The 66,738-nt window shown below is 38.6% G+C and overlaps 1 long non-coding RNA gene and 2 pseudogenes across 1 annotated transcript; 2 read left to right on the top strand and 1 right to left on the bottom strand.

Annotated features, from left to right (window-relative positions):
* The first annotated feature begins 24,711 nt into the window (after positions 1-24,711).
* LOC139016935 (heterogeneous nuclear ribonucleoprotein A1-like) lies at positions 24,712-25,591 on the top strand (annotated as a pseudogene).
* A 1,211-nt stretch (positions 25,592-26,802) lies between these two features.
* LOC139015990 (large ribosomal subunit protein uL30 pseudogene) lies at positions 26,803-37,340 on the top strand (annotated as a pseudogene).
* Positions 37,341-51,474: 14,134 nt separating this feature from the next.
* LOC139016934 (uncharacterized) lies at positions 51,475-59,306 on the bottom strand. Its single transcript, XR_011472739.1, has 3 exons — positions 59,213-59,306; positions 54,647-54,820; positions 51,475-51,487 (listed from the first exon to the last, which is right to left on the bottom strand). It is a non-coding gene; the product is annotated as an uncharacterized lncRNA (long non-coding RNA).
* Positions 59,307-66,738: the final 7,432 nt, after the last annotated feature.

Here is a 66,738-nt window from a genome sequence, read left to right as displayed (position 1 = left end):
CTAATATTTTAAAACTGAGGTGTAACTTTAAAAACAGTAAAATCTAACTTTAAAAAAAGGCTTCCCCATTAGGATACAACAAAATTATGTTTTATATATGCTAAATTTCTCTCTAAAGTTTTTAAAGCCTGTGTCATTTAAAAAACATTGAGTTTCTTTTTTTTAATATATTTTATTGATTTTTTACAGAGACGAGAGCGATAGAGAGTTAGAAACATCAATGAGAGCGAAACATTGATCAGCTGCCTCCTGCACACCCCCTAACTGGGGATGTGCCCGCAACCAAGGTACATGCCCTTGACCAGAATTGAACCTGAGACCCTTGAGTCCGCAGGCCGACACTCTATCCACTGAGCCAAACCGGTTAGGGCAAAACATTGAATGTCTTATTCACTGTTAACCCAACCCTGAAAATTAGCCAGCTATACATCTGCAGTTAGCTACATAATAAAAATATTTACTATTGAAATATTTGGTCAAGCTGAACCTGGAATTAAATGATCTAAGTTAATATTTCAAACCACCTCTCAATTTGGTCAGTACTTTCTAATTAAGTTAATATTTTTATTACAGTGATCACATTTATAAGTACATTAAGTGCACAAAGAAAACAGGAAAACATAGGAATATTAAAATATTTGTTCAATAGAGGCATAAAATTATCTTAATAGTATTGTGGACTATCAAATACAAATTTTAGAAAGGTATATAAAATGTCACAATAACACAGCAATCTACAATGATGTTATGTGGAATAATTTCCATTTTTCTGAAAGTTACCAGCTACTGAATACCCCAAATTATCTAATAGATAGAAAAGGAAACTTCACATTAACACCTTCATATAAATAAATTATAACACTCTTTTAAAATATAGTTTTCTTCTCAAAAAAAAAAAAGATAGAAGCATGAGACATCTATGCTATGCATGAGAAAACACAAACAGGATTCTCCAATAAGATCTAGCTAAAGAAAACCCATTTTAGCTCAATCTAATTGGGATTCTTTACTCGAGCTATTTTGGGTCAAGTGTATATGAAGAAGAGCAGTAATGGGATGGTTTCTAAAATCAAATCTAGTAACCCCAGGCAGGAACGATATAATTAAGTTGTTGAGGAAATGCACCTGTTACATAGATTAGTCTCCAGCAAGACAATGGCAACAGGCAGGTCAGTCAGCCACTAAGCTAAGATAAAGTGACATATTTTAAACAAAGATTTCACACAGCTCACAGGACAAAGAGGCAGAGTCGATGTCAGATTGTACAAAGAATGGAAAACCAACAGAAAGGCCTCACTAGGTGCTCAGATAACATGACCATAGGCAACCAAGGGATTCGAACTATGAAGTCTTAAGTAAAGCACCACTACCCTCCCGATCCTCCCAGTGAGAGTCCCTGAACTCAGACAAAGAACACAGAGGAAACTAAGAATGAACACAAACCAAAAAAAGCAATGACAAATATCAAATATTGATCCTTCAAAGGCATCGATTAAATCATTTATTTATTTTTTAAATATATTTTATTGATTTTTTACAGAGAGGAAGGGAGAGAGGTAGAGAGTTAGAAACATCGATGAGAGAGAAACATTGATCAGCTGCCTCCTGCACACCTCCTACTGGGGATGTGCCCGAAACCCAGGTACATGCCCTTGACCGGAATCGAACCTGGGACCCTTCAGTCTGCAGGCCGACGCTCTATCCACTGAGCCAAACTGGTTTCGGCTACATCATTTATTTTTAATCCTCAGAAAAACTTTCTAAATATGCTTCTACTCCAGCAGGCATTGTATTCTATATCAGCTAAATCCTCTGTGTTTTTGTTTTTTTTTTAATATATTTTTTATTGATTTTTTACAGAGAGGAAGGGAGAGAGATAGAAAGTTAGAAACATCGATGAGAGAGAAACATCGATCAGCTGCCTCCTGCACATCTCCTACTGGGGATGTGCCCACAACCCAAGTACATGCCCTTGACCGGAATCGAACCTGGGACCTTTCAGTCCGCAAGCCGACGCTCTATCCACTGAGCCAAACCGGTTTCGGCAGTCCTCTGTGTTTTTATCTGACTGGCATCTTAACCAAATGGTGAGCTTCTTGAGAGAAAATAAATTATGTCCTACGTATCTTTATATCTGCAGCTTCCAGTTTAGTTTTAATCACATACCAGTAGTAGTAAGTTCTCAATAGATAATCAGTTAATTTGTAGTTAAAGCATTACTAGAAATATGTTAAATCTTCTTAACAAGTAGTGCCATCTTTGAGTATGAATGAGAAATTTGCGTGTAATATATAGTATATATATATTAGTAAAAAGTATATATATATAACTTGATACCATGCCATTGCATTGGACAAAAAGGCATACTGAATCCACACTATAGTCTCTTTTGTTCACATTACACCATAGAACTACAATAAAGTGTGTATATATAGTTAATTGCATAAATATTGAACCATAATCAGAAACGGGAAGGAAAGTTTCAGAAGGTCAGAACTGAACTATTCCTGAAAGACTGAAAGGAGACAAACTTTGATCAAGTAGAAGAATGTTAGCTTAACAGACTTTTGGAAGAGTATGATTTTTAAAAAAAATTGATAGGAGCAAAGCCACAGAAATCCCATGGTGGATGCCTGGAGTGGGAGGGTCCTAGAGCAATTGTAGTCGGACTAATTGGGGTGCCACAAAGAGAACATCTATCTGTAGCCCACACACATTCCCTGCCCCTCTGCCATCCCACACACCACATCCCTCTCCAAGACAAGCTATATTATTAGTGTTTGTCTCAAGATATACTTCCAGCATTGGAGACAAAAGACAATGCTCTAGACAGCTGGCATGTGAGAGAAAAATGGGAGCCAAAAGGCCCAGAATAAAAGAGCAGAAACCCTTCTATTTAAGACTAATCTTGCCCTTCTACCAGAACCACTGAAAACTTTGAGCAGTTAAAGGGCCAGCTGTAGTCTGAGCGCTCTCCCCTCAGACAGATGTCCTAAGCTAAAAGGCCAACACCTGGAAGAGAGGCTGGACTACAAACAGAAACACTTTGGGATCACAAGACATCTTAGGAGAGCCAGCCTCAGGGGAGAAGATGGATCAGATACAGTAGTGATTATCAACCATTGCTGCATTAGCATCTCTTTAAAAAGTGCTGAGACCTCAATAAATGAGGGTTCGATATTATGATGTATTTGGTACGGTCCTACCTGGGAGTCAGGATTCTTAAAAGTTCCTCATACAGAAGGAAGAAACCAAGATGGCAGCATAGGTAAACACGGGAGTTTGCTGCCTCGAACAACCACGTCAAAAATACAACTAAAAGACGGAACGGACATCATCCAGAACCACAGGAAAGCTGGCTGAGTGGATGTTCTACAACTAGGAGGAAAGAGAAAAGCATACCGAGGGTCAGAGGAGGCGCAGTGCTGAAGTAAAATACTAAGGTTCGGAGTGCATGTGGAGCGGGCTGGAGGCTGAGGGCGCGGTTGTTTTCAATCGGGAGGGAGTCTCAGGCTCTGAGCTCCAGTTCCGGGAGAGTCTCTAAGGACCCAGACTCATACGGGAGAAGCAGGACTGTCTGGCATCGCTCAGAACCCTAGGGCAGCTTTCTCTCCGTGGGGCTTGCAGCAACTACTGGGACACTGAGAAGCAGAGCCTCTGAGGGCAAGACTGAGAGCAGCCATAATTGCTAACCCCGCCCTGTTGATCCCGTGGGACCCGCCCCGCCCAAGCCCTGCAGGGAGGCTTTTGCTGGATAGCCTCAGGCAAAGGCTAGATTAGCACCTCCCTAGAGATCCAGGAGCCAGGAAGCCCAGAGGTCAGAGTGGGACCATCCAGCTTTAAGCTCCGTGGAACCATAAAAGACACGCTCAGGAAGCAGACTCAGTGAGCACCAAAGCCCCATCGAAGCAAGTCTAGCCCCAGAGGGGTGTCTCCAGCACAGAAGTTCTCCCACCGCAGACACAGCTGATTCTCACAGCCAATTGACCTGGAGGTCAATTCCTCACAGGGATAACTACAACAATCAAGGCTTAACCACAACAAGACTGTGCACAAAGCCCACAAGGGGGTGCACCAAGAGTGTCTACCTTAGGTAATTGGGACACTTAGCACAGAAAGGCACTCTATCGACACAGCGAAGCATAAAAAAATGCCGAGACAAAGAAACAGGACACAAACGACAGAATTGGAGGAAAGCAAACTGTTGGATATAGAGTTCAAAACCACACTTTTAAGGTCTTTAAAGAACTGTTTAGAAGCCCTCGAAAAGACTGGTAAGACCGCCGATAAATGTAGTGAGATCCTCAAGAAATCTAATGAGACCCTCGATGTTGTGATAAAGGACCAACTAGAAATTAAGCATACACTGACTGAAATAAAGAATATTATACAGACTCCCAACAGCAGACCAGAGGGTTGCAAGGATCAAGTCAAAGATTTGAAATACGAAGAAGCAAAAAACACCCAACCGGAAAAGCAAAATGAAAAAAGAATCCGAAAATATGAAGATAGTGTAAGGAGCCTCTGGGACAGCTTCAAGCGTACCAACATCCGAATTATAGGGGTGCCAGAAGATGAGAGAGAGCAAGATATTGAAAACCTATTTGAAGAAATAATGACAGAAAACTTCCCCTACCTGGTGAAAGGAATAGACTTCCAAGTCCAGGAAGCGCAGAGAACCCCAAACAAAAGGAATCCAAAGAGGACCACACCAAGACACATCATAATTAAAATGCCAAGAGCAAAAGACAAAGAGAGAATCCTAAAAGCAGCAAGAGAAAGAAAATCAGTTACCTACAAGGGAGTACCCATACGACTGTCAGCTGACTTCTCAACAGAAACTTTGCAGGCCAGAAGGGAATGGCAAGAAATATTCAAAGTGATGAATACCAAGAACCTACAACCAAGACTACTTTATCCAGCAAAGCTATCATTCAGAAGTGAAGGCCAGATAAAGAGCTTCACAGATAAGAAAAAGCTAAAGGAGTTCATCACCACCAAACCAGTATTATATGAAATGCTGAAAGGTATCCTGTAAGAAGAGGAAGAAGAAGAAAAAGGTAAAGATACAAATTATGAACAACAAATACACATCTATCAACAAGTGAATCTAAAAATCAAGTGAATAAATAATCTGATGAACTGGTGATTGTAATAGAATCAGGGACATAGAAAGGGAATGGACTGACTATTCTTGGGGGGGGGAGAAAGGGGTATGGGGGTGAGTGAAGAGATTAGACAACAATCGTGCACCTATGGATGAGGACAGTGGGTGGGGAGTGAGGGCAGAGGGTGGGGTTGGAACTGGATGGAGGGGAGTTATGGTGGGAAAAAAGAGTAACTAATGTAATAATCTGAACAATAAAGATTTAATTAAAAAAAAAAAAAAGTTCCTCATACAATATGAATGTGCAGCCAAGGATGAAACCTTTTGTGAATAGGTATTGATAACAAGAATTTAAAACACATGCAGGGTGTATCCAAAAACAAAAACAAAACTGTATATACACTTTAACAGCTGATAGCTCAATTTTGAACATGAAATGTATTTTAATAAACACTGCCTTTGTAATTATTCAAAGTATGTGTATACATTTTTGGGATACCCTTGATATACCCGCAAAGAGTTAAAGGAGAGATCGCATTTGTGATATTCAAAGATGCTTTTAGGAGTTTTGATATTATCTGTATCCCCTGCTAGCTTTCATCTGTTACCACTGAGTGTTATTGGAAGTGAGAGAGGTTTAAATAAAGAGAAGTTGTGTTAAGGATAACCAAGGAATATTCTAAAGATTAACCAAACAAAGGCCACATAAAGAAAAAATTACCTTCTTGTATTCAACAAAGTCCAATATCTAGTTGTACATGCTCAGAAACTTTATCTTCCAGATTACTTTAGTCATGTGCCTCAGATTAGTCATATGCCAGCACTGTTTGAGGGTTTCAGCTATGATGACTGGAAGCAGCATTTCATTCATTTATTAAAAATAAAAAAGGATTTACTGAAATGATATTATATGTCAGTACAGCATATAAATGTACAGACAATGTTTCTTATTTCAGGGAGCTGACATTCTAGTGGTTTGTGGGATGAAAAAGATAATAAAGAAATCAATACATAAATCATGAAATATATCAAACAGTGAATATAGTGGACTTAACAATGTCCCTCAAAAATCCATCTAGCCCAGCTGGTATGGCTCAGTGGTTGATGTTGACCTATGATCCAGAGGTCACGGTTCAATTCCTGGTCAGGACACATGCCCGGTTGCAAGCTCAATCCCCAGTAGGGGGTGTGCGGGAGGCAGCCAATCAATGATTCTCTCTCATCATTAATGTTTCTATTTCTCTCTCCCTTTCCCTTTCTCTTGAAATCAATTTTTTTAATCCATGTGACCTTATTTGGAAATAAGGTTTTATGCGATCATACTGGATTGAGGTGGGCCCTCAATCAAGCTACTAGTGACCAGTGTCCATGTAGGACGAGAGGACACAGGAAGACACACGGGGAGAAAGGCATGGAAGACAGAGGAGGCTGAGACTAGAGAGATGCTTTCACAAGGCTAGGAATACCGGGAGCCACCAGAAGCTGGAAGGGGAAAGACAGGATTCCCCCCTAGAGCCTGCGTAGGGGGCATAGCCCTCCAGCACCTTGGTTTCAGACTTCCAGAGTCTGGTCTCCAGAACAGAACACCTAGTTTGGGGCAATTTGTTATGATAGGCCTAGGACACTAACACAGCAGTGATCCACTTTGGATAAATTAGAAAGAGAACTTTTCAGAGAAAGTCAATGAATGCCATTGATTCTGGGATTTGAATGGAAATACACACACACACACAGGCACACACACCTAAAGAGCAGTAAGAATGTTCGAGATAGAAGAAATGGTTGTAGCAAACATCCTAAGGCTGTGACAAGCCTGCTACATTCCAGGATCCCAAACCAAGCCGATGCAGCTTGAAAAAGGTAGGATATCAAATTAGAGTGGAATTCAAAATACTTGTAACAAATATTTATATAGATTTTAACTTCAAGTGTAATTTGAAAATGTTGGAAAATCTTAAAATAGGTAGGAAATGAACTCAGTCTGATTGAGGATTTTAAAAGATCCCTCTGGTTGCTTAGGACAAAATGTATCTGTTTGGTTAGCCCGTCAACAACTAGCATATAGTCATTAGGGAGGAATAGCTAGAGGTAGGCACAGCATGTTATTTCCATATCTAACTCTTAGTGGCACGCTTTAGTATGAATACAATGGCAGTAGGAAAGCTGAGGATTTTTAAAGGAGGAAGATATCAGCCCTAAGACATTGTTATAAATAAAGGCTTCTTCTGCATTTACTTTTCATTCATTCTCATTAGCAGCTCTAAACTGTGATTGAAGGGCTAAAACCCATAGCTTATCAATTGATATTAGTGTAACTTTCTTGGGCTAAGAATAATTTAGAGAAATCCTGTTTGTTTATTATGTATACCTATTTCTCACAGAATGTCATAACTAAGTAGCAGAAGTATTTCTAACTAATTACACCTGAGAATATGAAATTCCCTAAAAAAATGACCAAAAACATTAGCTTGAAATGATGGTTATGAGTTATCCAGTTCAAAGGGCAAGTTATCCTGTATTATATAAAGAAAGAAATAATATATTACCTGTATATATTGATATATATACTTTAATATTACATACATACGTATACTTGCCTGATAGTGACCCCAATGTTTATAATAATTCTAAAAATTTCCAATTTATAGCTTCAGTATTTACACAATAACTTAAAGGAAAATAAATAACGGGTAAACACTTTGTTGTAATAATAAGAAGCAGCTATAGAAATATGGAAGGGTAATAATATATTGTGCCCCAGTGAATTTGCCAGCGCATAAAGTTGAGAAAAACAGCTAGTGAAGGCATGGTTCTTTGGTCACCAATTTCACGGGGGTGAGGGGGATCTGGAGAACTTATGCTCACCTGGGAACTTGCTCTCATCAGCTAATTTTGAGAACAGGAAAAAGGAAATTGCGTCCCAGGCAGCTTGACAGGAGACAATGGAGCAGTCTCCTTATTGCTTAAACACGCAGCATAGTGCAAAGCTAGTCTGCACTTTGCTTCGTACAAAAAGCAAAATCAGCCCCAAAGACCAGTGAAGATATTGCAAAAGGAGGATTTATTGAGCTTCATTACATCTTGAAAGGATTAGTTGCACCTGCATTTAAAGAATCTCAATCGGTTCAGATAAACATGCTGAAGGCGCCTTTTTTATTATACTTCTTTCAAGGGGAGATACGTGACTGATACGGTGAGGAGTTTCAAATACTACAGGTTCGCTGCTGAGGAGCACGAGCGCCATCTTCTGGTAAACGAGTTGGGAACATAAGGAGGCTTTCCTTGAACTTTTTGGGTCACAAAGTGATTGAACAAAAAATTTCGGTTCTTTGTAGCTGAATTACAGGATTGTTGAAAATATTTCCTCCTTGGGACTTTATTCCACTCTAAATTACATAAAATAAAGTAAAAATTCACTTTAAAAAGTAAAGTGGGAAGAGGGGTGTGGGCAAGGAAGACAAAGGTATGTCTTTTGATAGAGAAAATTAACAAGAGAAGTTCTGCTTTTACAGTTAAGAGAGGAGTTTTCGTTTTTTACACCTAGTTATTTACATTTTCTTGAAAATGCCTTCAGGCAAATTCGCTATTTAAAAATCTTAAACTTCTTGATACTTAAAACATAATGTTCTCTAATCAAGAACATTAATATCAACATTTATAATTAGAGTGGGCACATATCAAAACATTACAAAGCAGAATAGTTTTATTAATGTTAAGCTATTTCAATAACATTTTTGTTCCACTTAAAACATTACTCACTATGCAAGGTGACTATACTTTTCTCTCAACTCCTGACCTGAATAGCAACACTATGTCTTAAACATCCATTTATTAATTTATAAAATATCATTACATTAAAGTATTTCACTTGCTCTACAAAATATACTTTGTTCCTAACTATACTTACCCATTCCGGAGTCCCCACTTAACTAGTGCTTCACATAAATTCAACATTAAACTAATCTGTGATAGACATGGCCAGGCACTTCCCAGATCTCCTTTAAAGCAGGACCTGTGGCCCTGCACTTCAGCTCGCAGCCTCCTTAGGGGTGCATTCCCCAGCTGTACCTACTGACTCTCCCAACTGCTCCCCTTCCCCTGGTCCACACCCAGTGACTGGTGGATGGAGGAATACAAGGCCAGCCATGCGGGCCTTACTTCCAACTGCTCTAATGGATCTTCACAGCTCCAGAGCAACTTGTAGTGTTGACTCCTGTCAACCTCTGGAGCCTGCATTCAGTCTTTGCCCGATCCTGTTTCCTTACCTCCTCTCCACAGGTGTGACACCAGGGCATTTCCTAATGAACATCTTGAAGGCTCACTCCATCTCTGAGGCTGCTTCCAGGGGCTCTAAACCAGTGATGGCGAACCTTTTGAGCTCGGTGTGTCAGCATTTTGAAAAACCCTAATTTAACTCTGGTGCTGTCTCACATATAGAAATTTTTTGATATTTGCAACCATAGTAAAACAAAGACTTATATTTTTGATATTTATTTTATATATTTAAATGCCATTTAACAAAGAAAAATCAACCAAAAAAATGAGTTCGCGTGTCACCCCTGACACGTGTGTCAGAGATTCGCCATCAATGGAACAGAAATTCAAGCAGCAGAGTCTCACTGTGACCATTGACTTTGTTTTGTCCTCTTAAATGAAAACAAAACTTTATTTTTAACATATTTGAAAGTTATCCATCTCTTATTAAATTGTATCAAACAGATAATACATTCTTAGGTAACTGAAATGCTATATGATGCATGCTTTTGGCCATTATGTCTATTTCATATCATTTAAATACCTGTGTGTGTGTGTGTGTGTGTGTATTGATATATAGATCTAAATTGGAAAGCCTGGATAGTTTATTAGATCAGTGTTTTAAATTCCAGCTGGCTTAACTATAAAATACATATTTTAGAGGAATATGTGCCATAGAGCATATGTGATCTTAATAATTTGAGGTGATTGATTGATCAGAAATATTTTATCTTTCCAAGTTAATAAAGTGTACTCAGTATCTCCAATTTTTAAAAAGACAAGGACTAAGATTTTAAGATGGAAGGAAAATGCCCTCTAGTGGTAAACATTAATAAAATGTTTTATTTTAAAGCATTTAACTCAATACCTTGTTTAAAAGTGTCTGCTTTGTGCTGGATCCTCTGCTGGGCCCAGGTTACAATTATGAATAAAACAGAAAAAGTAAAACACCTCTTCTAACATGCATCCTAGTGAGAGAAGCAAACTGTAACAAAGAGAACAGAATAATTGTATAGTTAGTGAATACAATGAAGGGAACAAACAGGATTCTGAGAGAGAAGGCAAGGGGAAACTTGCTTTCTCATTAATAGCATTTCTCCATTTGTAGAAAGTTTCAATCTTCTAATTTATACTTTTTGGACTAAGGAAGGTTGTTGTTGTTGCTTATTGCTTTGGTTTAAACATTTAAGGCATGTGAGTGTATGAAACTAAAATCTCAAATTTGAAAGAGGATGCAGAGCTAAATTAATTGTCTAGCAGTGGTCGGTCGGCAAACTCATTAGTCAACAGAGCCAAATATCAAAAGTACAACGATTGAAATTTCTTTTGAGAGCCAAATTTTTTAAACTTAAACTATATAGGTAGGTACATTGTTATTAACTTCATTAGGGTACTCCTAAGGCTTAGGAAGAGCCACACTCAAGGGGCCAAAGGGCCGCATGTGGCTCGGGAGCCGCAGTTTGCCGACCACAGGTCTAGAGCAGTGATTTTCAACATTTTAATCTCATGGCACACGTAAACCAATTACTAAAATATATATATTTTATTGCTGTATATATTTATTGCTGACCCGACAAAAAAAATAGTTATAAGTATAATTTTGATTCATTCACCCTGGACTATGGTTGTTTAGACTGTTGTCATTCTTTTATATGACAATCTAAGGGAAAAGAGGTCTGTGCCCCTGACTAAATATTGCGTGTTCTAAAATTTCATGTGGCACAGCAGTGTGCCATGGCATACTGGCTGAACATTGCTAGTCTGGAGACATCCTGGAATACTAATTCATATACACAGCATCTAAAATGTTATATAGCGGTTCTTCAGGTGTCAAAAAATAACAGAGAAGTAAGGAGAAACTTACTGTATTACCAGTAGAAGGGGTTCACAAATACATAATAATTTAGAGCCTTTTTCTCACTACAGATCATATTATTGTTAAAAATACATACAAATAAATTATGGAATTTTTCCAAATCCTATCAATTACATGAGCTTTCGGCAAAAGGAAAACGAACTTCCAGATTCTATAAGATGCCAATGTCTTTATTATCTATCTTCCCTGGACTCTCAAAATTTGTTACAGGATTAAATCCTTCACACAAATAAATAAATAAGAATCACATATCTTAATGTAAAATGCAAAATTGTAGAAGTCCTAGAAGATACCATAGGAAAAAATCTAGATAACTTTTGGTTCAGAGATGAGTTTTTAAGATTAAAAGGCCAAAGACAGGATCCATCAAAGAAATAATGGATAAACTAGATTTCATTAAAAATAAAAATTTCTGATCTGTGAAAGACAATATTAAGAGAACAAAAATACAAGTCACAGACTGGGACAACATATTTGTAAAAGACATATCTGCTACAGGACTGTTCTCCAAAATACACAAAGGACTCGTAAAAGTCAACAATAAGAAACAATCAATTAAAAATGGGCAAAAAACTTTGACAGACACCTCACCAAAGAAGACATACAAAAGCATAAAGGCATCTGAAAAGATGTCCCACATCATATATCATTAGGGAAATGCAAATAAAAACTGCAGTGCCGTCCCATGACATGCCTACTCAGGTGGCCAATACAGACCCTGACAACATCAAATACCAGCAAGGATGTGGAGCAACAGGAACACACAGTTTCCTCGCTGATGGAATGCAAAATAGTACAGCCACTTTGGAAAAAACGTTTGGTGGTTTCTTACAACATTAAACATCCTCTGGCCACATGAATCAGCAATTGTGCTACTTGGTATTTACTCCAAGCCACTGGAAATGTATGCCTGGGCAAAAGCCTGCAGACAGATGTTTTTGATGGCTTTATTCATAATAGATAAAACTGGGAAGCAATCCAGATGTCTTTGTGTAGGTAAATGGATAACTATTGTACATTTAGACAATGGAGTATTATTCAGTGCTTTTAAAAAAGGGCTATCAAGCCCTGAAAAGACACGAGGAAACTTAAATGAATATTAGTGAGAGCAGCCAATCTGAAAAAGCTTCACCTGTGTGATTCCAAGCACATGACCTTCTGGAAAAGGCAAAAATGGAGACAGTAAAATAGTGATTGCCAGCTTTTGAGGGGAAAGAGGAAGGATGAATAGATGGAGCACAGAGGATTTTTACGACATTAAAACTACTCTGTACAATATTTACAGTGATGGATGCCTGGCCAAACCCATGGAATGTATGCCACTACCAAGAGTGAATGCTAATGTCAGTTATGGACTTAAGCGGAAATGATGTGTCACTGTTGGTTCATCAGCTATAACACATGTACCACTGTAGTGGAGGATGTGATAATTAAGGAGGCTGTGCATGTTTGGGGGGCAGGGAATATATGTGAAATCTCTCTCCCTTTCTCTCAAAATTGCTGTGAACCTAGAACTGCTCCATAAAAATGAAGTCTTTTCAGAAACTAATTTAAAAAACGCATTGATTGAGGATGTCTTTAGAGGGGCTTTTCGGTTGCTGCCATCTTGGAACTCCCTCATCAAGGTTAAGTTAGCAACACCTCAGTGTATGTCTTCTCCTCACAAATGTAATCTCAGTGCCCGGGATCGAGAGTTGTGAAAAAAATAAGTAAATGACTAATGGGTCGATGAGCATAAATAGGAAAAGAATTTATTATCACATCAAAACAGTAATTGATTTCCTTTATTTCGGGGAACATGTTTGTCCACCACGTGCTATATCTGTGCATGTCTCCTAATAAGCCTTGTTCTTTTCCCATCTGCTCTGAATGAGAGCACCAGTTTTGTTAGTGATTCGCCAAGGATGCCAGGCCACTCCTAATTTTCTAGTTCATAAAGCATCCGAGTGAGCACGGAATTCTGGCATGAGGGCAGATAAGTAAATAATTCACAGTACAGGTTTTTATAGGTGAAGATAAAGAAAGAGTGAAGTCGAGGGCTGGACCCACTAATACTATGAGTGCAAAAATATTGGAATGAAACCTGCATGGGCGTTTTATTCTTTAATTCATTTATTTCCCTCGGGATTTAGGTAATCATATTTAGAAACCAAATATTTTAATAAGACTCTGACTAACAGGGCTGAGTGCAGAGAGCAGTTTGTTAGTAATCATGGAGAAAATTATTCTAAGTACACACCCACTAAAACATCATGTGCAGCCAACCAATATTTTTCTTTTGTTTTTGCAGAGGAAAAAGAAGTGGTCCTAAGTTTCTTCAAAGAAATTATGGACAATTTATTATAAATAAAAAATAGGTGACAGCTGAAACCAGCTAATGAAAAACCAAACTCCTGCCATAATGAGGGATTTTTTTTCTCTCTTTTTCCCGTTTTTTCCTCATCCCCCCCCCCCCCCCACAAAAACACACAAACAAATGAACAAACAAAAAAACAACCTCACCCACCAGAGCTGTCTACCTGCTCTCTCTCTCTATGAGTTTGTCTCTGTTTTGCTTGGTAGTTCACTTTGTTCATTGAATCCACATATGAGTGAAATCCTATGGTACTTGTCTTTCTCTGACTGGCTTATTTCATTTAGCGTAATGCCCTCCAGGTCCATCCACGCTGTTGCAAAGGGTAAGATTTTCTTCCTTTTATGGCAGAGTAGTATTCCATTGTGTACGGGTACCACGGTTTTTTGTGCTTTCAGGTATCAATGGACACTTGGGCTGCTTCCAAATCTTGGCTTTGTAAATAATTCTGCAATGAACATAAGGGTGCATGTATTCTTTCAAATTAGTGTTTCGGGTTTCTTCAGATAAATTCCCAGAAGCGGAGTCGCTGGGTCCTAACGCAGCTCCATTTGTAAGTTTTTGAGGTGACTCCATGCTGCTTTCCACAGTGGCGGAACCATAATGAGCTCTAATGAAAAGCAATGGCTTTTAACACGTTTGAAAATCTAACAACATTAACATTTTCAGACTGTGAGTCAGAAACATAAAGAATAAATTGCTAAATATCAAGGAAATAAAATGTTAACACATTTCCTCGCACAACTACTTAAGAAATTGGGATTTCTTGAATTTACTCTGAAGTAAAATAAATAAAAATGACTTTATTATTGTCCTTTTCTCTCATGCCAAAAATTGGGAAGGACAGCTTACCATTGAGAATAATGCCCTTCATAGCTTAATAATATGAGCATTTAGAGACGAATGAACAGTTTTTATGATCCTCTTCTTTATTTGTCAGTCTATTTGATAAACTTTTTAAAAATATTTTTTATTGATTCTTTTTTAGAGAGAGAGAGAGAGAGAGAGAGAAAGAGAGAGAAAGATATCCATTAATGTGAAAGTAAAATACCAGTTGGCTGCCTCCTACACTCCCCCTACTGGAAATGGAGACACAACCTGGACATGTACACTGATGGGGAATCAAACCTGCAACTCTTCAGTGCAAGGGACGACGCCCAGTCAACTGAGCCACACTGGCCAGGGCCGTTCAGTAAACTTTTATTGGTTGTTCCACTCGGGCATGTTTCCCAAAGTGTTTTCTGTCGATTCCTTGGGAATCCTGAACCCCATTCTCAGGATCCATAAGATCAAAAGTACCGTTACTTGAGGTTATTTGAGCAAAAATCAATTGGAATTGGGCAGCACCAAACTGGAAGTGGTTAGGACCGCTCCCCCAACAGGAGTCAGGACAATACTTACATAAAGAAAGTGTGGGAGCCAAGAAAATAACTTATTGGAATGGCTATCACTGAAAGCCTAGTTGGCTGTTTGCGATTGTTTGTCCCTAGCATTTTGATTTCATAGCCTTGAGGCATTTATAGACTTAGATTTGGGTTTGCTTATGCAGGCTGCCATGGCATGAGCGCTACATTAAGTTTAAAGGCCTCTTTGTTTAAATAATTAAACAATTCCCCCCTTTTGCTCATCTTCTCATTTGTGAGATAGTAATCGAAAACTTGGTATTAGCATCGCTCTCTGTCACCATTAGGCTTAAGTTGCTCTTGTCTCATTGTGCAACCTATAGCTTATGATGTCAGACCCGGGGAAATCTTATTTTTGCTGCTCATTTTGCTTATTTTCTCCAAACCCAGCGAGACCATCAGACAAGCTGCTGGTGGCTGTGAATGTGTATTTAAGGCCCATGAGGGAGCATAGTGCACCAGGGACACTACAGTGATGTCTTATTAGGAGGACAATACCAAGAGAAGGAAGTATACTCCTAGCCAAGGCCCCCCTGAACCAAACCAGTGGCTGGTATCAAAGAATGTAGCTGAAGGGGCATTGACCTGTTTTAGCCAAGTAGCTTGTTTGTTAATTTCTCATATTTGCTGCAATACCAGAGGTGTTGGTGCCTGTGCAGCAAAAGCTATTCGCTATGGCAGATTCCTCCTTGCTCATCCAGTAAGTTATCTAAAGCAGTGCCCTGATCTAAAACCACCTTAGCAAGAGAGTCTAGGACTTTTTGTTAGTGCTCTGACACACTTCTAACAATGGTGTGTTTTTTTTCTTGCACTTTGGTTGTATATATTTAACCATAATTTTGTAATAGAATTTACTATAGAGATACTAGAAAAAGTTGGAATTATTTTAGCCTATCAATTAATATCATGTAAGTTTTTAGGATTGTTGTCAATTTGGGGAGATGTCTACCAAGTTTCTTCCTTAAGAAGCCAAATTAATATAGGGCATATCAAAATCTCTTAAATATTCCATTTCTTTATTATAGTAGCATATTGTAGGTTTTATATTGTTTTTATTATCAGTATTTTCAAATGTGTGACTATGATTTACTTATCTTGGATAACTTGATCATCCTATAATAAATGTGTCTGTTCATTACTCTACTCAATATTTATCTCCTCCTCTTAAATTTCTGTTTTAGTATCGATCTAAAAGTTTTTTGCTACAACTCACTTCTGCATATCAGAATGATTTCTACTGATATTATTGCACATCCCTATCATTTTGTTTTATATTTCATCTTTCCTGAACTTTCTCTCAACTTTTTAGTAAATAAATTTTAAAGTGACAAAAAAGTTACCTTTTAAATATGCCCATGTGAGTAATCTATAATTTCTCTCTTGTTTTATCAAGCAATCCAAACCATCTTTCCAAATTGCAATTAAAATAGCACAGTTAAGCTTTATCAACTTTGAAATACATTTTCATATTTTGCTTATATTCTGGTTTCACTTTTAAATCTTCAAAACTACATTTACAACTTTATAATAAGGAGCAGATTTTCTCTTTAGAGAAAAACCCAAGTTGTCAAATGTGTTTAAGATAAACCAAAGACAAAACTTGTAATTATGGCAAAATACCAAAGTCGTGTTTCTGGTATCCCAGCAGTAGCTCTCTCTTTAAGGACATCAAGGTTAGGAATTTATGGCACATATTCTGTGTAGTTGGTGCTGTTTTTATGGAATGCTTTCAGCTCTTAAAAGTAATATTGTCATATAACAGACTATGAATATTACTCAAAGGTAAGTGAAAACCATGCTGATTTTCTATTTATCAAATAGTTTTTTTAAAAAATCACTCCAAGGATTTTCCACTGTAATAGTAGGACAAGTAATTGTCAGTGATTTCTATTTATTATGTAACTAGAGGCCTGATGCACAAAATTTGTTCATGGGTAAGGTCCCTAGGCCTGGCTGGTGATCAGGGACAATCTGTGGGGCAACTGGCCAGGCAATCAGGGGGCCCCCCTGCACCCACCTTGGCTGGCCTGGGGCCTGCGGGCAAGAGGCAGCTCCTGCGTTGAACATTTGCCCCCTGGTGGTCAGTGCATGTCATAGTGACCGGTCATTCCATCTGCCATTCTACCATTCAGTCAATTTGCATATTAGGTTTTTATTATATAGGATGTAAAATATACAGGTATGAGTTATATTTGTTTTCTAGTTTATTTATTTGGATCATTATTCTCTATATACTTTATAATGATTTCAATTAATCTTAGAATGTTTTAAATTAGTTACATATTTTCCATTTGATATTTTCCAAGTCCCCTTGAAAATGTGGCTCATATTCAGCAATTAATTTAGGATTGCATATAAAATTTTCATTTATAGAACATCACTTTTCATCTTGATCACTGAAAGCAAACATAGTTTGCCTAAAAATGTGTAACTGAGAATCTATTTTCAGTATTTCAAAATAAAGTCTGTTTGTTGAGAATAGTTTACACAAAACAAGATAGGCAACCTTTGGTTCTGCATAAAATTAACTAGAATCTTCTAAAATTCTGAAAATTTAAAAGTGTTATTTCATTTTAGTAAGTTCTGTGTTCTATTTGATTATCTAAAACTATTAGTATGATAATAATCATAAAAACAAGCTCTCTGTTATTAAATAATTTTGAATAAAGTTATTGCTTAGCATAACAATCTACTTATATAAAAACCCTGGGTGTAGCATCACAGCCAGAACTGAGACCAACCAGAAGGAAGTCAGTCCTGCAGGGGTTGTCTTGGAAACGGCTGCGCCCTCCCCCAGCTATTTCCTGGAGGGCAAGGTTTCAGGCAGGAACCCACCCTCAGGGTGAGGTTTCAGACAGGAACCCGCCCTCGGAGTGGAGTGTAGAAGTGAAATGATTTGTAATGGATCTGTTATTGAAGCTACCTTTGGAAATACTATATCTACAGATAAGTGGTTCTCAACCTTGGCTGCACATTAGAATCACTTGGGAATCTTTTGAAAATCCTGATTTCTGGGCCTCATCCTCCGGAAATTCTGTTTCTTTGTTACTAATGTTGTGGCCCCACCCCATAACAAAGAAACAATTTCCGGAGGATGAGGCCCAGGAATCAGGATTTTTAAAAGATTCCCAGGTGATTCTAATGTGCAGCCAAGGTTGAGAATCACTGTTATAGATAATATTAAAAATATATCCAAACATGCAATTTTTTGTCCAAAAAATGAGCATGTTCAAAAATTAAATGAAGAAAATTTGGATATACTCGATGGAGATTTTCACACATATTTGAGTGATGATTCCATTGATTCCACAGATGATGCTGAAAAGGAAAATTTTCCCATCGAATTAGTTAATAGTATTACTCCTTCAGGAATGTCGTGTCATAAATTAAAATTGAAAGTGGGTGCAATCATCATGCTATTGAGAAATCTCAATAGTAAATGGGGTCATTGTAATGGTACCAGATTTGTTATCAAAAGATTACGACCTAACATTATCGAAGCTGAAGTATTAACAGGACCTGCAGAGGGAGAGGCTGTTCTGATTCCAAGAATTAATTTGTCCCCATCTGACACTGGCCTCCCATTTAAATTGATTCGACTATGGTTTCCCGTGATGCCAGCATTTATGATGACTATTAATAAATCACAAGGACAAACTTTAGACAAAGTAGGCATATTCCTACTTGAACCCGTTTTTGCACATGGTCAGTTATATGTTGCTTTCTCTCGAGTTTGAAGAGCATGTGACGTTACAGTTAAAGTTCTAAGTACTTCATCACAAGGGAAATTAGTCAAGCACTCTGAAAGTGTTTTCACTCTTAATGTGGTGTACAGGGAGATATTAGAATAAGTTTAATCACTTTATCAGTCATTGTTTGCATCACTGTTGTTTTTATATGATGTTTTTGTTGTTTTCATATCATGTTTTTGTCGTTTTTATATCATGCCTTTGTTGTTGTTATAACCTTTTGTTACTGTTTGTTTATTAATAAATTTATATATTATTTTCATATACATTTTACTAATTTCCTTTCATCTCTCACACTTCTATTATAAAGAAAGGGAAATTAGCAATATTAAAATATCTCTGCTAATTAATTCCCTTTTTAAAAAAATATATTTTATTGATTTTTTACAGAGAGGAAGGGAGATGGATATAGAGTTAGAAACATCCATGAGACAGAAACATTGATCAGCTGCCTCCTGCACACACCCCACTGGGGATGTGCCCGCAACCAATGTACATGCCCTTGACCGGAATCGAACCTGGGACCCTTGAGTCTGCAGGCCGATGCTCTATCCACTGAGCCAAACCGGTTAGGGCAATTAATTCCCTTTTAATGTTCACGAATTTCGTGCACCAGGCTACTAGTCTGTAATAAAGATGATGGTGTTTGTCAAAACATGAAGTTGCAACTCACTTTTCTGAATGATCTGCTAATTCATTGACAGGGTTTTAAAAACTATTAACTCTATCTTCTTTCTGTCTTTTTTATTTCTTGTTTTGTATGTGTTCTAAATCTCATAATGTTTTTTATCTCTTGTCATCATTTTTATTGCCTATATTTTTATATTGGCCAAGATTTTCCACATAACATACACAAACATATTCACAATGCAATAAGGACATAACAATTATAATCCTTGTTTCTGCAACTAGCCACATGGCTGATGCTGGTATTTATAACTACCTTCTTTCACTACCATCAGCAAATAGCGAAGCTGTTGTGGTTGTTTGCCTGGTGAAGGGACCCGAACCTTCGTTCCTGAAGGGCCTGGGACATTCGCAGTCCTCCATGAAGTTGCCCATGGACTTCAATGGCAGGGCATGGTAGTCCTAGGAAACACCTAAGGGATCTGACTTTCAGACATGCTCCTCCTTCTTTCCATCGCAGAGTAGCAGTCCAATATCCCCTCGGTTATCAGGATCGATAAATTCAGTCAGCACACTAACTCCCCTTTATGCCTGCAGATCAGAGGCATGAGGAGCGCCAAGTGGCTGGGAGCAGTCTTAACTTCTATTTCAGTGGAATAATTGGTGCAAGCATTCCTCCTTTTGGCACTAACACCTCTAGACCAGCATCAAGAAGAAAGCATTTTGCTAGTGGATCACCATCTGTAACAATGTTACTCTCATTCTCACCTCTTTTTCCTGAACCCGAGAATTCTGGCTATTGGAAAAACAGCACATATATTGGTAGCTGATGTACAGCCTCCTGGAGAACATGAACTGAGCCCTAAGATATATTTCTGCCTATTGATTGTAACTGGGTCTTCAGAAAGCTATGTAACCATTCTGCCAAGTCAGCTGCTTCAGAATGATGGGGAACACAGGAAGACCAAGGGGTTCCAAGAGCACGGGTCCACTCATGCACTCCATTCGCTGTGGAGTGAGTTCCTTGATCAGAAGCCATGCTGTGTGACAGTGTATAAGGCATTCTGTAAGCTCATGGATGGTAGTTTGGGGAGAAGCATTGCATGCAAGAATGACAAATCTCTATACATAGAAGTATACCAGTAAGAACAAAATATTGCCCTTCCCATGATGATTAGCAATCCAATCTAATGAACCTATCACCGGGTAGAAGACTGATGGCCCCAGGGAATTATGCCATATTGGGGGCTTGGTGTTGATTTCTGTTGCTGGCAGACTAGAAAATGCGGTACTGAAAAAACATTTCTAGAATTATATTCCAGAGTACACACAATATCTTAGCAATATTATTAGATGTGTTGTTTGAAAGTGACTGCATGTAATATTTTAGTGCTAGCATATGAGTCAGGCACATTATAGCAGTTAAAATTTTTGAAAGATGTATGTTTCTGAGGTATCTTGAAAATCTTTAGAAAGTATGGTTCTATATGTTGAACAATAAATAGAATAATAGTTTGTATTTTTTCATAAAAATCAGCATATTGTCTTATATACCAGAAGCTCATTATATATGTTGATATTTTTTTATTCTCACTTTCAGCCAAATTTGATTTTAGGTAACATAACCATTTAATATTGGGTAACAGGTTTATTTAGTGCCCCTCATAGTTCCTTCCAATTAACAACAGTGCTGAATAGGCCCTGGTCAAGTGGCTCAGTTAATTGGAGCGTCCTCCACTGCACCAAAAGGTTGCAGGTTTGATTCCCCGGCAGGGTCAGGGCACATACCTAGGTTGTGGGCCTCAATCCCCCGTCGAGATATGTATGAGAAACCAGTCAATGTCTCTCTCTCTCTCTCTCTCTCTCTCTCTCTCCCTCCCTCTCTCCGTCCTTCCCTCTCTCTCTCTAAAAATCAATAAAAAATATCCTCGAGTGAGGTTCCAAAAAAAAAAAGTGTCAAGTAGACTAGAAGATATTCCTTATTGCAAGTGACCATAACTGTAACAGGAAACCCAAGAAGCAGGGTGCCATGTTTTCCATGTTATCAGAACTGAGAATTTATGGAATTCTGATCAGTTTTGAGCCACTGTGAAATTTAAATTCTCAGAGTGTAGAAAGTGATTCTAATGAAAAAATTATAAGAGATAGTCTGAGGGAATCACACACATGTGTATGAAACAATATCCTGAGAGAAATTTACTAGGGCTTAAGTGTAATAAAGAGACTTCAAGGTGTCATAGGGAAGAGCTTTTTGATATATTAAACCTTAAAACCTTCACCAAAGAAGACGATGGAGCCTCCTTCTTTGGCGATCTAGATGAAAAAGTAGACAGATTTCGTCTTTCAGACTAAAACCCAAGTAGTGTCAGGAACCCATCCGGAGGACCTTTCTGTTCTATGATTCCATTATTTGAACCGTTTGTGAAATCCTAGCCCTTCAATTGCTTTCTGGTGCTTGTCTCCTGTTAAGTCCCAGAGGTATATTTCCCTCCCAGGCACCAGCCCACTTAAAGCAAAGCAGTCCTGGGAGTTGCCAACTCATCAAAAGCAGGGTCTAGTCCAGCATTAACCTAATTATATGCTGCAACCACTTTTCTTATGCATCTGGGAGTAACTCCTTGGCCTCCAGCCAGCCACTCTGGGATTGGATTTTCAAGTGACATAGCCAGTTACTTTAAAATGTTTACTTCCTGAATGCCGGAGGTGGCATGTCATCTTCACAAAGGGGCAAATCCACAATGGGATCAAAAGCCTCTGCTCATGTTAGCCAGCCTGGCTTTGCCAATGGCCACAGAGCCCTGGTTTCTCTGAACTCATATTTTCTCAGTAATGGTGCGGTATCTTGTTCATTACAACTCGCTCCGAGATGATGAAGTCGTCATGTGCCTTGTTTTTCCTTCACAGAGCATTGGTAAGCATTTTTTAAAGAAATTTTCATATAAATCTTTGAGATTTCTGGCCAGGAAATTGGGCAGACATCTGGAAAAGAAGCACCATCGCCTATCTCCATCCAAAATGTGTTTTGTTTCATGTCTTTTTTTTTTTTTTTTTTTTTCAAAAGACAATATGCAAATTCCTTAGCCATGAGCCTTTCTGGAGCAAAGGTGTTTGACTAGTCTATGGGTTATCTTCTGTATCTTAGAAAACAAACTCTATGTTTCTCTTCCATTCCTACATTTCAGAGGGCTACAGTGTGCTGCGGAGCTCACATGTATTAAATCAATAGCATTTACTGTTGGCAGAAAAACATAATCTGCACCCAATGAGTAGAAACATAAATGCAACCTCACAAGGAAGTTAGTCAATAAGTGCATTTCTTCTCCATCTGTTGCTGCTGGGTTCGGCTGGCTTCCCCTTGTGGTGGTTTGTAGTATCCGTCTTCCGAAACGTTCTCCTTGGTCGAGGCTTTATGGGATGGTTTCCTGAGCTGTTATAAGACTCTTTTCCACACTCATTGAGTGGCTGCCTTGATTGATCTTAACAGCACCTTTGAAAATGCTGGTGGAAATCTTTTCTTAGTTGAGGTTTTTAGATATTGGCTATATAACTAAATAAGGAGTTCCATATTTCAAAGTAGTGTGTTTGGAAGGGTGCCCAGAGTAAAGAAAACATTAACAGGCATAAAAAGCTAGCATATGGATACTATAAGGCGTATGATGGAAAATGTCCAAATAAAGTAGTGGAACCTTCCAATCAAAGAGTGTGAGGGGCAGTAAGGAAAATATGTTCTCTCTTATGTTTCTGCCAAAATGTAAGGACAATACAACCTATAGAGTAAATTCAGCAGATGCTGGAAACTGCAAAAAAAAGAACACTAGTTGCATACTTTAAAATAACATACTACTTATGTCTGAATTTGATTGCAGTTAAATTCTGTTATTTGATCTATTTTATGTTATTGTCTCTATGTTATTTAGTCTAAAAATCACCTTAAATTAATATAGTTAGATTGTACTAAATTGTACAGAAATAATGAAATAGTATCATTTCCTTAGGAAGATCCATCAAAATATGTCCTGAATTCAATCACTTGGTAATAGTCTTTAAATTCCTATTATGCATCTAGAAATACAAGAGGTATATAAGTTTGGAATATGGCATAATTGCTTCTTTTAAAAAGTTTAAAGTTGGTTTAAAAAATGGTAGTAGTCTCCACATGTTTTTGTCCACTCTAGGGCAGTTATTTCAATATTTTTTATAATAAAGATTTTTTTTATTCCCAATTTCTAAGGGACATTTTATTGGGAGTTCTGAATATAAAGGCTAAGTTGATTATTTTTATTTGACACACATAGCTTTTAGGTAAGGGTTGTCATGTGTTTTATGAAATTAAAGGTCCTTTTGATGGTAAGAAATAACCAACTAACACCAGGTAGATGAAAGGCAGGACTTCTTGTTAGTTATAGCTCCCAACTAGAGAAGGCCGCCAGGCAGGGCCACACAGGGCTTTTACACCCAAGGACATGGCAACAGAAAGCTGGAGCTGATTAGGGCTGATGCACAGTGGCCTAGAGTGTGTGTGCCCAACAAGGGCAATAGTCGGGTGTGTACTTGATTAGCTGCTCAAGAAGAGAAACTGGTTGACCTTTGCTCAGGACCTCAAAACTGGACCAAAACAACATAATTTAAAAAACACACACACACACACACACACAATAACAGCAACACTGTGTGATATGATACAGATATAAACTGAAAACATTCTTTGTAATTCATTCATATTTTCAATAAATATTTAATGAACACACATTATGTGTTGAATCCAAGATGGACAGCGAGAAAATAAGAATGAACAAGAGGATTTAAGTTTAATGGGAGACAAAAGCAATGATGACAATTTAATTATAATCCTCAGAGAGTCACATAAGTTGCCATTGAAACACAAAGGTAGGTGTTACTTCTATAGTCCAGACCACTCAGGGGAAGTTTTCAGACATAGGATGCATCATTAACAAAGATAAAAAAAGCTAGATATAATTTAATAAGCAGCAATCTTAGAAAAAAGCCTAGTACAAGTATTCTGCATAAATAAATCAAAAGAGTCTCAGAAAGATAAAGAAACTTGGTTTATATCACAGATAGTATAGGAAACAGCCTATAATACCTCCCCAGCCAGTATTCACCTATCTTTTCCCTTGTATGGTCAACATCAATTTTGTTTAACTGCAAATTCCACATATTTGACTGTCTGAACATGATATGTAAGTGTTATAATAACCTGGCCAGAAGGACCAATAATAAAGAAAAGATTTAGAATTTCTTTTTTTTTTTAATGAACACATTTTAAAAGAATGGAATTCTTTTTTTTCTGCATCATTAAACTCTCCCCTCTCACAGTCATCATGTCTAAATCAGAGACTCCCAAAGAGCCAGAACAGCTGTGGAAGCTCTTTATCAGATGTTTGAGCTTTGAAGCAATCAATGAGAGTCTGAGGAGCCATGGTGAGCCATGGGGGACGCTCACAGACTGTGTGCTCCAGAGGCTGTGGATCTGTCACCTATGCCACCGTGGAGAAGGCGTGTGTGGCTATGAATGAAGGCCACACGAGGTGGATGGAAGAGTGTGGAACCAGAGAGGGCTGTCTCAGGAGAAGATTCCGAAAGACCTGGTGCCACTTAACTGTGAAAAAGACTTTTGTTGGTGGTATCAAAGACACTGAAGAACTAAGGGATTATTTTGAACAGTAAAGGAAAATTTATTAAAATCATGACTGACCAAGGCAGTGGCAAGAAGAGAGGCTCTGCTTTTGTAACCTTTGATGACCATGACTCTGGAGACAAGACATAAATACCACCCTGTGAATGGCCACAACTGTGACGTAAGGAAAGCCCTGTCTAAGCAAGAGATGGCCAGTGCTTCATCCAAAGTGGTTCTGAAAATGTTGGTGGGAATGACACTTCGGTGGTGGAGGAAACTTCAGTGGTCGAGGCGGCTTTGGTGTCAGCTGTGGCGGTGGTGGCGGTGGATATGGTGGCAGTGGGGATGGCTGTAATGGATTTGGTAATGATGGAAGCAATTTTAGAGGTGGCAAAAGCTACAATGATTCTGGCAATTACAACCATCAACCTTCAGATTTTGGACCCATGAGAGGAGGAAACTTGGGAGGCAGAAGCCCTGGTCCCTATAGCGGTGGAGGCCAATTCTTTGTCAAACCACAAAATCAGTGGGGCTATGGCTCTTCCAGCAGCTGCAGTAGCTATGGTAGTAGCAGAAGGTTTTAATTACTGACAGGAAACAAAGCTTAGCAAGAGAGTAGAGCCAGAGAAGTGGCAGGGAAGCTGCAGGTTACAACAGATTTGTGAACTCGGCCATGCACAGTGGTGGCAGGGCCTATCTGCTACAAGAAGACATATTTTAGACAATACTTATGTGAATGGGCAAAAATCTCGAGGGCTGAATTTGTGACTAATTGTATCACAGGTTATTTTAGCTTCTTTTCTGTGGAAAGTGTAAAGCATTCCAACGACGGGTTTTCATGTAGTCTGGTGTGTGTTTCTGCAACTCATGCTGTTGATTGCCAAAAGTAATAGTCTGAGCACAATGCTAAATAAATGTGTCTTTTAAAAATAAGAGAATGGAATTCTTTTTCATTGGATTAATAATATATGGACCCTCACCTGGTCTGGAAACCTTAGACCTGAACTTTATGGTGGCTATAACTGGTGTTGATCTTGGTTTGAAAGCATAAAGCAGAGAGTTATATAAAGTTAGAGTCTCATGCAGAGACATAAATGAGCTCTAAAATGTTCAATGTTAAATCCAAAAGAAAAGACAAGGAGCAAATTCAAGGATTAGTGAATGGGAAGAGTGAGCTGAATCTTGGAATCCAGCCTGGAAATACAACCTAAACAAGGGTTGGGGAGGAAAGTTGTAAAATGAGTATTGATGACTTCATCTGTGGGTAAGGGGGGAGCCCTTAAGCACACTATGTGTTGATGATAGAATTTTACCTTCTAAAATTGAGGCTTTCCATTTGTATTTTATGACATTAAAACACCTCTGCACTGGAGGAAATATATTGGGATAGGTGATTTTTATGTAATAGTAAACTATATTATAATATTTATCTTAATATTAAAGTAATTAACTAGATTATATTGATTTAGAACCCTGTAGAATTACACCTTGATTATTTAAAATATTATTTTTAAAATTTATCTTTATTGTTGAAAGTATTACAGATGTCCCTCTTTCTCCCCATTGACCCCCATCCACCCTGCTCACACCCCTTCCCAGGTCTTCACCAAACTATTATCTGCCCACGGGTTATGCATATCTATATATATAAAAGCCTAAGCAACCAGACGACTGGTTGGTAGCTATGATGCACACTGACCTCCAGGGGGCAGATGCTCAATGCAGGAGCTGCCCCCTGGTGGTCAGTGTGCTCCCACAGCGGGAGCGCTGCTCAGCTGACAGATGGGCACCAGACATGGGGTTCATGGCTGGCAAGTGCAGCTGTGGCAGCGTGAGCCTTTCCCATGGACACTCCCCCTACCCATGTGAGCAGGGGCAGGGGCAGGGGCAGCAGGGCCAGGATGAACTGAGCAGGAGTGGCGAGGTGCCCAACCTGGGCTCAGGCTCCTCCCAGGATGCCTGCCTCTTCACTCACTACTTTCTGCTGTGCAGGATCGACCTGGACAGTGGACTGGACCCCGATGAGCTGGCAGGTAAGGCCAGGCTGCAACGGTGCAGAGTTCCACTGATCCCCGCAGGTCAGGCCGAGGGACCCCACTGGTGCACGAATCCATGCGCCAGGCCTCTAGTATGCATATGATTTATTTGCTTAGTCTCTCTCCCCCTACCCCTTCCCTCTGAAATTCATTAGTCTGTTGCATGCTTCAGTGTCTCTGGATCTATCTTGTTCATCAGAGCCTAATAAAATTTATTCGGTGTAAGCCTAGAGCTCCCTCTATAGGAAGTTTCAAAAGACAGTTTAGAAAAAATAAATAAACTGCTTATAGTCTCATTGGATATGTCCAATCAACATATAGACAAATAAACATATAAAATGTTTCAAATGTATGCACCATCTATGTGAAGTAGTTGACTTTTTAGGTTATCATTTCTTTGTCACTGAAGATGCAGAGTGTAACTTTGTAGTATTTGTACCCCAAATGCTTAATCTCTACTTCTGAACCAATCCCTGAACCTTCGGTAACTCAGGCCTTAAAAGAGATTGTGTCCAACTCAAATTGACTGTCATTATTCTCCTGTGCAAATTTCCCCTTATTGCTAAACTATGTCTTTTTATACTCGGCTCATTTAAATTATGATTGAAACAAGGTACAATTTTTTTTAATCCTCACCCAAGGATATTTTTTCTTTTTTCTTTTTTTAATTTTTTTAAAATATATTTTATTGATTTTTTACAGAGAGGAAGGGAGAGGGATAGAGAGTCAGAAATATCAATGAGAGAGAAACATCGATCAGCTGCCTCCTTTCACACCCCCAACTGGGGATGTGCCCACAACCAATGTACATGCCCTTGACTGGAATCAAACTTGGGACCCTTCAGTCTGCAGGCCAACGCTCCATCCACTGAGCCAAACTGGTCAGGGCTCAAGGATATTTTTTCATTGCTTTTTACATAGAGGGGAAGGGATGAAGGGAGAAGGAGAGAGAGAGAAACAAACATCAATGTGAGAGAGACACATTGACTGGCCGCCTCCCTCACGTGTCCCTACTGGGGCCAGAGAATGAACTCCCAACTCAGGTATGTGCCCTTGACTGGGAATCCAATCTGTAACCCTTAGGTGCACAAACCTATGCTCTAACCACTTAGCACACAGCCCAGGGAAAAACAAGGTACAATTATTAAATTGGGTTGTATGTCTCTCGAGGCATACATCAATAGATTTTGCTCTTGAACTGATCTCTGCCATGACACCTTCACCACCATCTTCAGGCCATTGACTTATGGACAGTTGCTCTTAGAATGTCCTATACTCTGAAGTTAACTAATTACTTCATAGTTCTGTCATTAAATGTGTTTTTTGCATCTTCCATATTATCCTTATACAGGTAGTATACACATAGATAGATTTTACTTCATTATCATATCTGTCAAGCTTGACCTATTAATTCTATTGTGATAACTGACACACTTGGTAGACTTATTTCTACCATTTATTTTACACTAGAGGTCCAGTGCACGGATTCATGCACATTGAAAGGAAATTAATTAGAAGGTGGCCAGCAGGGTGGGACTGGGCAAGACGGGCTGGACACACGTTGGAGCCAACTTCTCACAGTCCCTCCCTGGATGGCTACACCTGGGGCAGTGCCGGGGTTCAAAGGGCATCTGCAGAATGAATGGGGTCTCTCCAGCAGGTGGGGTCCCTTGGCCTGGCCTATGGGGACCAGGCCGAAACAGGCAGTCTGACATCCCCCAAGGGGTCCCGGAGTGCGAGAGGGCACTCTGCAAAGTTGCTGTTGCTCAACAGCTCCTGTGTTGAGCATCTGCCCCCTGGTGGTCAGTGCGTGTCATACCTACTGGCCATTTTATAAATATAGATTCTTAATGTCATTTTTTCTGCTTCTTTTTATCTTATATTTTAATTTTTGGCATACAAATTATTTTATCATTTTAATTTTTTCTCTTTGACTAAGAATACTTTGAAATTTAATTACATATATATTTAACTTAAGATTCAAAAGTTATTTAGTATCTCAATCCCCTAATACAGTGGTTGGCAAACCTTGGCTCGCGAGCCACATGCAGCTCTTTGGCCCCTTGAGTGTGGCTCTTCCACAAAATACCATGTGTGGGCACGCATGCACAGTGCGATTGAAACCGTGGCCCATGCACAAAAGTCGGTTTTCGACCTGGGGGAGTCTATTTTGAAGAAGTGGCATTAGAAGAAGTGGGGGATGTCGGTAGGTCGGGCGACAGGAGACGTGGCGCAGGTGGGCCGCGGGATACGCAGCGCAGGAGAGGCTCCCGCGATTCATGTAGGAGTTGAGTGAGCCAGTCAGTCAGTAGTGTCATTGTGCAGTGGTTAGTGCTAGTCGCATCTGCAAATCACATGCGGGTGACAAAAATACCTACTCGAAGCATAAAGTTACCTGTATTTTTCCAACCAGCTGCAAATCCTACAGATATATTTGTCATCAATTTAATAATTGTAATTATTTGGTGTTGGTGACTTTATTATTATAAAATGAGGACATTTTTAGCAAAGGCCAGCTTAGGAGTACCCTAATTAAGTTGATAACAACGTACCTACCTATATAGTTTAAGCTTAAAAAATTTGGTTCTCAAAAGAAATTTTAATCATTGTAATGTTGATATTTGGCTCTGTTGACTAATGAGTTTGCCGACCACTGCCCTACTATATCATACAAGATACTTAGAACTCTATTTTTTAAAGGTTTTTTCAACTGTTCCTCATTCTTTTTTAAAAAAATATATTTCTATTGATTTCAGAGAGGAAGAGAGAGGGAGAGATAGAAACATCAATACTGAGAGAGAATCATTAATCGACTGCCTCCTACACACCCTCACTGGAGATTGAGCCTGAAACCCAGGCATGTGCCCTGACCTGAAGTCAAACCACGACCTCCTGGTTCATAGGTCAGTGCTCAACCACTGAGACACACCAGCCAGACTAGAACTCTTTAATTCTAATTTTTCTTTTCCTGATTTATATGATATTAATATGCAGAATTTTATTTGTTTTTTGTTAAATCTATAAGTTAGACCGTGCTATTATTATCTTATATAAACAATACATATTTCAATGCTATTATTATCTTATATAGACAGTACATATTTCAGTTTACTACATATTTACTTATTTCTTTGTTCATTATTACTTTATGATCTCTGGCCATTTTCCCTCTTCCTTAAGTGTCTCACATTTTTATTGTTATTGTTTTTGTGTATTGTTTGTTTTGTTTTATTTGTCTCTAGAAAATGTTTTAGTTTTCTTATGATCCCAGCAATGAATTAAAAGAATGCATATTTTCATTGACTTAGGATCTTGTTTTATTTCCAGCGGGCTCTTCAGATATCCAGACCACATGCTTCAGGGGAATCGATATTGCAGAGTGTTTTGATTTGGATGACTGGTACAATAAATGGGAGAAGAATATTTATAGACTGAATAAATACCTAAGAACGGTAAGTCTGCAAAAGGTATTGAGAGCAAGTCAATGACTAACTGCCTCCAAAGGCATGGGTACTTGGAAGAAAGGTCATCTGAATGTTTTTATAATATAATAAGGAGTTTGATTCAAGGTCACTGATATGGACTCGTCAAGACTTACTGTCACTACCACTTGATTAACAATCACTTGGTTTACAATCAAGCTTGTATATTACAATGTTTTTAACAAAATGAAGTCCTATACTTTTGTTAACATAAGCTTAAAACTACAGATATCTTAATATTAATAGATTTAACTTTTAAAGATTCTACTTGGAAGATAGATACAATAGTCATGAGTTACTAAAGAAACAACAGGATTCTAGTCTTCCTAAAATATATAGAGTATATATGTGTTTGTGTGTGTGTGTTAAAAGAGCCCTTTCCATCTGGCTAAGAGTCCTTTTTCCAGATCTGTTACATCTGGTTATCAACTTTGACCCAGGGATGGGATTTAAAAGACACCTCACCATCTGGCATCCTTTCTAGCCATGCTCCTGAGATGAGATTTCAGAGACACTCAGTACAAGAAAAACATGAGAGTCTGAGGCTGCCAGTTTGGGGCTCAGCTCATGACTCAAAATGCTTCTTGGAACTCATCTGTACTTGCCTTTATATTAGTCATGTAGATGAGTGTTCTCGCCTCAGTGATTCAAAGGACTTAAAGGAAAGTGTCTTGTTTTACTTGCCCATTTCACTCTCTCAATATCCAATTAAACAGCATGGTGTTTTGGAAAGACACATTGAATGAATAAATCAATACATTAATAAGTTGATTCCCCTTTTCTATAAATACCCCTTCTATCCCTTCGCTTAGGTATGTTTCTCATCATCTGAGTTTCAAATTAAATGTCAAGTCCTATCCGATAGCTCAGGCTCTAGCACTTACATCAGAAAGATTAGTGTCTGAAATGTCTATCAGGAATGGCAGTGCAAAAACAAGTATGATGTTGTCCTTTCCTTTGGAAATAGGTTGAGGACCATGTAAACGTATTTGCATTACATTCTATTTAATGCTTTTACAGAGTGTACTGGACTTAATAACTATCATTTCTCTTTAAAATTATCATAAAGAGCAACTCCTGCCAAAAGCATAAAATGTATAATATGAACTAGAGACATCAAAACAATTAACTAGTTTCTAGAACCACTCACTTTCAACAAGAAAACATTATTTCTACTTTGAAAATAGAAACAACAACAAAAATACAGTTGGGTTTTGAGAGGTTTTTGGTCAAAAACACTTATTTCAGTGACCTCAGAAGAACATTCTATTAACTTGCTGCTACCTATCTGAACACAAGTCTCATTGACTGCAGAAGGAGAGAGAGAAAGAGAGGGAGAGAGAGAGAGAGAGAGAGAGAGAAACAAGATAATTTAGCTAGGATTAAGAAAACATCTATTTGATTTCAAATATTTATTATTGATGTAATTTTATTTTACCTATTTGGAGCAACATATCATTGTTTCAGTTAAATAACATTAGGCTGTTAGAGAGGCCAAAGAAAAGTCTAATCTCATCACCATGTGAGTTACTCTCATCACATGTAAATATAAGGTTTCCGTACATCTGTTTCATAATCCTCTTCCAAGGAATGACTGAAGAATTTCAATATCGTGACGGCTCTACACCAGGTGCCGTTCTCAAAGAGCTCTTCCTGGAAAGAGTTTGGTGAACACTCCTGAAGACTGCCATTCTTGGAAATAAGATTGGAGGCACCAGACAATGTTTATTCCCAGCAATTGCGCTGTCATGTATCCTCATGTTTAACACTAATCTAAAAAAGACCTTCCTCTTGATTTGCACTTTGATATAAACATTTACATAAAACCAAGATTTGAGGCAAACCAAGGCTTCCACAGTGTGAATTATCTCAATGGATAAGATTGTTCTGTGCTTATAGTTTATGTGCATGAATGACTTATATTTTAGCCATCCATACTGTTCTTCCGAAATAGACAACTAAGGTTTTACAGTTTTCACTCGAAAGGAATGCTATATATTCAGTTATTTTTTATTCTTCTAATGTAAGACAATTGAAAACAATATAAATTGAATAAAAATTAAAGTTGTGAAAAAGTAAAAAGTAGATATTTTAGTCCCCTCCCTTAAAGACCTAGACTCTAGGTCCTAGAGTATTCTAAACTATTTACATTAGAATAGAAAATGAGAAAGAAATATTTAGAGGGTAAAAGCAGTGATGCAGCCTTGAAAATGATAATTCTTATGATAAACAGAGCAAAACATTTTGGGTGAATCTCAACGCAGCAGATAGAATTTTTCCAACAGACAAATATTACAAAAAGATAAAGTTGACAGAAAGCTATTGATGAGGCTCATGTTAAAATTTTATATATTCTTTGTAGGAAAGCTATAAGAATGTAATTAAACATGTTTCATTAATTTGAAAATACTAAAAAAAAACACTAATAAGTGTTAAATATAATTGAGTAGAGGCCCAGTGCATGAAATTCGTGCACTGAGGGGGGGGGGGGTTTGTCCCTCAGCCCAGTCTGCACCCTCTCCAATCTGGGACCCCTCGGGGGATGCCGATCCCATAGAGATCGGGCCTAAACCAGCAGTCGGACATCCCTCTCATGATCCGGGACTGCTGGCTCCCAACCACTTGCCTGCCTGACTGCCTAATTGCCCCTAACAGCTTCTGCCAGCCAGCCTGATCACCTCCTAACCACTCCCCTGCCTGCCTGATCAATGCCTAACTGCTCCCCTGCTGGCCCGGTCGCCCTCAACTGCCCTCCCCTGCTGGCCTGGTTCCCCCTAACTGCCCTTCCCTACTGGCCTGGTCACCCCTCACTGCCCTTCCCTGCAGGCCTGGTCACACCCTACTGCCCTTCCCTGCCAGCCTAGTCACCTCTCACTGCCCTCCCCTGCTGGCCTGGCCACCCCTAACTGCCCTCCCCTGTAGGCATGGTTACCCCCAACTGCCCTCCCTTGTCAGCCATCTTGTAGCTGTGGGCACCGCCATCTTTGAGGGCATGGCAGTCAATTAGCATATTCCCTTCTTATTAGCTCTGGGCGCCCCCATCTTTGCAGCCTGCTGCTCAGTTGTTTGGTCATCCTTCACTAACCCCCCTGCCGGCCTAGTCACCCCACGCAGCCTGTTTGGTCATCCATTTGGTTGTGATGGTCACTAGGCTTTTATATTTATAGATTAGTAGTAATATTAGTAGTTGTAATAATATAGTAGTGATAGTTGTTATTTATTAAACACCTACTTCAGGTTTAATATTTTCAATCAATTATATGTATTAAGTGACTTATATGATACACATATGGTCAAAGATCATAAGGCTTGAATGAGATGGAGCTAGAATAAGAAACTAAATGATCTAACTCCAAATCCTGCACTGTTGGCCACTATGCAATACTGTGTTCATTTATATCATCACTATCATCGTTTGGAAGGTGAGAGCACAGATGAGAGATAAAGTAAGTCTTTAGAAATATTACATTTAAAAATATGTTTTCATAATTATTTCTTAATTTTTCTTACATCAGCATTATGTAGGTTACAAGTATTTGAAAGTGGAGAAAAAATTGAGTAAGGGAAACAAAGCAGTCTCAGTCGATAATGGAACAAAAACACTAATTTCAAAACTATTTAAATGTTGTCTAAATTAGTTTATCTTTAAAAGTTTGTAAATGGAGAGCAATTAAAGAAGAGAAAGAAAGAAAGAAAGAAAGAAAGAAAGAAAGAAAGAAAGAAAGAAAGAAAGAAAGAAAGAAAGAAAAAAAGAAAGAAAGGAAGGGAATAGCCTCACATCCTATTCTTTAGGGCAACTGCTCTCTTTAAATTAGTACAGTATTGGCCCATTACAGAGTATCTACCATACCTAGAGTTTCTGGATTTGGCTGTCCTGGTATCACATGAATCCATAGCCATGAGCATTGCTGTTTACGTTGGGATAAACACAAGAAGATGAAGTATTCATAGGCTGAACTAAACCAATTAGATTATTTCTAGTAAGAACTTCAAGAACACAGACTATAGTTAACCAATAATGAATGCCAGGCAAATGACAAATGTTGGGGTTAAGGTTGCTAGCACTGAGTCATTTAAGGGTGATCAGATAAGCAGAAGAAGCCTATTCTGCTGACAGAAATAGGAGAATACAGCATATACGCAGAGAGAGACAGAAATGGGAGACATGTAAGCTCTGAGAGACATAGATTAAGTTCAGTTTCTGACAGCTTTCCAGGTTATATAAGACCAGTCTCTGCTAATGGTTATCGTTCAATCTCTGAGTCTGGGTTTCTTATAGAATAACACACCTCTACCTGGTCCTTGTTTGTCACTTATGAATCCTTGAAATTAAAGTTGCCATTGACTAGACCAAAATAAGAGTGGTGTGTCCATCTCCATTTTCTTATCAGAAGATGGTTGAACTTGGTTTCAACTTAAGTAAAAAGACTAAGAAATTGCCCTGGCTGGCATGGCTCAATGGTTAGAGGGTTGGCACGCCAACTGAAGGATGGTGGGTTTAATTCCAAGTCAAGGGCACATACCTGGATTGAGTAGAGGCATCAATTGCTTGATCTCCTGCCCTGGTTGGGGCGAGTGCAGGAAGCAACCAATCCATGTGTCTAACCTCTGCTTGGTGCCAGGGTTTCAAAGAAAAATATTGTATATCCCCATATGAGAGTAGCTTACAATATAGTGGAGAGGATACTAATTCTAAAGTACAAAAACCATATTAAACATTTAAATGATTTTTTAAAACTTGATAGTAACTTTTTAACATTTGCTAAGGATTAAGTTATAATTAAAACTAGATCATCTTTTTAGCAAAATGCAAATGGTTATCTGCTAAACTGAAATAATGAATCTATCTTTATTAATACTATTTTGTAAAATATACAATGAACATTAAATCAAAAACAAATGTGCCTAGTGATTAAATTAGTTGCTTAATGAAATACTTAGATTCAACTATGTCATAAAAATTCTACTGTCAGTGGATTAAAGATTTAAATGTGAGACCTGAAATGATGACACTCCTAGGGAAAAAAAAAACTCCTTGACATGGGTTTTGGTAATGAATTTTTGGAAACCATACAAGCAACAAAATAACATACAAGCAACAAAATAAAAAAATAAACAAGTGGGACTGCATCAAACTAAAAAGCTTCTGCACAGCAAAAAAATTAAAAGAAAAATCAACAGGGTGAAAAGATAATCAATGGGATGGAAGAAATATTTGCAAAACATATATCTTATTATGGATTAATATCCAAAATATATAAAGAACTCATACAACTAAAAACATACACATACACAGACACACACACACACACACACACAAAAAAAAAAAAAAACACCTAATAATCCAATTTTTAAAATGTGCAAATGACCGGAATAAATATTTTTCCAAAGATCAACTAGTCTGGATTATGATAGCTGTCTGGGGTTTTTGTGATTCCACACAAATGAAATTTTTGTTCTATTTCTTTAAAAAAAATGTCATTGGGAGAGTAAGCATTTTTAAATCTATCTTTTATGCTAAGCAATATACAAAACAGAAGAAAACTTTCTTGAGAGAATAACAACAATGTAAATAATTACTCTATTTTTTTTATTCTTTCTTACTTTGCTTTAGGAAAGTGATAGATAATATAATATCACCAACTATAAGAAATCCAGATAATTTGACATAAATATATCATTTTGTGCAATGGCATATGGAACTATTTCATGAATGACCCAGGTAAAAAAAAAAAAAAGTTCTGGACTCAATAAGTAAAAACTAAGTATGCTTTTCTCTCTCAGGCTAGCTCAAATTAGAAAGGCATGGTTACTTTCAAAATAAAATCATGCAAACTTATGATAGATATCCTTTCTATTAAACAAATTCTTAAAATTATTTCAAATGGGAAATACTTGATTTTCAGAGGTAGAAGAACCAATCAGAGGACATAATTAAAATCAAATGCAAAAAAAACCACATTCATTTAACTTTCTAATACATATAAATTGCTTATTATGTGTGTGGACAGAGAAGAGGGAGGAACCATCTAGACAACTGGTGGGTTTTAAAACAGGTGAATTTAGATAATTACAGTGATATATAAAAATAACCAGACAACCTCTTTTCCAGCTGGAACCCAGGAAAGTGAGGACAAGAAGAAGGTTCCTGCTGTGCCAGGACCCTTGAGAAAAGGGCAAGGAATTTCACAGAGCCGAAGATCAAACACCTGAGAAAGGCGTTCCCCCAAAAGATACTTTGAAAGGCAAGGAGAAAGCTTATGCATGAACATGCTGAGCACTATCACAAAGAACATAGGCATACGTACAGAAGTGAGCTCAGATAGCTAGAATGGCAAGAAAAGCTGGTGACTTCTATGTACCTGCGGAACACAAATTGGCATTTGTCACCAGGACCAGAGGTAACAATGGTGTGAGCCCAAAAGTCTGAAAGGTGCGGCAGTTTCTTCACCTTTGCCAGATCTTCACTGACACCTTTGTTAGGCTCAGCAAGGCTTCCGTTAACATGCTGAGGATTGTGGAACTATATATTGCATGGGGGTACCCAAACCTGAAGTCAGTAAATGAATTTATCTACAAGTGTGGTATGGCCAAGTCAAAAAGAGCAAATTTCCCTGACAGATAATACATCAATTGCTTGATCTCTTGGTAAATGTGGCATCATCCTCATGGAGGATCTGAAACAACTTCCTGTGGCCCTTCAAAGTACCTTCTCTATGAGGTGGAATAAAGTAAAAGACCACACGTTTTATAGAAGATGGAGATGCTGGCACAGGAAACACCAGCTCAATAGGTTTATTACAAGGATGAGCTGAGGTACCTATCATGGTTATTTTTGTAATCTGGTCTGTTAGTAAATTGACTGATTTCAAATTGAAATATATATATATATATATACACATATATATATATGTGTATATATATATATACACACATATATATATAATCTGACAAAATAAAATAAACAATTTCTTCAAATTGCTAAAACCCATTGACGTTGCACATTTGTTTCTAAACAAAAATGTACTATTTTTGAAATTATAAATATAATATGTGTTCAATAGAAATGGAACATAAGCATACTCATATCACTCTCCTGTATTTTCTAACATCAGTAACTTGAACTTCTATATAAACTGAAACTCTTTCCATATTTCCTGAATTATTATATTTACTTGAGTTTCACTTGTCAACACTCACTTTATATTAATGTTCTTAATCTTAGTTAGGCTTGAGGATAAAATATAAAAATGGTAATCTAGAAAACAACCTAAAAGAAATTGAAATCATAATTTAAAACTTTCCCATGAAGAAAACTCCAAGTCCAGATGTCTTTGCTGATAAATTTCTCCATATATTAAAGAAATAAATTTATCCAAATACAAACTATTCTAGGGAATAGACAAGGAAAAAATACTTCTCAGTTCATTTTCTGAAACCAGCATAATCATCATACCAATATGTGGTATGGCCATTACAAAAATGAAAATATATAACATTTCTAATGTACATAAACATAAAAATTACAAACAAAATGTTTATAATCTTATACTTACATACACATACGTTTTCATGCCTAAGTATTAATTATTTCAGAAATTTAAAATTATCATTCATAAAACATTTATTGTAATTTATCACCTTAAAAATAAGATAGAAGAACTATATGACCATCTGCAGAGGCAGAGAAAACATTTGGTAAAATTCAACAACCATTTATGATATAAACATTATAAAAAATCTAGGGATTGAAGGGATCTCCCTTAATTTAATTAAAATTGTCTACCAAAAAAAATCTACAACTATCACACTAAAAGGTGAACTATGTAATGCTTTCTCTTTAATATTGGAAAAAAGGTAAGGATAATGTAAACTTTCACCACTTCTTTTCAATTTTGTACTAAAGGTCCCAGCCAATGTAATACGAGGTTGATTAAACCTATAAATATTGGAAAGAAACAAGTAAAATTATTTTTGTCACAGGTGGCATAAGTATGTCTAGATAATTCAAAGGAATCTAAAAATATTAGTATTAATTAGTGGTTAATAAGTAATTAATATTTGTATTAATTAATATTAGTAAATGTAACACTAACTCAATGTGTTCCTGGAGGGCATTCTAGTAGTTGACACATTCCCTGCAATTGCAGGATAAAGGCTATCTGATAGAATGCTGTATGCTAAATTTATAGAGTGCCAAAAGAACTTGACAGATTTTTTTTATTCTGAGGAAGTAAATTTACTGGTGTTCTCACTAATAAGACTTGCTTTATTTCCCAGGAAATGACTGACTACACATTTGCTTTCACAGTGTAAGGCAGACTATGTATGTGTTTTGAGGTGAAAATTGGTGGACAGTGGAACAGATAAGTATTAGTATTTTTCCAGCATTATTATTTTTTTTATGGTCAAGAGTAGAGGGGGAGAAATTTGGAGAATCTTATGTAATAAAAGCCTAATATGCTAAGTGTCCGGTCGGCTGGTCAGCCATTCAACCAATCAAAGTGTAATATGCTAATGATATGCTAAGGCCACTCAACCACTTGCTATGATGTGCACTGACCACCAGGGGGCAGACAGTTGACCAGTAAGTTAGCTTGCTGCTGTGTCCCTCTTGGGCCTCCTCGATCATGCACTGGTGGGGTCCCTCAGCCTGGCCTGTGCCCTCTCACAATCTGGGACCCCTCACGCGATGTCGGAGAGCCGGTTTCGGCCTGATCCCGCAGGCCAGGCTGAGGGACCCAACTGGTACACAAATTCATGCACTGGGCCTCTAGTATTTAATGATGTTGCAGTTGGTCATTAGGTATCAAGAGTCCAAATATAGCTTAATATTCAATATATTGTTATGAATGAGCAACAGGTTCAGTTCAAATTTAGATTTAATAGCAACATACTATGTTAGAGATTAATGGTTGCATTTCCAACATATATTCTTTTCTTCTTCATTATAACAAAACCTTGGTTGCAATTCACAGCTTTCCTTGACACTGGGTGTGGTATGGGACTAAATTCTAGCCAATGAATTAGATCCGTAGATGGTGGACGACTGAGTCAGAGAACTTGCTAAAGCTCTCATTCCAGCCCAGTTTGTATCCCTTTGTGATAGATTCTTTTTCAGTACCAAACATCTGAGTTTTTATTACATGTTAAGAACTCTCCTTTTTGTTTTATGTGTAGTATCTAGTTGCATCCTCAGCATGATTCTTCTAGATGAGTGCTGCAATTACCTCCATGTAAACAACAGAGTGAAGCTGAGTTTTGAGCAGGATAACAAATGATAAAGCACAGATCTGAATCCAGGCTGAGGCTGTTAATGTAATTATGCTTGATATGCTTTTAAGATTTTGTTACACATCCTAATGGCATCACCGAGTATTTGTATTTGTCCACATCCTTTCGTGTTTAGTCATCTTTATGATATTCCTCTTAAAAAGATCAAGTGTTCCTTTTGTTAAGGTATCCCTCATGTTTCTACCATTCTGTTTGGTGTGTTCCTGCATGGTCACTTGAACCAATAACTGTAGTGACTCATCAGTGGATGAGACTTTGTGTTGATACCATAAAGGCCTGTGTGTGGTGCAAGGGGGGAGAAGGGAAGAAGGGAATGAGAATGAATGTCCAGGTGTACAGAGGACAGCTATAACCTTTCATTCCTTATCAGAAAAAGAAAACACAATATTTTTCCTGACTTTCAATTTCATCAAGTAAATATAATGAGTAAAATTGATTGAATTCTGAGATTGTGGGTTTCTGGGTTCATGAGTTTGTTGTCTCTGGGTTCATAGCAGCACCCACTCTGCACACCAGATGGCATGGTGGACTCTAGCTACAGAAGCATGAGTCACCAAAACTGATACGCATGAGAAAGAAAATGTCACTCACTCTTGATTTATCTCATTTTATTCACATTATTTACATGGAAAGTGGAATTATATTTTAACATTTATTCTGCTATAAACACACATTTATTTACTAGTATGTACTTGTGTAAGCCAAATTGAAATATATTCATGCATATATGTTGATTGCAAAGCCCATGAAAATGTAGTATTGGAGTTAATTATTGTATTAAATACTTGCTATGCTGATAAAAGTTAGCACCATTGAGGGGTCATATTGAGGAAGTTATAGACATTTCACCTGAGGAATAGCGCCATGATGCAGATCTATTGTACCTAGAGACAAGTGGCCACAATGAAAATGATGTTTGATAACAGCCACAATGTGATACTCTTGTACCTCTACCCCTGAAATTCACAGAATGCTTAGGTGCTTCTAATATTTTCTTGGCTATTGGTTAAAAGCAGACGTAGCTTTGTCCAAATTTTAGCTCTACCACTTAGTTCAGTGGTTCTCAACCTTCCTAATGCTGCGACCCTTTAATATAGTTCCTCATGTTGTGGTGACCCCCAATTTCATTGTTACAAATTGAACATAATTAAAGCATAGTGATTAATAACAAAAACAATATGTAATTATATATGTGTTTTTCAATGGTCTTAGGCGACCCCTATGAAAGGGTCGTTCGACGCCCAGATTGAGAACTGCTGATTTAGTTGATGTGTGTCACATGGAATAAGTTATTCATTCCTTTTTCTTTATCTGGAAGATGGGGATGATACTAATTGTACTACTTTGATAGAACTGTTCTAAGAAATCAGTGATGTCACGCATACCAGATTTAGGGTATAAAAACATACAATAAATATCAGCTGTTACTAGTAATGTAGTAATAGTAATAGCAGTAACAATAGTTGTATGGATTCTGAAGATAATAAAAAAGGAAGCAAGAATAAATTTTTAACAATTAATTTTAAGAAAAGTAGAGTATATATTTTTACATGACAGGAAATCATGTCCAATATATTTGGTTTTAACTGTGTTTTAGAAATTGGTCATGCACAATTGCATTATCCAAAACTAAATAGAAATTCCAAAAGCAGCACAATTTCTAGCCATAGAGTTCAGTTGTCTAGGACTCTAGTTTGTGATCTTTATTTCCTAGTCTCTATTGGGGTAGTGATGTCAAGGAAAAGGCCCTCTAAAATCACCACATAATCTGTCAGGCAATCACAGTAATACCACAAATGATTACTCTGAGTAACCGTTGTGAACAAGGTACATGTTATAGTGATTTATTACTGAAACAATATTAACTCAAGAACACTTTAAAACTGAGACTTAAGTGCAATATAATACCACATGTCTATATTTATGAATGAGGTTTTTCTAAGGCAATGGGAAGAATTTTATATAAAATGCCTCAGTTTGTGTGGACTTAAAATATTTACTTCTCTGTAACAAGAAACCATTTTTTCATCTTTGGAATGTTTTTCATATGAAGCAGCATCTCCTTTTAAAACTGAAAGAATTTGACCTCTGAAAAACTAGTAAATTTGACTTTTGCATAATTAATGAATTGCTTATTTAGACCTTCCTAGTTGGTAAGGCACTGAAATAGCCTTACCAATAATTGCATGACGCAACCAAGGCTAGAATCAGAAATAAAAACTTTTTTTTTCAGATAAAAATTCCCAGGTGATGATTGGATAAGACAGATGTGTTGTAGCATAAAGTAGAAATATGGTGTTTAGATTAATCTATATTGCTTTCAGTAGCCCCAATATCTGCCAAAATGTTATGGCCAAAGCAAAACCTATCTTTTTGCATATACAGTATGTGGCAAAAGTAATATACTAATCAATAATACAAGTAATATAATAATTTATAAGTAATGATATAAGAATAAACTCTGTTTTGTGTACTCACAAACATAAACCTACTTTTGCCACATCCTGTATAATTATTCCACCTAATAAATGGAGACAGAAGCTATTTTTATAGACAATGACAATAGACAGCAAACTTGAAATGACTGCTAGGCTAAATGTATCTGGAAAATGACAAAATGTTGTTTCATTTACAAAATTAATTCTAAAATTCATTCAAATTCACAATCTAGACTTTATTTAAACATACAAAGTGTGTAGTCTTCCTTTTATTATATACAATGAATAATATATTTGATCTTCACCCTTCATTAAAAAAATAATTAAAATTTTATATATAACTGACTGCAATAAAAATGCACATACATGTTTCCCTGAATAGAGAATGATTTATTATAACTTTTAAGTCTTGTTCATGACAAATAGTGTAGACAGTGTTAAAAGAGAATTATGTAAAAATATCTAACTTCAGTTTTAGCTAAGAAATAGAAATCTAGGCCATTAAGTACCAACTCTCCCAACCAGTGAGACCCCCTTAAGTTTGGTTGCTACCTACAAGAGAAATAAAGAAAGAATCTAGCAACATTAAAATAAGATGTCATGGGAGAAACCAAGATGGTGGCATAGGTTAACGCCGGAGTTTGCTGCCTCGAACAACCACTTCAAAAATACAACTAAAAGACGGAACGGACATCATCCAGAACCACAGGAAGGCTCGCTGAATGGAAGTTCTACAACTAGGAGGAACCGAGAATCAGAGGAGGCGCAGTGCTGAAGTAAAATACTAAGGTGCGGAGTGCGCGAGGCGTGGGCTGGTGGCTGAGGGCGTGATTGTCTGTTTCAATCCGGAGGGAGCCTCAGACTCAGAGCTCCAGATCCGGGCGAGTCTCTAGGGACCCAGACTCAAACGGGAGAAGCAGGACTGTCTGGCTACGGTCCCTCCGAGGTTTGCAGCTGTTGCTGGGACAGAGAGGCAGAGCCCCTGGGGACGGACTGAGAGCAGCCATAACTGCTCCCTCCTCCGCCCTGTTGATCCGTGGGACCCGTCCCGCCCAAGCCCTGCACAGGGCCATTTGCCGGATAGCCTCAGGCAAAGGCTAGATTAGCACCTCCCTAGAGCAGCCATAACTGCTCCCTCCTCCGCCCTGTTGATCCATGGGACCCGCCCCGCACAAGCCCTGCACAAAGCCATTTGCCGGATAGCCTCAGGCAAAGGCTAGATTAGCACCTCCCTAGAGAACACAAGTTCTTCCACTGCAAACACAGCTGATTATCACAGCCAGTCGGCCTGGAGGTCAAATCCCTCTAGTATTAACTATAACAATCAAGGCTTAACTACAACAAGACTTCGCACAAAGACCACTAGGGGGTGTACCAAGAAAGTGTAAAAAAATGCGGAGACAAAGAAACAGGACAAAACTATCAAGGGAGGATATTGAGTTCAGAACCACACTTTTGAGGTCTCTCGAGAGGCTTCTAGAGTCTGTCGATAAACTTGATGAGATATACAGGAAATCTAATGAGACCCTTGATGGTGTGATAAAGAACCAACTAGATATTAAGCATACACTGACTGAAATAAAGAATATTATACAGACTCCCAACAGCAGACCAGAGGAACGCAAGAATCAAGTCAAAGATTTGAAATGCGAAGAAGCGAGAAACACCCAACCAGAAAAACAAAATGAAAAAAGAACCCAAAAATACGAAGATAGTGTAAGGAGCCTCTGGGACAGCTTCAAACGTACCAACATCAGAATTATAGGGGTACCAGAAGATGAGAGAGAGCAAGATATTGAAAACCTATTTGAAGAAATAATGACAGAAAACTTCCCTCACCTGGTGAAAGAAATAGACTTACAGGTCCAGGAAGCGCAGAGAACCCCAAACAAAAGGAATCCAAAGAGGACCACACCAAGACACATCATCATTAAAATGCCAAGAGCAAAAGACAAAGAGAGAATCTTAAAAGCAGCAAGAGAAAGAAAATCAGTTACCTACAAGGGAATAACCATACGACTGTCAGCTGATTTCTCAACAGAAACTTTGCAGGCCAGAAGGGAGTGGCAAGAAATATTCAAAGTGATGAATAGCAAGAACCTACAACCAAGAGTACTTTATCCAGCAAAGCTATCATTCAGAATTGAAGGTCAGATAAAGAGCTTCACAGATAAGGAAAAGCTAAAGGAGTTCATCACCACCAAACCAGTATTATATGAAATGCTGAAACGTATCCTTTAAGAAGAGGAAGAAGAAGAAAAAGGTAAAGATACAAATTATGAACAACAAATATGCATCTATCAACAAATGAATCTAAGAATCAAGTGAATAAATAACCTGATGTACAGAATGAACTGGTGATTATAATAGAATCAGGGACATAGAAAGGGAATGGACTGACTATTCTTGGGGGGAAAAGGGGTGTGGGAGATGCGGGAAGAGACTGGACAAAAATCGTGCACCTATGGATGAGGACAATGGGTGGGGAGTGAGGGCGGAGGGTGGGGTGGGAACTGGAAGGAGGGGAGTTATGGGGGGAAAAACGAGGAACAAATGTAATAATCTGAACAATAAAGATTTAAAAAAATAATAATAATAAGATGTCATAATAGCTATAGGAGTGAATGTATTAGAAAATTTCAATCTCCAGCTTAGCAAGCTTTTTACTTCATCTATTTTGCATAAACTTTTCTATTTTTAATGGGATGATTTTGCATTTATAGAGTAGAAAGCTAGAATACCAACATAGAAAATAATTTTGCTTTATCTGATTATTTCTATTTCTTCTTTGCTGTTCTGTTGTGATGCATAAAACTTATGTGCAAGCATAATACCTCTAGATTAACATAGCAAATCTTTCACTTTTGCACCTTAATATATTTTAAGAGTTAACAAGGTTGAAGTACTAAATAGTAATATCACAAAAACTGGTTTAAAGTAACATTACTAAAAGGTAATATACAGTAAAAAAAAAAATCAAAATTTCTATAGTATACATTTTGACAAAATACTATGTCTCTATGCGTAAAAACACTTGCAATCAATGTTTCTAACTTTATCGCAAGTTTCTATGTAACCGGAATCAAATATATTGAGCTTCCTAGATGATAATCTTTAATAGTCAGTTTGCAAAGGGATATTATCAGAATTTGGCTGAAAGTAAATCCTGGGGTTTTGGAAGGTTTTATATATGCTAGTGCAAACTTAATTTCTGTAGCACTTAGATATTACTCTGTCTCATTCTGCAAAAGAATTAAAACATTTAGATTAAAAAAGGTAAGTCCTAGTTTTAGTTTAGAAGTATAAAAATCTCACTCACCATTATCTAGGTTTTACATAATGCATTCCACTTTTTACATAATAGACACTAGGCTGCATACATGCAAAAATATAAACTAATTTTTAAGATAGCTACAATAAGACTACTTCTACATTTTTTAAAATGTCTCGCTTTTTTTTTTTTTACAGACTTTCAGTTTGTTCACTATAAAATGTTCTCATTACTTCTCCTGGTGTGTGTAATAATACTAAATGAGAGAGATGATTATGATGATAGTATGGAGGTGCCCCAATTTAATCTAATTAGCAGATTTTGTTATTTTTAAAGCTCATTCTCCTCTGTCATTTCTTCTGCTATTTCCCCAGAGATTTCACTCCAGAGTCTAAAAGGATTTGAAGGAGCTAAATTCTTCCCTTTCCTTTAATTCTCATCAAGAATCCTGTTTTTTAACACTGCCAAGGAAATAAAAACTTCTATACACTCTCCCAAATGCACCTCCTTTAGGCAAGGCTTTTAATGATATCCAGGATACGTTTAAAGCCACAGTAGCAAAATAATTTATTTTTAAAAGAAAATTAGATTAGTATACATTTAGCTACAATTATGTAGCTAAAACATGAAGATAAATGGCATAAGAGCTGTCTTTAATATAAAAGTGCTTCCACGTGGAAAAATGGATAGAAACAATTTTGAGCCACTTCACAGAGAATAAATTAAGCTGGTGGATGAGATGCCCATAGCCTATACAATGAAGACATTCTCTTAACAATTAGGGTAATTCTTGATCAAGCAGTTGCTAATTTATTGGCTGTTTTCTAGAGAGATGCACAGGAAAGAAAATGAATTGAATGATCTCTAAATTCATTTTAGATCTGGTGATTAAGCCTTTAGTGAAAGAGTCTTTAATTTCTTCTGTGTAGCACAGTTTCTAGTATTTTATTAATTATTAATAATTATAATCTGATGATACAGGTTGTTTAACCAAAACTCCAACATAACAGAAAAAAATGTTGTACATATCCTCTTATAAAATTGGCTCTTTTGGTATAGTTAATCTCAGTTTTAGTTAAGTTGCTGACTGGTTTCATTGTATTTTCTTCTGACAATAAGCAGAAGACACCACTGAGCATGCAGTCAGTCAGGAAAACCCTCATAGAGGAGCTAAGATATTTTATCTTTTTTGTTGTTGTTGTTGTTAATCCTCACCCTAGGATATTTTTTTCCATTGATTTTTAGAGAGTGTGGAAGGGAGGGGGAGAGGCAGAGAGAAACATCGATGTGAAAGAGACACATTGATTGGTTGCCCTCCACACCCGCACTGACCGTGGCTGGGATTGAGCCTGCAACTGAGGTGCATGCCCTTGATCAGAATTGAACCTGAGACCCTTCAGTCCTTGGGTCAACACTCCAACCACTGAGCTACCAACTGAGGCAGATATTTTATCTTTTGCCATTAAAGTATATACATCAGTCTACAATACACAAAAAGAAAGCCAACTTAATAAGCAAGTAGGATTATACTGTTTAACAACTGAAAAAATTAAGGGGGAAGATTAAAATATGGAGAAACTCAATATCACGGAAATAACAGCACCAGAATTCACCTAATTAAATTTTATTTTTTGAATTTGTTTTATGTAAAGCTCAACATTCTTTCTATTTATTTGTCTTACATTTCAAATGAGAAAAGAAAATACTATGAAGTATTTGCACAAATTGTGATTTCAAGTTCCAGAAGCAGGTCTTGAAGAGTAGGATATTGGTTAATGGACTATAGATAAATGATTTTTATAACTCTCTTTTCCTTAACAGATAACAGTAAATCTTATCAACAGGAGCATCTTCAAATATATGAAAGTAGCATACCCAAAGAAGTGAGCAGTTTCCTCTGATGATTTTTCAATCAGACAAATTGGACTAATCCATATCGTTACTCACTATTCAGACCACATCAGACAATGTAATTCCAACTTTGACTTTATCTCATTTGCAAATCAATAGAAGTTTAAAACATAAATAAAAGCATCATCTTTACCTATTCACCTTAAAGTTCTCACTTACTGATTGAGAGTTTCAAAATCTGTAAAGAAGAAAAAGAAAGATTAAGGTAGGATACAAGCCATATTGTGATTTCTCTTCATTCTGTAATTATTTGAAGGTTTTAATGGTGAGAATAGTAAGTTATGGGCTATATTGTGGAACTGAATGCTGGAAATTCATGAAAATATGATAGAAATAATTCTGGTTTTTGTTGATAGGATATTTTGGTTTTAGTCTTGGCTGTAAAACAACCATGTGACCTTGAAACTTCATTTCATATACAGTTATTAAATTTCACAATCTGTTTAGGATTTATTAGATATATTATTTTCAAAAAGTTTTGCTCATAAAATGTGGTGGCCATGAAGGTGCACCACCCGGATCTTCCTTCAAGAAAAACTTTCTCCAAAGAATGTAGTTGGCTGACAGCTCCCAGCAGCTGCACCTTTAGAATCAGCTGTGGTGTTTATGCCAAGGCCACCTTCTCCCCGGGCTACTTCCAAAGACTGAGAACAGTGGGAGTAAAAGAACTGCATCTTTTGTGCCCAGTGAAGGTTATTTCCTCTAGCAGGTCATCTTGCTCAGTTTCTCCATCGGGCTGATGGGAGTTCCTCAGAGCTGCACTGTAATCTGAGGCCTTTATCACTCAATCCTTTTCCCTTACCTCCGTTTCGTCACAAGTATTAGATGGACACTGGAGTCTGGCACTCACCCACGTGTCAGCTGTGAAGTTCACTTCGCCGACCTCCAAATGCAGAGAGAATTCATTGACCGAGGGCCCTGTCTGCTGAGCTCTAGCAGCCATAGTTAAATTTGCAAGATTACATTTTCCATGGATGCTCCTCACCAATGACTGAAAGATGCTGAAGCAGGCCATTCTTAGAAACAGGATTGCTCTGAAGGCCAAATTTATCTTGAGAACTCCCTGAAGACCTCGCTTTCTCTTAGTTTGCACAGCTGTCTGAGATACTTCCAATAAACCTTCCCTCTCTTCTTCCCTTAGGATAAGACTTCTGTTTGATGGCTGTCTCAGCCTTACCTAGCCACCTGACCATTCTTTTTTCACACAGGTATTTCTACTATAAAATCCTGATATTTTCAATTTCATTTTGACATCTGCTTCTCTGAGGATTCGAATATCACATTCAGTCTGTTCCTGTTCCTTCGCACCTTTAGCCTTCACAGGTCTTTGTTCCATATTGGTCTATGCTTTCTAGAGGTCCAAAAACGGACACAAATCCTTTCTTTGAAACAGGACAGTCAATATTGGAAGTAATAGAATGCGTCTCTTCTCCTTGAGCAAGATTTGAGGTGAAGCGTTCTTATTCACTGCCACTCTCACCCCACCTTCACCTCCAGTGAAAGCCCCTAAAACATCTTTGAGGAATGTTTTAGGATATGAAGAAATTTGGAAATTCCTGAATAAGATGTCTTAACACATTAAATTTTATAACATCGAATTGTCTTCATTGGAGTCCATATGAAGCCTTCAGGGTGTTCCCCCCAAATATGAAATTTTACCACCAGATTCAGATGGTAGTAGGGGTCTCCCCTGATGGCAGCTACAAAAATTGGAGAGCCAGACGAGAGTGGGGTTTATGGCAAGATTGTGTTCCAGCGCCTCCTTCAGGACTTGTTTGCCTGATTTGTAGTCTTTGCCCAGTGGTTCTCAACCTTCCTAATGCCTCGACCCTTTAATACAGTTCCTCATGTTGTGGTGACCCCCAATTTCATTGTTACAAATTGAACATAATTAAAGCATAGTGATTAGTCACAAAAACAATGTGTAATTATATATGTGTTTTCCGATGGTCTTAGGCGACCCCTATGAAAAGGGTTGTGACCCACAGGTTGAGAACCACTGCTTTAGATCTTTTCACAGGAAATTGTCCATATGTAGCTGTAGACTTGGTGTGTCCGTGGTAGGTGAGTTCAAGGTCTCCTTCGTCGCTATCTTAAACCAGAACCACCTTTTCTCTTTTAATTGAGAATTTTCAGTTTGACTTAATCTCTTCTGTCATTGTTAGACTTTTACAGTCTCCTGACCCTACTCTATTTGTCTCTATCTGTGGTTTAGTATATCAGGCAGATTTGTAAAAATTACATGAGACAGTAAGAGGAGAACAAGAGGAAAATATTCTATGAGTGTAGTGTAAAAATCTTTCATTTGGAGTTATTGTGGACAAATGTTTTTTTTATAACTTGAAGAGAACTGAGTAGAAACCACTTCATCTGATGATTTTACATTTATATTTCCATGCAAAGCATTATGTTCAGTATCTAAAGTGATTCTTACTGGTTAGTGAGTACCTGAGCCTTTCCTTAGGCAAATTCCTATTGTAATATAAATAAAACATTTTTTTATTTGCTCATCTGTTGCTGTGAGGTACAGGGGTATGGAGAACGGGTGTTGGGGCTGAGGGAGAGCTGGAAAAAATAAAAGAAGGGAAGGTGGGGGTGGGGGAATAAGGGAGAGAGACTAACCTAACTGGGGAATTTATATGCATATATGCATAGTCCATGGGCACAGACAATAAATAGTGTGATGAAGGCTTGGGAGGAGTGGGTGTATGGAGGAAGGGTTCAGTGGAAAAAAGGGGGAATATCTGTAATACTTTCAACAATAAAGATAAATTAAAAAGAAAAGAAATATCTCTAAATTAAGCAGGTAAAAATGACAATGTAGTATAGAAATAGTACAGCAAATAGATTGGGATGGATACATACCAAAGCAGTTTCTGAAAAGAACTGTCCGCTTCTTATAATAATTAGGAATTCTAATAAAAAGGTAGCAACATAATTCAACCTGACACCTGTGGATGTCACCTTTTCAGATTCTTTGAATAACAAGGATCAAATTTGAAGTTGTATTGATATTACCGATCCACGCAGCTTTTGATCAGTTTCATTTTCAGTTTGATCTGGAATGCAAATTGCTCAAACCCATTCACTGCTGTAAGCATTAAAAGGGCCGCTTGTTCACATTATTCTGGTATGTCATCACCCTTGGGGGTTCCTTAGAAACATAAACATGGTTTCTACCTGTGAGTTATAGTCAACTCAGCAGGCACTGAAAACATTAAAGGTTTGTGTTCCTCTTCAAAAGAGAAGAAGCTGCGCAGGCAGTAACTCTTTATGCCTAGAGTCAATAGGAACTATTATGTCTTTTGTGGTAGTCAATTAATCACCCGGAGTTCTACCTATACTCCTGGCTGGATTAGACAATTTATTTACATTACTCATTATTTTTTCTATTTCAACTTTGAAGAGTTATTATGCATTAACTCCTTAAGTTGGCTTTCATTTGGAGTAATTTGGAAAAATGTTTATATTTCATTGGCACGACCCTACTTCCTCTATGAAGTCTTTTCTGAGTGTAGCCTGTCTTCTCTGATCAGAGGTTAACTTGCTTTCTCTATCATTAATTTGTCACTTTCTACCTTGCACTGTAATTTTCTTTGCCTACGGGTGTATTATCTCCACAAATAGATTTTAAGCTACCTGAAAGTGAGGCATTAATCTGAAATCTCTTTTTATCCCCTGATTCTTCAAGAGTCTTCTCTTACCTAATTCTTGATAAATTTTTGCAACATACATTTTTTTCAGCACATAACCTGATTTCTCTATGTAAATATCTCACTCTGTATTTTAACTTGATACACTCTGATAAACAAAAAATATATTAAATGCAATTCATCTTTTGTGATCTTAGACCATAGTTTACAAGTCAAATACCGAAAACATTAGAGGTGAAGGTTAGTTCTTTGCATATTTATATGCAATTTTCCCAAAGAAATTCATTACATGTACATGAAAAATTATTTATCACCTAGATAAAAATCTACCTGGCATTCAGTCTTCCTGCAGTACAACATTCACTGGTTGAATCATCAGGTTCTTCAGCTATAAGCTTAAAAGATTTAGAAAGTCAAGAGAATGTCAAAAGCTCCTAAGATTTACATCTTAAAAAATCATCTTTTGTGATCTTCTGCCATATTGCTTGGCATCCAACCAATATTTACTGAGTACATATATAAATTAGTAATTTTATAGGATTTTATAAGTTCATAGGATACCCAGTGAAAATAAAAGTCCTTAAATTGCAGTTTACATTCCTGTGAGTGTGTGGCTGTGTATGCATGTGTATGGAAGCAAGAGTGGACAGTGAATATGGAAGATGTCAAACTGTTACAAGTAAGCAAAGAAAATAAAGCAAGTGAGGGGGTAGAGAGTGATGGATATTGAGATTAATTTTCACACATGGGTAGAGAAGGACTCGCTGGTGAGATTACATTGAGAAAAGACAAATAAAGTAAGTCATTTGGCTATTCAAAGGAACAAAAAACAGATAACACAATCTGAGCAAGAGGAAATGTGCAGACAGAGGTTCATTCTAGGGCTAAGATTTTTTTTTTCTTTTGCTGGTAAATAGTTCCCAAAATCTAGTTAATTATGCATGAGTTATCCTGACAAGAGAGTTAATAAGCCACACATGTTTGAGGTACGTGCAACTAAATCATCCTATCTAATAATAGACAAACATGGTAATTAACCATACCTCCGACACACTTCCCATTGGCTAATCAGGGAGATATGCAAATTAACTGCCAACCAAGATGGCGGCCGGCAGCCAGGCAGCTGAAGCAAACAGGAGGCTTGCTTGCTCCATGATGGAGGAAGCCAAGGTTCCCCACCTGCCACTGCTGGGCTCTTAGCTGCACTCAAAGCAACTATGTTGCAATTATAGAAGCTAAACAATCCCCAGAAACCTGCTTTCAGCCAGCCGGGCCTCAGAGCTGGAGTTGCAACAGTGTTTCAATTATAGAAGACAAACAAACCCAGATCCCTGCTTTCAGCAGCTGAGGTCTCAGAGCTGGAGCCGAGCCTCAGAGCTAAAGCCGGCTCTCAGCTCCAGTGACAGCCATAGAAGGTAAATAAATCCCAAAATAAAAAAGAAAAAAAAAAAAGGAGAGGTTGGGAGCTTCAGTCACCTGCCAGCCTGAAAACGGCCCTCAGCCCCTCACCCAGACTGGCCAGGCACCCCAGTGGGGACGCCAACCCTGAAGCAACAAGATGGCGGCTAATTTGCATACTGAAGGCGGGCGGCAGCGGGCAAGGCTGTCCACTGTCCCTGGACCTGGATCTGTGACCCTGCCGGGCGGGGGGCAGTGCTTGAGGCTGTCCACGGGACCAAGACACGGATCTGTGACCCTGCCGGGCGGGGGGGCAGGGCTTAAGGCTGTCTGTGGTCCCGGGACCCGAATCCGTGACCCTTCCTGGAGGGGTGGCAGCTCGCACAGGGGCGGATCGGCCGGGGTTGGGCAGGGCAGGACGCCTGGCTTCTGCCCAGCCCCAGTCACTCTGGGCAGGTGAGCAGTGCAGAGAGCTTCTGGACAGGGGAGGCAGGCCAGTGGAGGGCGGCATGTACTCCCCACATGGCGGTGGTGACAGCTGTGAGCGTGCCAAGCGGAGCCTGCAGGCTGAGCTGAAGTAGCGCCTGCAGGCCATCAGCGCCCAGGAGTGGCTGCACAAGACACGCCTCCTGGCCCAGAAGGTGCAGGATCGCAGGGACAGCCACCGTGGCAGGCCAGACTGACGTCCTCCTGGCCGCACCACAGGGGTTTGCGGATCTGCAAAGCCAGAGGCCTCCAGTGTGCACATCCTCCCCTGGCGTGCGAACATCCCCCAGCACACTGTCACCATCCCACACCTGCAACAGTTGCAAACCAAGGCGTACACAAGTTCCCCCCACCTCCACAGCACTTCCATCAACCTGGCATGCCTAACACACCCACAGGATGTGCACACATCCCCTCTGATGCGCTCACATCCTTTGGAGAGTGTCTGAGTGTTCTGGGTGCTGAGAGTGGGCGCCTGTGAGATGACAGTGAGAGGGCGGAGTGGTGATGCCCTGTTCCCACGGAGGCCAGTGCAGCTACGAGATCACCTCTGGGGGCTTAATGCAGGTGCTGAGGCAGGAGCAGGTGCAGACAGACACACCTGGTGGGCACGGGCAGCCCTCACTGAGGTGCCTTCAGTCAGCGTTCAAGATCAAGAACCCAGAGGCGGAGAGGAATTCCGTCCTCTCAGTGAAACAGTGGGATAGTCGGGGTGACTGTAGAGGAGGAATGTGCACTTTAGGTGCCAGCACCCATGAGCGAAGGCTGCCCTGACTGAGCCTCGCTTGCTTGGGGCCTAGGGCACTCCTGCCAGGCAGCGGGTGACAGGATGTGCTTTTCCGAATTAATGAGAGAAAATGTTGATTCTCCTGCTGCCCACGAAGGTGGAAAGTGAAGTGGGGAGACATGTGGGGAGTGAGCAAGGTTCCCTGTCTGGGGGTTCCAAATCTGCTGTTGGTTTCTTTCACCGCTGACTAGAGATATATAGAATGTCCCCCCAAAATGTATACACACTTTGAATACCTACTAATTCCAATGGTTTTAAGTATAAGAAAGAAACAACAATGGAGCTGTTATCTGTTAAAAGTGTGGGCACAAACAGGTAGTTGGACATTCCCTGAGGGGTCTCAGATTGGAGAGGGTGAAGGCCAGACTGAGGGGCCCCTTCCCCCCCCTACCCCAGTGCATGAATTTTGTGCACCGGGCTACTAGTAATTAATAATGTCTTACTATCAGGCCTTTCTTGACTGTCCATCATCAGGTTAACAAACTTGGGTATAGACTAGACTCCTTAGATCAGTGCTTCTCAATTTTAATTTATGTACAAAATACCTGGGGATACTACTAAAATGCTTCAGATGGTCTAGGGTGGGGCCTGAGATTCTCATTTTTTAAGTTTCCCAGTGATACCAATACTACTTGTCCAAGGACCACACTTCAAGTAGAAAGGAACTAGGGAACTGGCTTAAAACCCAGACTTGGGGGCTCTGTGCCTCACTTACTAAATTGGAATTTTCTAGAAATCTTATTCCTTTTTAGTTTCTCTACTAACTCCAATGAATAAAAAAGTTATAAACCACAAACTATGACACATAATGTAAAGAACTCAATAGGGTAGATAAGAGTCCAATTTCCAATTAATTTTTCTAACATCTAATTTTCTCTCAAACCTTAAAGGAAGCTCATCAAGGGAAGCACTCCTGAGAATTGGGTTCTTAAAGTAGAAGGCTGCTTGGGAAGGCAATGCTCCATCAGGATATAGATGATCTCTCTGCTGTCCTCTTAACTCAAAGTACAGCAAGTCCTTGATAATGTCCTCTAAGTCAACGTAGTTTCCTGATAATCTGATGAGAGAAAAATAATAATTGATTCCCTGTTGAGGCCACTCACTGTCTGTGTGGAGTTTGCACGTTCTCCCATGTCTGCATGGGTTTTCTCTGGGGACATTGGTTCCAAAGATGTGTATGTGAGGTGAACTGGTGTGTCTGAATTGTCCCAGTCTGGGTGAGTATGTGAGTGTGTGTGTGTGTGTGTGTGTGTGTGTGTGCATCCTGCCATGGAAGGGTGTCCTGTCCAGGATAGACTCCTGCATTGCTCCCTGAGCTGCTCTCTAGCCACCCAGACCTTGAAATGGAATAAGCAGGTTGGAAAATAATTATCTAACTTGCTTTTACTAATCTTTCTTAAATGTATGTACAGCTCACATTTCATGTTTAATATTAGAAGCGGGCCCTGGCTAGTTTGGCTCAGTGGATACAGTGTCAGCCTGTGGACTGAAGGGTCCCAAGTTCGATTCCGGTCAAGGGCACGTGTCTGGTTGCAGGCTCCATCCCTGGGGATCCAGCAGGAGGCAGACAACCAATGATTTTCTCTCACCATTGATGTTTCTATCTCTCCCTCCCTCTTCCTCTCTCTGAAATCATAAAAATATTTTTTTAATAAAAGAAGTGGTTTGGGCCCTATCTGGTTTGGCTCAATAGATAGAGTGTCAGCCTACGGACTGAAGGGTACCAGGTTTGATTACAGTTAAGGGCACATGCCTGGGTTGTGGACTCCATCCCCAGTAGGGGATGTGCAGGAGGTAGCAGGTCAATGATTCTCTCTCATCATTGATATTTCTATCTCTCTCTCCCTCTTCCTTCCTCTCTCTGAAATCAATAAAATATATATGTATATAATAATAATAATAAACAGTGGTTTGGACTTTTATTTAGAATTTTGGTGGTGTTTTGGGACCATAAATATGCTGTAGGAAATTAATTCTTGTTTATTCCAGCCTGTGGTAAAATTAGTTTTTGTTATACATGGTTTTGCTTAAAGTCACAGTTTCCAGTAGAATCCTTTAACTGTGACAACCAAAAATATCTATACATATTGCAAAATGCCCCCCCACACACACACACACTCCTGTACCAGGTGGGAAGGCAACAAAAATCATCTCCAAGTTCCCAAGCTGCCTCACTGGGAGTGATATGGCAGTAGTTCTAGCCCTTGGTTCCAGTACCCATGCATTGTTCTGTCATTTGGGTAGAATACAAAATAATATTCACATGGTGTACGCTATGTCCTCATGGAGAATGGCACAGGGTATATTCTTTAAGATAACCTTGCAGCTGTTCTTCTTAAAAAACACCCTTAACTGTATTTGTCAGGGACTGGGGGATAAAACCCTTGGTGGGTCTATGGACCAAGTGGACACTCTGTGAGCCAGACCTTGGCCAGGACTTCATTACCGAGTCCTCAAGAACCAGTGTAAGAGTGACCTTGGTTATCAATATCGATTCAGACCCTGTGCTCTAGGTCTAAAATCCCTATTCCCCTTTCTTCCAGTATATAGTAGATGTCATACATTTATTTAGAAAAGCGCTGGGGCTATCACTACTATACAGGCCTGTTGTGGAGTCCTTCCTTTGGGGTGTGAGCTGTGTCTCCTGAAGACAGTGGATTCTACTTGTAGACCTGGCTCGTGTCTGGAAACTGGGCCTGAGAATGTGACATTGTATTGCTGAAGCTGCCCTCAGCATCCTCATTACCCACCTTCCTTTTATTTATTGTACAAATTAAGCAGAATTCCTGTTGGCTTCCCTTCTCTCTAGTGCCTCAGAACATTGTGTTCTATGTTTTCAATAGCTCTCTGTGGGTCGGGATCACAGGCTGCCACTCAGACCTTGCTATTCATTATGGTAATTGCTCCCACCTGAATTCTGCTGCTTAAGTGCTACCAGCTGGACTCTGCTTTTTCAGGATCCTTATTACTCTCAGGGACCTCTGTTCTGAATCAGCATTTTCTACAATGAGCCTCGCCTACAGAGGACAACTACCAAGGGGCTTCTCAGTGATACTGGCTCACTCCGACATGCTCTTTTCTGCTTTGATAAATGGAGGGTCCTTTGGGCCCTCCCACAGTTGGCTGGTGGGTTTTCCCCCTTATCTAGTACAGCCATTACAGCACACACACCTGCTTGAGCCTTAGAGACTGTCAGAGACTGAATGTTTGCGTCACCACCACCACCACCCCCACTGCCAAATCCACATGTTGAAGCCTTTTCCTCCAATGTGATGCTATTAGGAGGTGGGGCCCTTAGGAGAGAGATTTCAATGAGATCATGAGGATGGAGACCTCATAACTGGATTGGTTTTCCTTTGAGAAAAGGAAGAATCATGAGAGCTTCCTCTCTCTGTGTCATGTAATGATAATGTAAAGATATCACAAGAAGGCAGAGGTCTGCCAGCCAGGAAGAGAGCTCTCACCATGAAATGAATGTGCCAGCATTTTGATCTTGGCTTTGCCTGTAGTTTCAGCCATCCAGTCTCTGGTATTTTGCTTTATTAGCCTGAGCAAACTAAGAGAGCCCCTCCTCTAGCATGTATTTTAGGTCATCGCTTTTCCTAAACTTCCAAGAGTACCCTACTAGCTTATTAGCACTGTTTTGTTTGGGTCTCTGCCAAAATATTAAATCTTATTTTAGGAGAGAACTTTCTGTTATCCAACTTTCTGCTTCTCTCTGTCAGCAGACAGGGACTGCGCCCAGAGAGGGTGTGCCGCGGGCAGGCCTGTAGTGTGTGGGTTCCTGGCTTCATGCAGGCAAGATTTCACAACAGGAGCCCATGTGATTTTGAGCACGTGTTTACTAAAGCTGGGGACAGGGAAATGAAGGGAGGGCTTAGGTAGAAGAAGCAACAGGAGAGAGCCTAGGCGGGGCTGCTTTGGCCCCTAGGAATGTCATAGGGAAGAAGTGAGCCAAGGCGAGGCTGACATGAGCCCACTGGGAAGTGAAAGTCACCGCTACAGAAGTGAGCCAAGGTGGGGCTCTGTTAGCTCCATGGAAAGTCAGAGAAAACGGAGGCCCTGGAGACAGGCTCAGGGTGTAAGCCCAAACAAGCTGACTCTGCCCGCTGATTCCCTGGTTGCAAGTCTCATGGGGACTCTTGGAGCTTAGGAGAAAGGAAGTAAAAAGTTCAAGCATGCTCCAGAGAGCCCACCCAGCATCGTTTGTCTTGAAGGTTTTATCTTTCGTCTGTGGCAAGAGTCGTAGGGGAGAGTTTCAGTAGAATATCAGCTTTCCAAGTGCATTTTTAACAGGCTGATGCATCAACATGAGTGTAGAGGGGAGTTGGGGATTATTCTCTGGTCAGTCTCACCACTTTATTTTTATCTTGGGTCTGTCTGGCTCTCATAAGGTTTTTTGTTATTTGTTCCCCTGACTTCATCCGCCCTTGGGTTTGGCTGGTACACATGGTATTAATTGGGTCTCTTCCCTCTATCTCCCTGACCAGGGTGATTTAAGCTATTTAGTCTCTGGTCAGGGAAGAGAGGTAAAAACCATTTGGTCGCAAGTGTCCTTGATTAGGGAAGGTAGGCCTTGTGATTCACTGGCTGCCTGTAAACTGGCCAAATTGCTTGGCCTTGTTTCATTATCTCGTCTCAGTTTCCCCATTCCACTTGCCCAGGAATTTTCCTAGCTCCTTACTGTCCTGCCTCCGCTCCTTGATCCTGCACCCTTAACTGCTCTCTCTTCATTGTCTGGTGTAGCTTCCTAGAAGCGGATGCTTCTTTGGCGGGTAATCCTTTTCTGGCTAATGCCGCATTGACCCCCACTAGGGGTGGCCAGGTAGGAAAGTAAGGGTGCATTCTGCAGGGCACAGCATAGTGTCTTGCAAGGCAGGGGCCTCTGCATTGCCTACAAGCAAAGGGCAACACTTTGTTAACTAAGGCACTGGGTGACTTCTGCATGTTTGGGGATTCAGGGAGATCTGGAGTTTCAGAGATCTCAGCCTCATAAACCTAGATGCCCCTGTCTCAAATCTCAAGTCTCTGCCTTGACAACACCTAATCTCTCTGTTCCAAGCTTGCCAAGGTTTAGATTTCAAACCTCTCTGGAGCTCTCCTGCCTTTAGAATTAAGTTCTGGGCCTAGCTGTTGTTGTTTTTTCTGCCGTCTACCTGCAGGTGATGGGAATCTCTTTAGAGGCAGCCAAAGAAATACTCTGTCACATTTCACCTTAAATTGGTGACCATTCACCTCCAGCATGTTTTCTTTCTAATCTTACAATAGTTCCCAGTAACAACCAGCCAATCTCATAATTCTTAAAATGACTACTTTCCCTGTACTTCTCTTGAGATGTTCCACCAGGTCTTACATTCCTCTCATGGGTATTCATCCCCATTTACTCCCATTGAGGGGTTTCTCAACTACTTCCTTAGAGAATCCCAAGGGCTATGGGTGCTCTACTGACCGTCAGATGTGGGTGTTCATTGTCATGTGGCCGGCAGGTGAGTCAAGCCTCCAATTCTCATTTTACTAGTAGAGATGGCTTCCTTGGGACCATTCCTGACACCAACTCTCCTGGAAACAAAATGCAGCAGAGATTTCTATATGGGAGGAATGTTGGTAGCACACCCAGGACCACTGCTGTAAGGCTGTGAAGAAAACAGGATTAGGGGGGAAAAGGTTACACTGCAATTTAGTTACAGTAATTGTACTTCAGTTGATCCTATGGGAGCTCTAGAGCTGGAGGGGCCCTTCCAAGTCATCCCACGCTGAGGCAAAGCGTCATTTTATTGTTTATAAATAACAGCTTAATAAACCAAAGAATAATACTTACACTCTTATGACAAGTAAATAAAAATTCAAAATAATATCATTAAAGGGGACTGAAGATGTTTCTGAAGATTTCATAAGACAAAGGAGAGGGTTAGCACATACAAAATACAAATTTATTAAAATCCCTTTTAAAACTCTTTTGCCCAATATCCCACTCCTCAAATGAGTTGCTACATCTCTCTTCCAGTCTTATTCTACCTGCAGAATTAACCCTTCTGGAACATTTCCAACAACAACTTCAGCTGAGTTCTGCCTTCTCATTTGCATCCATATTTTCTGGACCATTTCTTTCTTATAGTTTGGCTCTCTCTCTCTCTCAGCTTCTGTTGTTTGCAGGCCCATCCACTGGACTACTTTACTATCCAAGGATTATCTTTGGGATCCATCTGACTTTGAAGGATAAGGACTGGAAATAATAAATGCTTTGTGTTTAATATTGCAACCTCTAACATCTGCACACGCTAATTATAGCTCTCAAACGTTGCCCACCAGTAAAAATAAAACCTTTTAGTGTTTTACTTTTAATAGTCCTCATTTCTAAAGGATAAAAATCAAAATTCATCAGTATCAACCGAAAGTTGTAACGTTATAAACTAGTTTCAGTAGGAAAACTCAAAAGCTATCTCTCAAAAGATGCTGCTTTTCTCACAGCAGAATAGTTTAAACAAATGTACATCAAAGATGAATAATGGACATCTGTAATACCTTCGACAATAAAGATAAATTTTAAAAATACTTTGATCTAAATAAAAATTAAAATACAACCTATCAAAATTGGTGGGATGCAAAAAAATTAATAATGTTTTAAGCAAAACTTTATCTTACTCTATGTAGAAAAAATTGACTTCACTATAAATGTATATTTCAGTGAAGTGGTAGATTATGCAGCAACTCATCCTAAGACCTGTTTTTAAGTGGTGATTGCAAATGAGAGTGACGCCTCATCTTTTAGATGTTTAAAAACCAGTGTCTGGTCTCTGCCTCAAATACTATCTTAAGTAACCTATCTTATTAGCTAATAGGTGAGCTCAGAATTTTTTATGCCAGGAGAGAAAATCAGAAATTGCTAAGCATCAACAGTTTATGTTAGATGGAGTTATGATGCCAGGAGATAATGTGAGAGAATGAGCCAGGTAAATAAGCAGTTCTCTCTAGCATGAGAGTAGGCTGTTTATGAAATGCCCAGGAGGATTTTTTCATGCCCTTTATTCATCTTTACAGGACCACTGGTAAGCTGCTTTAGCACTGCATTAGACTCGACCAAGGTTTTCTTTCCTGATTTATTTATCAATCCAAAGCCAGCTCTCTTCAGTAAGGAAAATACATTGAAAAGAAAAAAAAAAACATCTTTAATATCTGGGACCATTCCAAAAAATTTGAAAATAAATGTGCAGATTTTGCCCCAATGAACTGTACTATCATTACACACACACACAAAAAGGATTGCTTCATACTTGATCCACTGCCTGTGTTCTGATTTTGGCAATAGATTCTAAAATATACCACTTAAATATAATGCAAGCATTCACCATGAAGCCTGATTATTTAGATATTAACTTCTAAAAGCCTTAGAGATGATGATGCTTATTGGGTTGAATCAAAGTCTAAAGATAAACACTCTGGAACAAAAATTTCACTCAAATCCTATCAGGCTATTTCATGTATATGGTTATTGCTCCAAACATGCTGAAATTGGGATACATTCAGAAATTGTATGAAATGAAAATTGCTATAATTTCCATTTTTAGCAAAGTAGTATGGCTCTCTGCAGTTACAGATGAAGAAAAAAAATGACATGCTTACATATCTGTAATAAAATCTCCAAGTTCAACCCAGTAACAATGAGCAGTTCAGGCTCATTCCAGGAAAGCTAATTGGAGAAGTCCATCAGATGCTTGTTCATGTTTACAAAACGAGGCATTTCTATACAGTATTTACTTTGGTTAGGCCTTTTAGGCAAGTGGGAAGATCAGCCCTATGTCCTCTGGGGAAAGCAAAGTAAATTCAAAATCAAAAACAGAAATTATTCGTTTGGATGCCTCTCTTTCCTAAGATATAAATCTCCCCTCCAACGTTAAACATCGGTGAAGCCTCTACATAAACAGAGAATTTTTAGTTTTTGCTCTAAATTAAGATTTCATTTACTCAAAGTGATTGCTATAGTTGAGATTTTGGCTAATATTTTATTTTCATTTTATTTAACAAACACTTATATAGTGCTAATTATGGTGCAATCAAGGCACTGTTCTAAGTGCTTTATCAACATTAACTCATTTAATTCTCACTACACTGAGATCAGCAATAATCCCTACATTAGAGTCAAGAAAACAGGCACAGAGCCATTAAATAACTACCTGAAGGTCACACAGCTAGTAACTGACAAGACGGAATCAATTCAAGAATTCTTTCTCTTCAGTTCATATTCCTAACCATTACACCATGCTTGATAGTGGAAAGATAATACCCAGAAATTATTATATATTTTTACCTTGCAAATTTCTAACAAAAATAAAAAATCGTTTTAAAGGAACTCTGTACCTAGTTCTCAATCTCTCTCTCCACTCCTCCTACTGTTATCATAAAGGACCCCAGTGTGTTCACTGTTGACCCATAAAACACTATATAGCTTTATGCCCGTCCTGGTTCAGCCACGGGGAAGCCATGTTATTTATTTACCCTCTCTGGGCCTCCATTTGGGTTGCTGGGAGAATGAATTGAATTAAAACATGAAGAGTCCTTAAATAATGAGCAGATCAGTATTGCTATTTTTCTTTTTTTTTTTTAGGAAAGAAACCACTTTATTGCCAAGAGTGGGCAGGGCAGGAGGGGCTGGGGCCTATTCTGGACAATAAAGGTGTCCTCAGCGGATGTAGAAACCCCTACTTCAGGGATTGCTGCAAGTTGACTCGGACATTCTAAAAAGCATCATCCTCTCAAGTGCCTAGTAGGAGCTCAGTAAATGAATGGGAGTTTCTTTTCTCCCAAGTTCGGGCCTCTTTCTCTCTTTCCTAGACTATGGCCATCTCACTGGGCTCATTCTTTGCGGTTTTTTTGAACCAATTCTTCAAATGAGTTCTGTTTGAAAATCTAAATTTGAATTACATTGCATTGCACACAGAGTAAAGTTTTAAGTCTTAGAGCGCCACCCAATGCCCTGTGCACTTTGGCTCTCTAGGTTCTTTTCCTGGCTCATGTCCCTAATCTTTCTCATTGGTGACAGTGTTCCTATCACACCAGGGCAGTCACTTACCCAAACACCCTTTGATATCTCTGCGCTAGAAAGCATGCTTATCTTTATGCTTGAATGCTCTCAGCTAGTACTCCTAGCACAGGCCTCATTCAAATTCCTCTATGACCCCATTCATTTCTCTGGAGGCAATTTTTTCTTCCTTCATCTGTGCTCCAAAGACACACCACTTTCAATCTTCCAGTAGCTCTGATCACCTTCCGTTGTATTTTATAATTAGTTGTATACCTATTTGTGTTACTCTGAAGGGATTAAATGCCCTCTACACTCCTCTATACCAAGAAAAATGCCTTTTACGTAGTAAGTTCTCAAACATTTACCATATGTACAAAATATGGATTGAATATTTAATAATTTCTCAAGGACAATTTGCAAAAGGTAGCTATGTCAGAAATACAGAAGGAAAATAAAAACTTAATATTTACATTAGAAAATTGGTTGGCATTCGTTTTCTAAAAACAAATTTGGAAGAAAATAATATAAAGCAGATACTCAGTTAATGGGAGCAAGATGGAAAATGCTATTGCCAAACTATATTTAAGAGTAATCAAGTCCTCTAAATTGAGCATAAGTCTGAAGCATGATCAAGTTAACAAAAAAAGAAAAGGCCAGTGTTATTTTGACTGAATTGAAAACAGAGTGTGGGGAAATTTGTATTCTTCCCTTGAAAAACGGAGTGACTTTATTCCTTCCATTAAGCCAGTTTTGTGCCAAAGCTTAGCCAATGCTTTAGGTCTTTATCAATACCTCTTCCATCATTCATTTATCCCTTGTTTCATTCCTGCCTTGCTTTGTTCTCCGGTAAGTAGTTGTTTATTCACCTTAAATTTTGTGCTAATCAATGTAGTGTAATAGCTCCCCTGATATTAAATGCATATTTCATAGAGCTTTTTGGGTTTAGATACTTGATTAAAGATAAATTAAGGGTTGAATTTCCCTTATAATGAACCATGCAATATAGTTGGTCTGTCAGCAAATTAATTAAATATGTCAACTATGATATGATGCAGCATTATCAAAAGAAAGACCTAATCATCATCTACATGGAGTTCACAATGAAGCAGGAAAGGCAAACACATAAATGTTAGTGAAATAAGTGTTATAGAACAATACTGTGTATTAGCAAAACTAGAGCTTGTTTATCTACTTAGGAATAAGAAAGGTATTCCTTAGAAGGGATATGTAAGCCTAGCCCTAAAACACAAATTTTGTTTAGCTGAACATGGTAATAAAAGCTGGGGAGATGTATTTTTTTTATTATTATTGAAGGAGAGTGGTCGAAGTAGTGGGAATAACGTTTGTATAGACTGAAGGTAAGAGAACAATGAGTGACTGTAAAAGAAACCGAAAGATGTTAGCGTTTGTGCAAAGGGGGCAATGAATGAAACACAGTAAGTAAGGCTGAAGATAAGGGCAAAATAATTTCAGGTTCTCTAATTGACTTCAGGATTTTGGACTTGATCCCAGGAGCTCTACTCTCTCTCCTCCTATAAAGGATGGATTCTTCCTGCAGTTATAAAAAGCCACTCACTCTTTTTTAAAGGTATATACATTTTATTAATAGTACCCCAAATTTAATGAAATAGCATTATCTTAAGGAAAAGCAATCTAGTCTTCTTGGGCACTGTATACCGTTTCCTTTAGCATACCAAAGACATTGTTCCTGCAATCACATATACTCTCTCTCCTGAATCATTTTTTCCCCACTGAATTATTCTTATAAAAATATAAATATACCGTAAGAAATCACATATTTAAAAAAAAAAAAAAACACATTTCCCACCAGCCCATCTTCCCTGCCACATTTCTCTGGACCCTTTATAGAGTATCTCACCCAAACTAATGTCTGTACTGTCTATACTTTCTCACATCTGGCATCAACATAATCCATTTTACATCATCATCATGTTATCACGACTTTGTCCTCGTGCTATACTAAACCCACTTTGGCAAAATAACCAGTGACCTTTATCACACGCTCCAGCTGATTCGATAGCATTGAAGGAGCCTGCATCTCACACAGACAGCAGAGATTAGTCTACGATCAGATTCCTAACTTCAGAGAACACACATCAAACTCTCTGTGGTTTCATTGAAACCACTTTCACACCCTGGCCGGGTGGCTCAGCTGCTTGAGCGTTCTCTCGCACACCGAAATGTTGTGGGTGCGATTCCCAGGCCGGCATTCAGGGCACATACCCAGATGATGGATTTGACCCCTGCTCAGGGTGCTTATGGGAGGCAACCGATGGATGTCTCTCTCTCTCACATCGATGTTTCTCTCTGTCAAATCTAGAAACATATCACATATCTTTGGGTAAGGATTACAAGAAACAAAACCATGTTCACTAATCTCTTAGTGAAAAACGTATTGGGGTTTATAGCACAGCAACAGCTATCTTTAAAAAATCTGTTTTATTCTTCTTTAATCTTTAACTCCTGAGTTTTTAATATCCTAGACATGGGTAAAGGCTTAAGAGTTTTCTGACAGGTTTTCAGCCACGTACATTTGACAATTCGGTATAGTTTTTTCACTTTGGGATATATAATCTCTGATCTTAATGGCTCAGATAAACTGAGATGAGAAAAAATTCCACTTCAGTATCCTCATGTATCTTGAGATGGATCACAGTTTTTCTTTTAGAACAGAGAATCAGTCCACTTTGGGACTCTCAGTTCAAAATTCCTTAGGGACTCTTTCCTTTGCAATCCTGAAGTTGCTAGGCAGTTAGTAGTTGAGAAAGTTCCAATGTGTATTAGTGTCCATGGTGAGGTCATGCTTTCTTTCCTTAACAGGGGGGTTCCAATTATAGGTTCACAGAGAACAGCACGCTTGCCTTACTTGCTTTTCACCCAAGTGCAGTAGAAACATAGAGATGAAAAATAAGAAAATATGGCCATTCTGCTAATGCACATAAGAGAATCATTTTAGTCACATGGTTAAGCACATAATAGACTGAACTTCCTAAACATGTGCAAATCTGCTTTCTGTGAGAGAGCCAGGTCCTAGTATGTAATCTTGGTGAAAAAAGACACACAAAACAAACAAACAAACAAAAAAACCTTGCAAAGTAATTGATACAAGACTGAAAATAGCCCTGGTTTGGCTCAGCTGATAGAGCGTTGGCCTGCAGACTGAGGGGTCCCAGGTTCGATTCCGGTCAAGGGCATGTACCTGGGTTGCAGGCACATCCCCAGTAGGGGGCGTGCAAGAGGCAGCTGAATAGATGTTTCTCTCTCATCGATGTTTCTAACTCTCTATCCCTCTCCCTCTCTGTAAAAAAATCAATAAAATATATTTTTTTAAAAAGACTGAAAATATTGCAAAGAATAATAAAATAATAAATAAAAGTAAGGATCTTCCATTTTACACTCAATACAGGAAGGAAGATGGCTCAGCTCAATGATTTTCAACTGTTTTTTCTCAATAGTAAAGATCACTGTACATTGCAGTATCGTTTACCATTTCTCGGATAATAGAAACAAATGTGGAATTATGTAGTAAGTTATATATTTTATATGTAAAAGTATAATTATTTTACAAGTTAGAAAATGAGTCTTACTTAAAAACAAAAGAATATCACTTTTCACCCAGCTGGAACAGCTCAGTTGGTTGAGCATTGTTCTGTGCATCGAAAGTTTAATTCCCGGTCAGGGCACATGCCTGGGTTGCAACTATGATCCCCAGTTGGGGAGCAAATGGAGGCCAATCAATTGATGTTTCTCTCTCACATCAATATTTCTCCCTCTCACACCTATTAAATAGTGTTGATATATAAACAAATCACACCTTTACATATGAATGGAGTGAAGGAAAGAGGACACTTACTACATTCCAATTGCTCATTGTCCAGTTGGTACTAGAGAAAAAAGGTTTTGTTGGGAATTTTAAAGTTTACAACACATGGGAG

Source organism: Myotis yumanensis, unplaced genomic scaffold (assembly GCF_028538775.1).
Source record: "Myotis yumanensis isolate MYYU_CA2020_CCGP unplaced genomic scaffold, mMyoYum1.0.hap1 SCAF_9, whole genome shotgun sequence".
In the NCBI taxonomy this organism is placed as follows: domain Eukaryota; kingdom Metazoa; phylum Chordata; class Mammalia; order Chiroptera; family Vespertilionidae; genus Myotis; species Myotis yumanensis.
The sequence above is the reverse complement of the archived record's forward strand: the minus strand, read 5'-3'. Positions and strand labels throughout refer to the sequence as shown.